The 72089-nt window shown below is 32.0% G+C and overlaps 2 protein-coding genes across 2 annotated transcripts in view; one reads left to right on the forward strand and one right to left on the reverse strand.

Moving 5' to 3' along the window:
• Positions 1–1365: 1365 nt before the first annotated feature.
• On the forward strand, positions 1366–34457 carry LOC133323112 (pleckstrin homology domain-containing family G member 5-like; the record flags this gene model as incomplete). Its single annotated transcript, XM_061532067.1, has 11 exons — positions 1366–2295; positions 25451–25545; positions 25618–25721; positions 25779–25900; positions 25961–26341; positions 26409–26870; positions 29661–29771; positions 29836–30490; positions 30556–30712; positions 31267–31380; positions 34082–34457. Coding segments are annotated over 11 exons (3507 nt in total), but the record flags the coding sequence as incomplete, so codon positions are not given.
• A 14853-nt stretch (positions 34458–49310) lies between these two features.
• LOC133323113 (tuberin) overlaps positions 49311–72089 on the reverse strand; it is a 26439-nt gene continuing 3660 nt past the window's right edge. Inside the window, exons 5-16 of the mRNA XM_061532068.1 lie at positions 59406–59612; positions 55759–55909; positions 54952–55685; positions 54387–54663; positions 53893–54318; positions 53631–53830; positions 53285–53571; positions 50243–52367; positions 49889–50032; positions 49650–49820; positions 49486–49581; positions 49311–49427 (exon numbers count right to left, since the gene is read on the reverse strand). Of these exons, the coding sequence (XP_061388052.1) occupies positions 49311–49427; positions 49486–49581; positions 49650–49820; positions 49889–50032; positions 50243–52367; positions 53285–53571; positions 53631–53830; positions 53893–54318; positions 54387–54663; positions 54952–55685; positions 55759–55909; positions 59406–59612 (4935 nt within the window). The remainder of the gene's footprint in view (positions 49428–49485; positions 49582–49649; positions 49821–49888; positions 50033–50242; positions 52368–53284; positions 53572–53630; positions 53831–53892; positions 54319–54386; positions 54664–54951; positions 55686–55758; positions 55910–59405; positions 59613–72089) is intronic.

Below are 72089 nucleotides of genomic sequence, written 5' to 3' on the forward strand. Positions count from 1 at the left end.
ATAGCCAAATCGGTGTAAGTTATATAGGGGGGCTATAGTCAAATCTGAACCGATTTTAACCAAATATTATACACTTTTAAAAAATATCAAAAAAAATCCTATACACAAAATTTCGTAGTGATCGGAATATAATTGTCGGATCAATGGCCAAATCGGTGTAAGATTCATATGGGGGCTATAGTAGAATCTGAATTTTCTTTTAACCAAATTTTATACACTTTTAAAGAATAACGAAAAAATCTCATACACAAAATTTTGTGGTGATCGGAATATAATTATCGGATCTATAGCCAAATCGGTGTAAGATATATATGGAGACTATAGTGAAATCTGAACCGATTTTTATCAAATTTGGTACATACTTTACTAATATTAAAATATGACGTTGTACTAAATTTCAAAGAAATCGCCATCAAATTGTCGGACTTATATGCATATCGGTGATAGACCCATATGGGGGCTATAGTGAAATCTGTACCAATGTTAACTAAATTTGATACACTTTTAAAGAATATCGAAAATATCGCATACATAAAATTTCATAGTGATCGGAATATAATTGTCGTATTTATAGCCAAATCGGTGTAAGATCAATCAATCTTTTTTTGACACCCTTCCTCCCCAGCTTTGACCTCATTGTATTATATGCATGAAATATAAATTATATGCCTAAAAGTATGCACCTATATATCAATTATTGAGAGCGTAAATGAATGCACTTAAATTTTTTTCCTAATTTTTTTTAAATATTTTTTTTAAGTCGATCTTCCTTAGCCACCTTCCTTCCTCTCTCACCCTGTGGTACCTTGTGTTATATGCATGCATGAAATATAAATTGTAGCCCTAAAAGTATGCACCAATATAGATATTTTCTAATTGAGCGCCTAAAAGTATCTACTTCGATTTTTTTAAATTTTTAAATATAAAAAAATAGATTTGAAATTTTTTGTAGTGCCCTACATAGATTTTCCTACTCCTTTTCCCTCTGTACAACAACAACTATAAACCCTCTTACAAAATATCTAGTTGACCTCAGAGTAATACTAAATGTAACATTTGTTGTTGTTATTTTTTGTAATAACTATTTCTCTCCTCTATATATATTTTTTCTCCATTTTGTATACTCTTGGGATCTATGTTCTATTTCTTCCCTCCTACTCCTCTTCTCTTTCTATTTTCACACATTTTCCCACTAAACGCCTTTTGATATACACCATTGAAACACACACCAAACACCCACCCTCACCCAACCACCGACCCACACAACCATTAACCTTCAATCACCCCAAACCTTCACTTCCGATTTCCAACTAATTACCCTTTCACACCTATTTGTGCTGCTGTCCTAACACCTCACTTCACCAGACATTAGCCTCCATTACATCAACGCTTACCACCGCTTATCCACTATCCTCGCCCTCATCCCTATCGCCACCACTGCCACAGTATCATGCAAGTGGTGGCAGTAATGTTAAACCACCACCCGCAAGACCCCTATCACCTGTACGTTCGTTACATCCGAAATTCTTTGCCTCGGCTACACGGTCGTCACGGCGCACCCCACCCACCATTTATACCCAGGCGCCACAGCAGCAACCAACCACCAAATCATTACCCAATAATTTGAATTCACCTACCTCGACACAACACCATAACTACCACCAACCGCACACGCACCTGCATCATCCCCACCACCTCCATCAGCAGGCCCAGCCACTGCAGCATGGCCACTATGAGGGGTCGTCGTTGTTGTCATCGTCGTCCTGCACCACCACCACGACCTCTGCCTGCTGTAACAGTAGAATTTGTTCCTATCACATAGGCAGTGTTCCCCCAGCCTGCAGTAGCAGTAACAATCTACCACAACAACAAATGTCCTCCTCCACCACCTCTCATCATCATTATCATACCAATAAATTTCAGAGTGATGTTGGTGTTGTCGTCTCGTCCACGTCCTCCACGAGTAATGTCATTGGCGCCATTTCATCATCGTCACCATCCAGCAGTTCCCAGCATACGCTCAAACCTTTAGCATTGCCTTTGCCGCCTAGCAGCCACACCTCCTCCGCCGCAGCAGACAATAATGCCTCTACGACACTGTCGCACGGTTCATTGGCGGCGGACCAAATGGGCTCCGGCTCAATATCGTCAACCTCAAGCCTATATCCGTATTCGCATGGCGCTGGCGGTTGTCTAACACCCACCGGCAGTGTCGGCACCTCGACCACCACCACCAGCCACAAGAAGAAATCCTCATTTTTGCAACGTAAAAAACCGATACTCACGCGTAGTGAGGTGAGTGACTAATTTTTTGCTTACCAACAACAAAAACAAATTTCAAACCAAAAAAAGAATTTAGGCACATAACCCTCAAGGTTGAACACGGCTCCGCAATTATTCAGAGCTATTACTTAAGCCTTTTTTTCATTGGTTTTTAATTCTGTTCTTCTATTTTTCTTTCCTTCAACCATATTTGCATTTCTTGCATTCTCTCACTCACCCACCCACTCACTCTCACCCCAACCTACAGTCACCTGCCTTCGAGTGACAATTTTCATTATCTCTTCAAATGTGCTTGTGTTGTAATTTTTTGCGCCTTTTTGTTATGCTTTGGTTTTTCGGTTCGATTCGCTTACGCCTCAAGGTAGGCAATACTATTTGTTTAGTTGGTTTTTTTATTTTATTTTCAAAATTTTACGATTTTGTTGGTAATTTTGATATAAAGACTATTTTCTTGAAATAAAATTGTTATCGATTTTTTTCTTTAGGAAAGTTATCGACATTTTTCGATAACAATTATCGAAAAATTATATGAAAAATTCCCATATATATTGTGTCTCAAAAGATTGTGCTAAAAAAATCACTAGAAAACATTTTTATCGATAATTTTGTGAGAACAAAACATCGATTATCGAACAAATATTTTATCTCTTATATCGATTATATTTTCTGCAATAAAAAAATTTATCGATAATATTTTCTGTAATAAAAAAATGTATCGATAATATTTTCTGTAAAATACATTGTTATCGATAATATTTGCAATAGAAACAACTGTTATCGATAGTGTTTCGCTGGATGATAAAAATTCTTATTATCGATAAAAATGTATTAACGATTTTTTCAATAATATTTTCTATAAAAATTGAAGTTTTCCATACTTGTTAGAGACTACCATAGTCGATAATATTTTCTACAACAAATACCTTGTTATCGATAATATTTTTAGTTGGAAACTTTGTTATCGATTATTTTTCTAAGGATGATATTACTATTAATTTTTTTTCAATAATATTTTCTATAAAAATTGAAGTTTTCCATACTTGTTAGAGACTACCATAGTCGATAATATTTTCTACAACAAAAACCTTGTTATCGATAATATTTTTAGTTGGAAACTTTGTTATCGATTATTTTTCTAAGGATGATATTACTATAATAGTACTATAATAGTAATATCATCCTTAGAAAAATAATCGATAACAAAGTTTCCAACTAAAAATATTATCGATAACAAGGTTTTTGTTGTAGAAAATATTATCGACTATGGTAGTCTCTAACAAGTATGGTAATATCATCCTATAAAAAACGTTGTTATCGATATTATCTTCTTTGTTATCGAAGATAAAATTGTTATCGATTTTTTCCTTAGGAGAGTTATTGACATTTTTCGATAACAATTATCGAAAAATTATCTGAAAAATCCCCATATATATTGTATCTCTAAAGATTGTGCTAACAAGAAAAAAATCACTAGAAAACATTGTTATCGATAATTTTGTTCTCACAAAATTATCGATAACAATATTTTCTATCGTTTATTGAACAAATATTTTATCTCTAATATCGATAATATTTTCTATAATAAAGTCGATAACATTTTCTGTAATAAAAAAATGCATCAATAATATTTTCTGTAAAATACATTGTTATCGATAATATTTGCAATAGAAACAACTGTTATCGATAGTGTTTCGCTGGGTGATAAAAATTCTTATTATCGATAAAAATGTATTAACGATTTTTTCAATAATATTTTCTATAAAAATTCAAGTTTTCCATACTTGTTAGAGAATACCATAGTCGATAATATTTTCTACAATAAAAACGTTATCGATAATATTTTTAGAAGGAAACTTTGTTATCGATTACTTTTCTAAGGATGATATTACTATTAATAATATAAAAAAACGTTGTTATCGATATTACCTTCTTTGTTATCGAAGATAATATCGATTTGTTATCGATATTATCTTTTTTGTTATCGAAGATAATTTCGATTTGTTATCGATATTATCTTCTTTGTTAAGTTGTAAACAGAAATTATAATAATCGATCATGGTTTTTTAAAATAAATTATATCGATTTTATACTAAAAAAATTTTGTTATCGGTCCATATTGCAATGGAAAATCTTGTTATCGATCAAATTTTCATTATACAACATTTTTTTTATAAATCAAGTTTTATAGTCATCGTTCGTGGTTTTTATATAAATTATAGAGATCGATATATGTTACACTAAAAACCTTGCTATCGGCCCATATTGCAATAGACAACCTTGTTATCGATTCAGTTTTCGACATAAAATCTTTTTATCGATTCAATTTTTAGCATATAACCTTATTATCGATATGGTTTCAAATAGAAAACCTTATTATCGGTTAAATTTTCAACAGAAAATATTGTTATCGATAATGAAATTTGTTGACAACCGTATTATCGATCTATCGACATTGTTATCGGTTCAATTTTCAATAGAAAAATTGCTGTTTTTTCACTTATCGACTATGTTTTCAATATAAAATCATGTTATCGATTCAGGTTTTTTGAGAGAATCGATCCACTTTTCAATAGAGATTCTTCTTATCGTTTAAGTTTTGAATAGGAAATGTTGTTATCGATCCAGTTTTGAATAGATAATACACTTATCCATTCAGTTTTCAACATAAAACATTGTTATCGATAATGGTTTTTGTTAAAAATATTGTTATCGATATAATTTACGATAGAAAATCGAGTTATCGATACAAATTTCAATTGAAAACACTTTTATCTTTTCACTTTTCAACATAAAATGTTGTTATCGACCTTATGTTTATTGCCGATCGACCCCGTTCTCAAGAGAAAATGTAGTTATCGATTCAATTTTCAATAAGAAATATAGTTATCGATTCACATTTCAATAGGAAATATAATTATCGATCCAATCAAAATCAAATATAGTTATCGATTTAGTTTTCAACAGAAATCATTGTTACCGATAATGGTTATTATTTGAAATCTTGTTATCGATATTATTTACAATAAAAAACTTGTTATCGATAGTATTTACAAAAGAATGCCATGCTATCGATCCACTTTTCAACAAAAAATGGTTGTTATCGATCCAATTTTCAGCAGAAAACCTTGTTATCGATCTACTTTTCAAAAGGAAATATTGTTATCGATCATCGTTTTCATGGAAATGTCAGTTATCGGTATAATTCATAATAATATAGAAAGATAAGTTATGGATCAATGTCCCACCATAGAACCTTGTTATCGAACCATTTTTAAGCAGAGAATGAATTTATCGATCATTTGTTCATCAATATCATCGATTAATAAAACTTTATTGATTTTTTTTATTTAGAAAATTTTGTTATCGATCAATTTTTTTCTCTGTAGAAAACTCTGTTATAGAAATTTTTCTAAAAAAAAACTTTGTTAACGGCTTAGTAATATATCGATGACAGTGTTATCGAATGTGATTTGTTCAAAAAATAATGTTATCGAGCGAGAAAACAAACATCGGTCATTATAACTTTCCTATCGAATTTTTTCTCTCTAGAACGATGTTGTTATCAAACGATTTTTCTTTAGAAAATTTTATTATCGATATTTTTTCCATACAAAACATTATTATCGGTCATGAAACCATATTTAATTTAACTATTGAATGTGATATCTGCAGGTAAGAATGTTATCGGCCATTGAAACATTGTTATCGACATGCTTCCTATACAAAACCTAATTATCGTTCATGAAATCATTGTTGTCGAAATTTTTTCTCTCTAGAAAAATATTGTTATCGAACGATTTTTCTTTGAAAATGTTTGTTATCGATACAAAACATTATTATCGGCCATGAAATCATTGTTATGTTAATCGCTCATGAAAAAATTATTATCGACATTTTTCGTATACTAAACATAATTATCGGCAATGAAAACATTGTTATCGAAAATTTTCTCTCTAGAAAACATTATTATCGGACCACTTTTTTCTAGAAACTTTTTCTTGTCGACATTTTTTTCATATAAAACACTATTATCGATCATAAAAACATTGTTATCCAAAATTTTCTATCTAGAAAACATTGTTATCGGAAACATTTTCTTTAAAAAAAATTATTATCGCAATTGTTGTCTATTAGAAATTGTTGTTATCGAAATATTTGTGTTCATAAAGTTATGTAATCATTTAATTTGTTGCTGTTATCGAACATTTGTTGCTGTTATCGAAGTATTTTTGTGTTCAAAAAATTGTTATCGATATTTTTTCTTATACAAAATCCTCAAAAAATCCTTACCCAATTAAATTTACCTCACCGGCACCTACTTGACAGGCTGTAGTTGTTCTTGTAAAGCCTAAGGACATTTGTTTTATATTTGCCTTCGTTCGGTGCGGCATAACCCAGCCCCCATTAAGGAATCAGTGAACACTTTCCTTAATTTCCACTTGACTGACTTCATTGGTTTATCAGGCCAGCAAAAAAGGAAGCCTATGGCTGAATGGTTAACGAGGAGACGAGATGAGAGAAATGTGCTACCAAGTACTAGGGCCAAAACACGGCAAAATTTCTGTCACAGCTACAGCTGTTGTAGCTCGAAACAGATGGACAATGAATTGCATCATATGCGAAGAGGGGTGGGGGTGAGATGAGGCATGTAGCGGGGCTAAAATTTTGTTACATTGTGAAATAGCCCAAGGCACAACACTTGCACTTATTTTGCATTACAATAACAACAGCAGCATGTTTGAAGAATTACTGGTTTCAATAGGCGGGGCACATAGAGAGGTGTAAGATGGTAGGTGGGGGAGGAAGTGTTCAGGAAAATGTAAAGATGCTTGAAGGCCAGGTAGTTGGGTAGCACAAAAGCTTTTGTTAAAGGATAATCAAGCACTTGCTGCTTGAGCATAATTTGTCTACGTGAGTTCCTTGTCAATGTGAGAGCTCTGCTTCGAAGTGATAGGGTCCATATAGGCCATAGAGCAGCAGAAACTTGTTCTTTGTTCAATAAAAAAACACGATACGAAATTGAAAACATCAACATTGTTTGATGGCAGATACTGAACTTTAAACTTTTCACTTAAGACTTGCGTTTAGTTTTTCCTTAGCTCGGAACAGAACACAAAGACCCCCAGTTGTAAACTTCGAGATTTGGATGTCTTCTCGTAGCTATGTTTACTTCTTCGAATGCGGATTTTAGTTGTTGTTGTAGTTTCTTATCTAGCTGATTTCTGTGTGTTGTGTTGTCTTTACATTTTCTTGATTTACAAAAAAAAAAATCTGAAGAAAAATGTTTTAAAAGCTTTTCATGCTGCTGTTGTTGTTGTTGTTTTTCCTCTTCGTTGACAGCATAAATCGGATTAACGACAACAAACAGAAGTTGAATTTTCTTCTTTTTATCCAAGTAAACATTAAAAAATATGTTTTTCTGCATTGTTTAACGTATGTCTTACATGGATATTTTATTTATTTTAATATATCTAAAAGCTTGTCTTTCCGAAATAGCTCAGACGGAACAAATCTATGTGAAGGCAAAATATATTTTATGTTAATGAACAAATCTTGGGATTTTTTTGTGTTTAGAGGGGAAGATAGAGAGATTTTCAAGGGTATTTACAATTTTAATAATGGGGTGCGTATGACTAATATTAATAGAAGATAAGGGGGCGTATAAGTACTACTATGCTAAGTAATAAGTATACGCACAAATGTTCGCCTTGTAACAAAATAAAATTATCGGAAATTGAAAAATATTTTTTCAGGACCTGCTAAAGGCGTAGATTTTTTAAAGAATATTTTTTAAGGGCTCCATACGAGGCGTGGATTTTTTAAAGAATATTTTTTAATGGCTCTATCAGAGGCGTGGATTTTTCAAAGAATATTTTTTAAGGGCTCTATAAGAGGCGTGGATTTTTTAAAGAATATTTTTTAAGGGCTCTATAAGAGGCGTGGATTTTTTAAAGAATATTTTTTAAGGGCTCTATAAGAGGCGTGGATTTTTTAAAGAATATTTTTTAAGGGCTCTATAAGAGGCGTGGATTTTTTAAAGAATATTTTTTAAGGGCTCTATAAGAGGCGTGGATTTTTTAAAGAATATTTTTAAGGGCTCTATAAGAGGCATGGATTTTTTAAAATATATTTTTAAGGTCCTACAAAAGGCGTGGATTTTTTAAAATATATTTTTAAGGTCCTACACAAGGCGTGGATTTTTTAAAGATATTTTTTGAAGGTCCTACACAAGGCGTGGATTTTTTAAAGAATATTTTTAAGGTCCTACACAAGGCGTGGATTTTTTAAGGTCCTACACAAGGCGTGGATTTTTTAAAAGATATGTTTTAAGGTCCTACACAAGGCGTGGATTTTTTAAAAGATATTTTTTAAAGTCCTACACAAGGCGTGGATTTTTTAAAAGATATTTTTTAAGGTCCTACACAAGGCGTGGATTTTTTAAAAGATATTTTTTAAGGGCTCTATAAGAGGCGTGGATTTTTTAAAAGATATTTTTTAAGGTCCTACGCAAGGCGTGGATTTTTTAAAGAATATTTTTTAAGGCCCCACACAAGGCGTGGGTTTTTTAAAATATATTTTTAAGGTCCTACAAAAGGCGTGGATTTTTTAAAATATATTTTTAAGGTCCTTTTTAAAATATATTTTTTAAGGTCCTACACAAGACGTGGATTTTTTAAACAATTTTTTAAGGTGCTACTTTTAAAGTCCTACACAAGGCGTGGATTTTTTAAAAGATTTTTTTAAGGGCCTAAACAAGGCGTGGATTTTTTAAAAGATATTTTGGATTTTTTAAAGAACATTTTTTAAGGGCTCTATAAGAGGCGTGGATTTTTTAAACATTATTTTCAAGGTCCTACAAAAGGCGTGGATTTTTTAAACATTATTTTCAAGGTCCTACAAAAGGCGTGGATTTTTTAAACATTATTTTCAAGGTCCTACAAGAGGCCTGGATTTTTTAAACATTATTTTCAAGGTCCTACAAAAGGCGTGGATTTTTTAAACATTATTTTCAAGGTCCTACAAGAGGCCTGGATTTTTTAAACATTATTTTCAAGGTCCTACAAAAGGCGTGGATTTTTTAAAATATATTTTTAAGGTCCTTTTTAAAATATATTTTTTAAGGTCCTACACAAGACGTGGATTTTTTAAACAATTTTTTAAGGTGCTACTTTTAAAGTCCTACACAAGGCGTGGATTTTTTAAAAGATTTTTTTAAGGGCCTAAACAAGGCGTAGATTTTTTAAAAGATTTTTTTAAGGGCCTAAACAATGCGTAGATTTTTTAAAAGATTTTTTTAAGGGCCTAAACAAGGCGTGGATTTTTTAAAAGATATTTTGAAAGTCCTACACAAGGCGTAGATTTTTATACCCTTCACCACATGATCCGATTTGGATGAAATTTAGCATAGGTCACTTATTTGCCAAAAGGACAAACCCTATTGAAATTGGGAAAAATCGGTTCAGATTTAGATATAGCTCCCATATATATTTTCGTCCGATTTAATGTAAATGGTGTACCAAAGTCCTTTAATATCTTTCGGTTTTCACGAAATTTAGCACAGCGTAATAAAATTGGTAAAGAATAATGTGTATTAAGTTTCCTGAAAATCGGTTCAGATTTAGATATAGCTCCCACATATATTTTCGACCGATTTCAGCTAAATGGTGCACTAAAGTCCCTATCTATCTTTCGATTTGCACGAGATTTGGCACAGCGTAATGAATTTGGTATAGAATGATGTGTGTTAAGTTTCCTGAAAATCGGTTCAGATTTACATGTAACTCCCATATATATTTTCGTCCGATTTGAGGTAAATGGTCCACAAAAGTCCCTATATATCTTTCGATTTGCACGAAATTTGGCACAGTGTAATGAATTAGGTCTAGAATGATGTGTGTTAAGTTTACTGAAAATCGGTTCAGATTTAGATATAGCTTCTATATCAGACCAAATGAAAAATTTAGTATTGGTTGCAGAATGACATGTTTATGGATCCAATTTCATTTTACTGGTCATTTAAAAAGGCGACGTCTGTTAGGATTCATCTGTTGAATATACCCAAAGTGGTGAATGGTATCATATAGTCGGCCCCTTCCGACTTTACTGCTTTCCTTACTGTTTTTTTTTTTTTTTTTTTTTTGCTAAGGAGTCTCCAGGCTTCTACTTCAAATAACCTTGCCTACACCTATTACAATGTCTCCTGCTAACAAGTCACTAAACTCATCCACTCCCAAAAAAAATTAAATATTTACCCAAAATACCTTATTGTCCTCTGTCTGTCTATCATCATTGAAAATGAGCAATAAATAAATGTCAAATTATTGTTGTTGTTCCCATTTCTATTGTGTGTGATACAATTTTGAAAAATACAATATATTTTGATATACTACTTTCGATATTATTTGCCAGACAAAACGTGCTATGAATTATCTAGGCACATAAGCACATGCACACATTGACTGGGATATGTGAAGCATATTAATCCGAAATCGTTTTGGTTTTGGTGATTTCAAGGGATAATAGGGAATTTAGAAAAAAAAAATATTAAAAAAAAATGTTTTAGATACAAATGAGGCAAACAGCTAAAATTTTTTGGAAAATGAATTTTTCTTTAAATAGCTTTAAAATATATTTGAAGAGGAGATAATAAAATTAGATTTTTTAAGAAGAAACCCGATCAAAATTAGTTGCTTTCCCCGGTGGCGTATAACTACTTTTAATTCTAGGGCGTATGACTGACGTCATTAATTATACGCTCCCCATATTTTTTAAACATATTTTTCCTAAAGCCATTTTCATCAAATCGCCTTTATTTTATACGTTTGGTGTTAATGAGAAAATTATTCTACATCGAATTTCACTATGGGTCCTCGAACAAATAAAATCTATACTTAAAATGGAAATCATAGAAATACCAATATAAAATAGACCATACAAAAATAATAAATTTCCTTTTTTTATTTTTTGAATAATTCCATACTGAGCCTATTATACGCTCAAGACCTTATTTTATGGGTATGATATTGAAGAGAAAAATATTCTACATCAAATTTCACAATGGGTCTCAAACCAAAGCAAATCGATAGATATAAGGTATGTAATAAAAATTTGAAGCCCAAAAATTAATATCATGTCCAGATATTTAAAAATTAAAAATCTTGTATATCTTTCAATTTATGGATATTTGAACCACTGTTTCTAGGTTTAGGACTTGGATGTCAAGGGAAAAAATATTCACCATCGAATTTCACTACAGGTCACCGAACAAAAAAAGTCCGAAAATATAATAGATATCGATGAAATCTCTGTTATATTCAGACTATAATAAAAAATTAATTATTTTTCTTAATTTTGAGGTTAATTTCACAGTGAGCTAATTTAAACGCCAAAACGTAATTTTAGGAGGAATACATTAAAAAGGAAACTATTCTACATCAAATTTCACTACAGGCCTCCAACCAAGGCAAATCGGTAGACATAATGTATACAATAAAAATTTGAGGCTCAAAAAGTAATATCATGTGCAGATATTCCACAGTGAGCTAATTTAAACGCCAGAACGTAATTTTAGGAGGATGATATTAATGAGGGAAATATTCTACATCAAATTTCACTATAGGTCTTCAACCAAGGCAAATCGGTAGATATAATGCATACAATAAAAATGTGGGCTCAAAAATCAATAAATTATGTTCATATTTTAAAATAAAATTTTTATATATCTTTTAAATTGTGGCTATTTCAGCCGCGGATTCTAGGTTTAGGACTTAGATGCCAATGAAAAAAATATTCGCCATCAATTTTCACTATAGGTCACCGAACAAAATAAATCTCTAGGTATAAAAAATATTAAAGAAATGTCCAGTTAAAGTTTGACACACATACATACAAATTAATAACTTTTGTTTATTATAAGGTTATTTTCACAATGATCTGTTTTTAGCCACAAGACTTTATTTTATGTACTTAGTGTTAGAGGAAAAAATAATCTTCGCCAAATTTCATTAAAAGTCCCCGAACAAATGAATTCGGTAAATATAATATATATGTGCGAAATATCAGCTCAAAATTGGTATTTATATAAAAAATTAGTAATTCTTCTAAATTTAATATTAGTTTCATTCTGAGCTGATTTTATCCACAAGACTTCATTTTAGGGGCTTAGTGTTCGAAGAAAAAATAATCTACACCAAATTTCACTAGAGGTTCCCGAACAAAATAAATCCGTAAATATGCTATATATTTGCGGAATTTCAACTCAAAATTGGACTTTACATCAATTATTAATAATGTTCCTAAACATAATATTACGTTCATAAAGAGCTCATTTTAGGCACAAGACTTCATTCTAGGCGCTTAGTGTTCGAAGAAAAAATAACCTGCACAATATTTTACTAGAGGTCCCTGATGAAATGAAATCGATAAGTATGATATGCATGTGCGGAATATCAGCTCAAACTTGGGTTTTTATAAAAAATATTAGTAAAATGACTAAATTTTATGTATGTAAGTTTTTATAACGGGCACATTTCAGTCTCTAGACTTCATTTTAGGGTCTTAGTATTGAATAAAAATATAATCTACACCAAATTTCACTATAGCTCTCTGAAGAAAAGAAATCGATAAATATGATATATGTGTGCGGAATATCAGTTCAAAATTGTGATTTATATAAAATATTCGTAATTCTCCTAAATTTAATATTAGTTTCATAATGAGCTCATTTTAGCCACAAGACTTTATTTTAGGGGCTTAGTGTTAGAGAGAAAAATAATCTACACCAAATTTCACTGTAGGTCCCCGAACAAAAGAAATCGATATATATTATATTTATGTTCGGAATTTCCGCTCAAACTTTGGTTTTATATCAATATTTGTAATTTTCGTAAATTTAATATTAGTCTCATAATAAGCTCATTTCGGCTATAAGACTTCGTTTTAGGGGCTAAGTGTTGGAGAGAAAAATAATCTACACCAAATTTCACTATAGGTCCCCGAACAAACAAATTTGCGGAATATCAGCTCAAACTTCGATTTTATATAAAATATTAGAAAATTTACTAAATTTAATATATGTTTCATTACAGGCTCATTTCAGCCACTATACTTCATTTTAGAGGCTTAGTGTTAGAGGAAAATATAATCTACACCAAAGTTCAATGTAGGTCCCTGAAGAAAAGAAATCGATACATATGATATATATGTGCGGAATATCAGCTCAAAATTGGGTTTTATATAAAATATTAGTAATTTTTCTAAATTTTATATTACGTTCATAATGAGCTCATTTCGGTTATAAGACTTCATTTTAGGGGCTTAGTGATTGAAGAAAAAATAATCTGCGCAATATTTCAGTAGTGGTCCCTGAACAGAATAAATCGATATATATGATATATTTTAACGAAATATCGTAAAATAGGACTATATATAAAATATTAATAATTCTCTTAATTTGAATATTAGTTTCATACTGAGCTCATTGCAGCCACAAGTCTTGATATTAGGAGAGTGGTGTTAAGGAGAAAAATAATCTGCACAAAATTCCAGTATAGGTCACCGAACAAATGGAATCGATAAATATGATATATATGTGCGGAATCTCAGTTCAAACTTGGATTTTATATGAAATATTAGCAATTTTCCTAAATTTAATATTACGTTCATAATGACCTCATCTCAACCACAAGACTTCAATTTAGAGGCCTAGTATTAGAGAGAAAAATAATCTACACCAAATTTCACTATGGGTTCCCGAACAAATGAAATCTATATATATGACATATGCACACGGAATATCAGCTTCGATATGGGCTATATATAAAATTTCTCAATTTTAATATTAACTTCATACTAAGCTCATTTCAGATACAATACTTTGTTTTAGGGGAAAGGTATTAAAGAAAAACATATTCCTTACAAAATTTCACTAGAGGTCCCCGACCAGTCTATATCGGTATAAATAAAATATATCAAGAACATTTTGAAATTAAAAAAATACATTTTAGGTTTTTTATATTAATTTTTGCCTATAGTCTACAATTTTTTGTTTATATTTATATTTTTAAATTTCAATATTCGATCAAAAAAATCCCAGAAATAGTCATACTCTTGGGTGGCGTATGACTAATTTTAATTCATGTGGGCGTATAATTCACAAAATTAATCATACGCTCCCCATATACTATATTTAAACCTTTCTATTGAGAGCATTTTCTTCGCGAATTATTCATTTTAGTCGATTGTTGTAAATGGAATTTTTCTTCATCAAATTTCACTATAGGTCTCGGAATAAAAAAAATCGCTATGTATAATATATACCAATGAAATATCAGCATAAATTAGGATATATGAAAAAATTTGAATATTTTTAATTTTTTTTAATAATTCCAGTTCATTTTACCTGCAACTATCCTGGAGTTAAATTCATTAAAGCCTATTTTCAAAATTTATACCGAAAAGTTGTCTGTGCCCAATTTTCGTATTTTCAATAATTTATTATATTCACACACTTATTGTCAACCCATAGCCTCTCCGCACCTGCCATGCCAGAATAAATAATGATAATAATACCTGTCTACTATTGGTATCGGTTACCGAATGGAACGCTATAATAAAATAAAATAGAAATAAATAAAATTTCTATTGCTAGCCACATTATTGCCAGACAAAACGTGACATGCATAACAATAGAAATCAAATGATGGCGTATGATTAATATTAATTGTGGTACTCGTATTATAATATCAATATTACAGCTGGCAAATGATTGTAAGAAAAATCAATGACAAAAAATTTCTTCTTAAAATGGCTACAGATTACAACAATTTATAAATTTTCGATATAATGACAAATTATATATTATGTATTTCCTAATATGTTGTCATTTTCTTGTTGTTGTTTCTCTGAATTTATTTCTAAAACTGTCTCCTCAATTAACTTAATTTTTATTACTTGTTCATTTAAAAAGGCCATGAGGTGAATACTTAATTGCGATGTTTTCATATCAACAATCATACGCTCCCCCTTTCATTTACACCTGAAATTAGTATTAATTATACGCTCCCAAGGAATTCATCCTATTAATATGTATCATACGCTTCCAAGGAATCCATCCTATTAATATTTATCATACGCTTGAGTATATTTACTGATATCAATACAATTTATGACATTTAAAACTTCCCAAATAGTTACATTCTTAGATATTTTTATATTAGAAATATTGATATATTTTAAATTGTGCCATTTTGAACCATTGTTTCCAGATTTAGAACCGTGGTATCAATGAGAAAAATATTCTTCGTCAAATTTCACTATAGGCCCTGAACAAATGAGATCGCTATATATGATATATATCAATGATATTTCAGGTTAAAATTGGGCTATACATAAAATATTCATAATTGTCTTTATTTTAATGTAAGTTTCATACTGAGCCCATTTTACCCACAAAACTTCATTTTAGGTGACCGATGTTAACAGTAAAAATATTCTGCATCAGATTTCACTATAGGTCCTCGAACAAATGAAATCGCTATATATAATATATATATATACGTAACAGCAGGTTAAAATTGAGCTATGCATAAAATATTCATAATTGTCTTTATTTCAATGTTCGTTTCATCCTCAGCTCATTTTACCCACAATACTTCAGTTTAGGAGATCAATGTTAATGGAAAATATATTCTGCATCAAATTTCACTATAGGTCCTCGAACAAAAGAAATCGGTAGATATAATATATACCAAAGAAATTACCGTTTAAACCTTGACTTCAAAAAAAAAAACTAATAATTTTTATAATTTTAATATCAATTTGTTAATGACTCCATTTTAGCCCCAAGACTTTATTTTAGCGGGTTGATATTAAAGCAAAAATTATTCTCCATTAAATTTTATTAGAGGTCCCCGAACAAAAGAAATCGGTATTTATGATATATATCAATGAAATATCAGGTTAACATTGAGCTATATATAAAATATTCATAATTATCTTTATTTTAATGTAAGTTTCATACTGAGCCCATTTTACCCCCAAAACTTCATACTAGGGGAACGATGTGAAAGGAAAAAATATTCTGCATCAAATTTCACTATAGGTCTTCTTACAAAAGAAATCGGTGTATAGGTTATATATCAATATATATCCCTTCAAAAATCTGACTACATCTAAAATGTTAATAATTTTCCAAATTTTAATATTAGTTGTATACTGACCCCATTTTAACCCCCAAAACTTTATATTAGGGGAACGATATTAAAGGATAATATAATCTCCATCAAATTTCACTATAGGTCCCCGAACAAAAAAAATCGCTATATATTATATATATATATATATATATCAACGGAATATCAGGTTAAAATTGGGCTATATACAAAATATTCATAATTGTCTTTATTTTAATATTCGTTTCGTACTGAGCCCATTTTACGCCCCAAAACTGATTTTAGGATGGCGATGTTAAAAAGAAAAATATTCACCATCAAATTTCACTATAGGTCACCGAACAAAATAAATCGGTATATATAATATGTATCAACGATACATCACTATAAAATTTTACCATATATGCAATATTAACGTTTTTCACAATTTGTATATTAGTTTCATATTTATGTAATTTTTCTTATATGGGTTCATTTTAGGGGAATGACATTAATGAGAAAAATATTCCCCATAAAATTTCACTATAGGTCTTCTTACAAAAGAAATCGGTGTATAGGTTATATATCAATATATATCCCTTCAAAAATCTGACTACATCTAAAATGTTAATAATTTTCCAAATTTTAATATTAGTTGTATACTGACCCCATTTTAACCCCCAAAACTTTATATTAGGGGAACGATATTAAAGGATAATATAATCTCCATCAAATTTCACTATAGGTCCCCGAACAAAAAAAATCGCTATATATTATATATATATATATATCAACGGAATATCAGGTTAAAATTGGGCTATATACAAAATATTCATAATTGTCTTTATTTTAATATTCGTTTCATACTGAGCCCATTTTACCCCCCAAAACTGATTTTAGTATGGCGATGTTAAAAAGAAAAATATTCTCCATCAAATTTCACTATAGGTCACCGAACAAAATAAATCGGTATATATAATATGTATCAACGATACATCACTATAAAATTTTACCATATATGCAATATTAACGTTTTTCACAATTTTTATATTAGTTTCAAATGTAGGTAATTTTTCATACAAGGGTTCATTTTAGTTGAATGATATTAAAGAGAAAAATATTCCCCATAAATTTTCACTATAGGTCCCCGAACAAAAGATTTCCGTACATACGATATTTATCAACAATATTCAACTATGTATTTACTACTAATGAATACTTCATTTACATAGTGATCCCAGTAATCATACGCTCCTCTGTACACATGTAATTATTAATAATTATACGCTCCCATGATTTTGTATTAATATTAAGCATACGTTGAAGTATTCTTAAGGTAGAATTGTATTTAAATTGATTTATTTGATTTGCTTAGATTTTCGTTATTTATTTTTAACAATTCTCCTATTATTTAAATTTTAATTTTTAATAATTTATTTTTTACAACAAATATTTTTTGAAACACCCCTCAAATGTTAATCTTCCTCCCGTCCCATCCCTATGTATAATGCTCCCAATAGTACCAAATTATTTTTTCTTTATTCCCTCTCCTCACACCTTAGTCACCTGCAAAAAAAATTATCACTGCAATTTTTATAACATCCCAAGTGGCAATTGTCAATTGGAATGGTAGTAAGACAATAAAATCGAAATAAAAAAATAAAATGCTCACGAAAAAATATTTTTTTACTACTTAGCTAAAGAAAATCAGCATAAAAACCGAGCATCGAAAAAACGTGCCAACAAAAATGAAACTTTAAACAGTTTCTTCGTGATCCTTCAAAAAAATGTAACAAAACTCAGTTTCATTTTCTTCCTTCTTATCTTATTGTAATAATGAGAAAGTGAATGAAGAAGTAGAATAGAAAGAAAAAAAAACGAAATCATTTTATTATTCTTTTTTCATTTCTTGTAATTTCATTCCTGTAAGGGATTTCTTTTCAAGGATTCTTTTTTTTTTCTTCGCTTTTTTGAAATCTTTTTTATGCATTTAAACATTTGTATCGATTTTTTTTTGTTATTTTTAAAATTCCTAGAAATAAAGAAAACAAACTTAATCAAATACCAATAGATATGTACATAGGTATGTAAAGCAAGAAGTATGTAAATATTTGATAGAGTTGTAATAACAACAAGGTAGATTTGCCTTACACAATGTAAGTAGGAATGTAAGCTGAGATAGATAAGTTTAAAGGTATGAGAAGAGATAACAGGTTTCACAATAAAGTTAAATAAAATTTAATTTCGAATTTTGAATAAGAAAAATAAGAATTATATTATATGCCAAGGTGTCGTATGATTAATAATAATTCATGTGACGTATAATTAACATTATTGATTATACGCCCCCATAATACTATTTCTCACATTTAAAATAGGCCGTTTTCTCTAGATATTATTGAATTTTTGGCGTTGGAATCAAAGGAAAAAATATGGAGAATATTCAAATTTCACTATGGGTCTCCGAACAAACAAAATCGGTATATATAATATATTTTAATGAAATATCAGTTTAAAGTTTGGAGTATGGAGCGTATAATTTACATTATTGATTAAACGCTCCCATATAAATATTAAGACCTTTTATAGAAGCATTTTTTGTAGGAATTTTCGATTTAATGGGGTTTATGTTAAAGGAGAAAATATTCTCCATTAAATTTCACTATAGGTCTTCGAACAAATGAAATCGGCAGATATAATATATATAAAATATATATAAGCTTAAAGTTTGATATATAAAAATGTTATTTAATTTTCATAGTAAATTCATGCGAAGGCCTTTCAATCCACAATCCATCCTTTTAGGTGTGTGATATTAAAGGGAAAAATGTTCTGCATAAAATTTCACTATAGGTCCCCAACCAACTGATATTGGTATATATGATACATATGAAAATAATGATGCAACTATTATTGAAATTAAAATAAGAAATTTTTATTTTATTTTGAAAGTTTACTTTTTAAGTTTATTAGTTGAAAATGGAAGAAAAATCAGAACCAGAAAATCAAGAACAATATTTAAAAGCCCATGTGACGTATGATTAATATTAATTCATGTGGCGTATAATTCATAAAATTAATAATACGCAACCCATATCAGTATATAGACTTTTTAAATGTTGCCGTTTTCTTTAGCAATCCTTGATTTTATGGGGTTAATGTTGAAGGAAAAAATAATCTCCATAAAATTTCACTATATGTCTCCGAACAAAAGAAATCGGAATATATAATATATATCGGGGAAATATCAGATTAAAATTTGTTTTCTATAAAAAATCATAATGCTTTTTATTTTGAGATATATTTGATTTTCACCCAGTCCGAAATGGGTAGATATAATATATATATCCTGGAAAATGTATATCAAATAATGTACAAATTATTAATTACTGTTATCTATGAGTAAAATTGATACTTTTTAATATGGGCCTCTCTGACCCACTGTTCCTAGGTTTAGGCCTTTCTTATCAAAGGAAAAAATATTCTCCATCAAATTTCACTATAGGTCTCCGGATAAAAGAAATCGGTATATATAAAATATATTTATGAAATATGAGATTAAAGTTTGTTATCGATAAACAACTTTAGATTTACTCTAAATTTTGAGATACCTTTCATTCGGAGGCCATTTTACTAACAAGCATTCATTTTAGCGGGATGGAGTTAATGGAAAAAATATTCTGCACAAAATTTCACCATAGGTCCCCAAACAAATGAAACTGATATCTCTGACATATATCCCGAATAAATTATTTCGAATAATTTACAAAATATTAATTAATATTTTCAAGAAGTAAAATTGATATTTTTCAAAATGGGCCAATCTAACCCACTGTTCCCAAGTTTAGGATATTGGTGTCAAGGGAAAAAATATTCCTCACCAAATTTCATTATAAGTCACCGAACAAAAGAAATCGGTAGCTATATTTTATATAAGTGAAAATCGCTTGGAATTTGGGTATAATAACAGTTTCTTTCATTTTGTTTTTTTTAGGATTTTTTTTTTGGTTGTTTTTGAACAGGGGCCAATATCTCGCCTAATTCTTGACTATAGAGAGTTGGTATCATTGAGAAAAATATTCTATATCAAATTTCACTATAAGTCACCGAACAAAAGAAACCGCTAAATTTTCGAAATACCACTAAAATTTCACTCCCAAAAAACGTTAATGTAATTAATTTGTATTATACCCCCTAGTGGCGTATAACTAATATTAATTTAAATCACCACTCACCATGGCGTATGCTTAATATTTATTAAATAATATTAAGTATACTCAACCCATAATAAATTGCTGTTGAGCTCTCTACCATTCATTTTTCATAATTTTTTCTTTTAAATCATAAAATAGTAACCCAAGTCATTATCCACCCCACAATCAAAGGAATCGTACACAAACAGCATGGATTTAAAGTTAAATCAAAAATCCCCCCAAACCAAAGATCAACAACGAATGACTTTCGTCGCACAGAAAAAAGGATAACCCACAAAGGGGAAGGAGATAAAAACAAGAAGAAGAAACCAGAAACAGAAAGAAATAACCAACAAGTGCCTTCCATGCCGAATGCTGCAACAAAAAAAATCTGAAAGTGAAATGAATGAGAGAGTACTTTAACACAATTTCCTTTGCATTAATTTTATGAGTTAACGTTGTTGTCATCGCCATCACCGGAGACTATGCGACTGTGTGATACATCCTGCCTGCCCCCAGGCGGTCGTCGATGAGTTGTTGTTTTGCGTTTCCCCCAAGCATTTGTACATTTGTTTGATACATTTCTTTTTAAAGTTCAACCTTCATAGTTAATCTAAAGGACATACAGCAATTCATCCTTGCGGCCAGAAGTTATGCTTCGGACCTGCCACCCTTTCCAGATTTTTATTTGCCGGAGGGGGATTTTTCAAAAACCTCGAGGTTACAAAGACACGTTTGTCTTTTGCTTCTTCACATTTCACTACAAAAGATTATTGTGGCATAAAGAGGGTAATGGACACTTCTTTGTAAATGGGAATCCCCTTTTTCCCTCCTCTGTCCTCTCTTCTTCTTCTTCTGCTCCTCAGATTGTAAAGTGTAAAAGCGCATAATTTCATTATAATAACCAGTCAGCTATCTCTTCGAAAATACGTTTTTGTTTAGCAGCCACGTTTCTTGAAGATAATGGTCTTTTAGGGTCATTAGGGTTAATAAGGTTTAGTTTTTTTTCTTATCCTGTACGAAGGATAACTATATCCTTGACCTATATTTATAAAATTAAGTAAGTGAAATTTAATATATTTCATTGGTTGGAGTTCAAGAGAACAAAATTTAAAAAATAGGAAGAAAAAATTAAAGAGAATTGCCAAATGACCAATTGTGCGTATAATTGATATTATCTAGGGATAATGTTGCGTATAATTAATTTTATTTGGAGGTAACATAGAGCGTATTAGTAATATTAATTAATAATATCATAGAAAACGGCCTTCAGCCATTTATTCAGGGGAGAATTTGGGCCCTAAGCGAAAGAGTTCGAAATTATCCAAAAAAAAAATTGACTTTTGCATATCTACTTCTTTCCGATTTTTTACCGATTATAGTAAGAATGCCGATTTCTTGTGTATGAAGACCTATAGTGAAATTTGATGGAGAATATTTCTTACTTTAGTATCATCCCGCTTAAACCACTTTTTAGGGGAAAAATTCGGACCTAAAGCGAAAAATCTCAAATTTATACCAGCAAATTTGTAATCTTTTGTGTATGCATTTCTTTTCGATTTTTTCCCGATTCTAGTAGACATATCGATTTCTGGTGTTCGGCGACTTATAGTGAAAGTTAATGGAGAATATTTTTTCCTTTAACAACATCCCGTTAAAACCACTTTTTAGGGGTAGAATTCGACCCTAAATTGAAAAATCTCTAATTTATTCCAAAAAAAAATTGTTCTCTTTTGTCTATGCATTTCTTATCGATTTTTTACCGATATTTAGCAGACATAGCGATTTCTGTGATTCGGTAACATATAGTGAAATTTGATGTTAAGTGATTATTTATACTCTTTCGAGTCGAGCTTGATGATCTAAATTTTGCAATGAAAAGGAAAGCCAGGAGAAGAACCTACGTACCCACCATTATGCGACGCGTTTCGCCGTTGGTTAAGCGGCTCATCAGGCATATTGGGCTATGTGGCTTTACAAAGGTCGTACGTTGATAACTTGTATTTATTCCGCCCTGATGCGAAACTTGCATATGCGAATTAAATTCAAATTTGTCAAAGTTCAACATTTGTCTTCATTCTAGGAACAGTCCTTTTCAAAGCAGATTTTTGTTGTAGCGATGGATAATTAATCCACACACCTACAATTGCTTCCTGGTATCCACATGTTTTTGCGCAACCGTTTTTGGAAGTGTTGATGGCTCAGAACGTTAAGCGGTCTTGGCAACATCTGTGTTGCTCTGAGGACCTAGGTTCGAGCCCTAGCCGTGCTCGGCTGAAATTAATTTTTTTGTTATTTGAATTTTTGTGATCATTTGAAAAGTGATTTTAAGTGATTATTTATACTCTTTCGAGTCGAGCTTGATGATCTAAATTTTGCAATGAAAAGGAAAGCCAGGAGAAGAACCTACGTACCCACCATTATGCGACGCGTTTCGCCGTTGGTTAAGCGAAAAATTAATTTCAGCCGAGCACGGCTAGGGCTCGAACCTAGGTCCTCAGAGCAACACAGATGTTGCCAAGACCGCTTAACGTTCTGAGCCATCAACACTTCCAAAAACGGTTGCGCAAAAACATGTGGATACCAGGAAGCAATTGTAGGTGTGTGGATTAATTATCCATCGCTACAACAAAAATCTGCTTTGAAAAGGACTGTTCCTAGAATGAAGACAAATGTTGAACTTTGACAAATTTGAATTTAATTCGCATATGCAAGTTTCGCATCAGGGCGGAATAAATACAAGTTATCAACGTACGACCTTTGTGAAGCCACATAGCCCAATATGCCTGATGAGCCGCTTTACCAACGGCGAAACGCGTCGCATAATGGTGGGTACGTAGGTTCTTCTCCTGGCTTTCCTTTTCATTGCAAAATTTAGATCATCAAGCTCGACTCGAAAGAGTATAAATAATCACTTAAAATCACTTTTCAAATGGTCACAAAAATTCAAATAACAAAAAATTAATTTCAGCCGAGCACGGCTAGGGCTCGAACCTAGGTCCTCAGAGCAACACAGATGTTGCCAAGACCGCTTAACGTTCTGAGCCATCAACACTTCCAAAAACGGTTGCGCAAAAACATGTGGATACCAGGAAGCAATTGTAGGTGTGTGGATTAATTATCCATCGCTACAACAAAAATCTGCTTTGAAAAGGACTGTTCCTAGAATGAAGACAAATGTCGAACTTTGACAAATTTGAATTTAATTCGCATATGCAAGTTTCGCATCAGGGCGGAATAAATACAAGTTATCAACGTACGACCTTTGTAAAGCCACATAGCCCAATATGCCTGATGAGCCGCTTAACCAACGGCGAAACGCGTCGCATAATGGTGGGTACGTAGGTTCTTCTCCTGGCTTTCCTTTTCATTGCAAAATTTAGATCATCAAGCTCGACTCGAAAGAGTATAAATAATCACTTAAAATCACTTTTCAAATGATCACAAAAATTCAAATAACAAAAAAATGAAATTTGATGAAGAATATTTTTTTCCTTAACAATGTCCCGCTAAAACTACTTTTTAGGGGAAGAATTCGGTCTGAAACACAAAAATCTCAAATTTATACCATCAAATCGGTCATCTTTTGTGTATGCATTTCTTTTCGATTTTTCACCGATATCTAGAAGACATATCGATTTTGGTGACCTTCGTGAAATTCCTCTAGTGAAATTCGATTGAGAATATTTTCTACTTTAGTCTCAATCGGCTTAAACCACTTTTTATGGGAAGAATTCGGTCTCTAATCGAAGAGTCTCAAATTTATTCAAAAAAACAATTTTTTGCGTAACTATTTTCTTTTCTTTTTTCAACCAATACCGAATGGTATAGGTTGAAAAATGTTCGGTAACTTATAGCGAAATTTTGTTCCTTTAATATAATCTCGCTTAAATGAGTTTTAAGGGAAAAATTTGGCCTCAAATCACAGTATCTCAAATTTATTCCAAAAATCTATTTTACATTTTATGTAGATTTTTCATTCCGATTTATTATATCATTCTGATTTATTATACCTACAAGAGAGATCGATTTCTTGTGTCCCGTGACTTATAGTGAAATTTAGTGGAGAATATTTTCCCCTTTAACATCAACATGCCAAAATCAGGATTTATGGAAGAAATCGGCCGAAAACAAAGTTTCTCAAAATTATCCCCCAAAATGTTATCTTTTGCCTATCCATTTCTTTCCGATTTTTTACGGATACCGAGTAGTCATACGAACTTCTTTTGTTGAATGACTTATAGTGAAATTTCCTGGAGAACATTTTCCCCTTTAACATCAAGCATATTCGACTATATATTTTTGGAAAAAATTGGGTCCTAATCGAAAGACTTTGAAATTATGCCCAAAAAAATTATTTCGATTTACGTATATATTTCTTGCCGATTTTTTACCGGTACCTAGTAGACATAGCGATTTCTTGTGTTTGGAGATTTCTCATGAAATTCTATGGCGAATAATTTGTTCTTTAAGATCGCACCGATTAAATGAATTGTTAGGGGACAAATTTGACTAATAATACATTTTTCAATTTGTGGCCCTTGTTGCGTATGATTATTTTTAATAGGTTTTAATTTCTGTCGATTTGAAATGATTTGCGTCTAACTTTTTTAATTTTTAATGGATTTCCTTCATCCAAAGGGTATTTTGGAGTACAAATATTGAATTTTTAATTTCAGTAATGAAATTTATTATATAATTTTTGATTAATATATAAATTTGCATATTAAAAATAATATTTGTAACTTCGATTCATTTGTTGCAATTATTATTTTTTTTATTGTGTATCCTAATGTGTCCCTTTGTTTTGTGTGTGTTTTCCAGGTTTCCAGTTCCGAATATTTTTGTGTTAGTTTTTGTAATGAATCCGGCTGTCAAGATGAGGAATTTTTCCCTGCCACCAAAGGAGTAACACTGGCGTAAGTATTTATCCCACTTTAATTTTGGTCCCACACTAATTTCTATACCTTTCTTTGTTCCGATTTTTTCAGAAATGCTTTAAGTCAAGCTTTAAGAAAACGTAATTTAAGTTTTAGCCAATTAACAATAACCGACAGTTATGACAATAATCAAACCTCAGCATTTTTGGAAGCAGGTAAGCGAAAGAAACCTCCTCCGAAAACTATAGAAATTTAAAAACTTATTTCCCCAGGCTCTTCACCCTTACAAACTTCACTGGATGAAAATACGGAAGTGGAAAACTTAGCTGGCCATCATTTGTTTGTCAATGACAAGGATAGTTCGAGGAAGATTCTGACAAAAGCAGCCTCATTTGTAAGATATGATCTGGAAGATATCCAAACTACAAATTTTAATTTCGTTTTCTCCCTTCAGAACTCCCGTGCCCGACCACCCCGCCTCTTGTCTTCCGCCTCTACGGATGAATCATCCGAAATTAATATAACCGGCCAAAAACAACCCAAACAGCGATGGTCTAGTCTATTTGCTGTCAAGAATCCGCAACAAAGTCAATTATGTGAACTGCTGAATAGTTATTCGAAGAATGGTGTACCCCAGAGAACTCCTGCCACGCTGAATTTTGATCATCCCGATTTGGATAATGCCATTGAGTATTTGGATAAAATGCATAAATCATGGACCGACTTTGTGGAATGTAGTTCAATGAATGATGCCGAGATGAGAATACAGACTGCAATATGGGAATTGGTGACAACGGAGGTGGATTATATCCACTGCCTGCAGACGGTGACAGATGTAAGAAGACCCAGCTAACCACTAATATAAACCTGAGCATTTTCCAAATTAAAATTCTTTTTTCTAGCTCTTCCTGGCCTGTCTGGAATCCGTGCAAGAGGAGGGCCTCCTCAAGGAAGTCGATCAACATCGCCTGTTCGCAAATATCCGTGATATTTGTGAGGCGAATTTGAAATTCTGGACTCTCTATTTGTATCCAATGGTGGCGCATAGCGTACAAACCCGAGAACCATTGAGGATTGGATTCTTTCAATCGGGATTTATTGCGTTTGCCAATCTCTTTGCTCCGTACAAAAAATATTGTGCCGAACAGAGTACCTGTCAATTCTATTGCAAAGAATTGAATCGTACCAATTCGCTGTTCACCTCTTATCTGGCATGGTGTGAGGCCCAGAAAATGTGTAATCGTTTACGTTTAGCCGATATTTTGGTGCGCCCCATGCAACGTTTGACAAAGTACAGTTTATTACTGACGGCTATTAAGAAACATATGACAGACATCGAAGAAATTGAGGCTTTAGAAATGATGGTAAGTACTGAAATAATCCTGAAATAGGAAAATAAAATGTATTTAACAGCTGATCGGATTTTAAATAGAGGTTGCCCTTCAGTTAGCACCTAAAAATATGCTCCAAGTTTTGATCGTATATCTATAAACATTAACAGATTCCAGAAACTCGTAATTTTTGGCTCGGTGGCCTATATCGTGTAGATCAAACTGACGTAAAGTTCACTAAGAAACCGTGAATTGAGGTCTCCACTTATATTTACCCCCTAAAGTATGCACTAAGTTCATATTACATATATTTCAACCTGAACTGTTTTCAATGAAACCCAGCCTCAATTTGGTTGCCTATGCAAAATTTCGCATCGATCGGACAGTCGTAGAGCCCCATTTTCATAAAATCGGATGAAAATTATGTGGCGAACTATATCGAAATCTGAACCGATTTCAATCGAACTAGCCACACTTCTATTCATATGTAATTCAGAAGCCTATACCGAATTTCTTGGCAGTCGGTCAAACATCGATCCTTTGATGCAACTTTTTCTTGAAATCGGATGAAAATTATAAAGGGAGCTATATCTAAATTTGAACTGATTTCAATAAAATTTAACATACAGTATTTTAGACTTAATTCAGTGGTATTTGCAAATTTTCGTGTCGTTCGGCCGAACTTTGGTCATTTGGTGCACCTTTTTCTTGAAATCGGACAACATTTTATATGGGAACTATATCGAAATCTGAACCGACTTCAATTAAACATGTCACATGTCTTTCTAGATTGAATTTAGTTTCCCATAGCAAATTTCATGCCAATCGGCTGAACTTTGATCCTTTTCTTGAAATCGGACGATGTTTTATTTGGAAGCTATATCCAAATCGGAACCGATTTCAATAAAATTTAACATACAGTATCTTAGACTTAATTCAGTGGCAAATGCAAAATTTCGTGTCGATCGCCCGAAAATTGGTCCTCTGGTGCACCTATTTCTTGAAATCGGATGAAATTTTACATGGGAGCTATATCGAAATCTGAACCGATTTGAATAAAATTTAACACACAGTGTCTTAGATTTAATTCGGTGACATAGGCAAAATGTCATGTAGTTCGGCCGAACATTAGACCTTTTTCTTGAAATCGGACGAATTTTTATATGGGAGCCATATCGAAATCTAAACCGATTTCAACCAAACTTTGCTCACATCAGTCTAGACTCAATTCCGTGATATACGTAAAATTTCGTATTAATCTGACAAACGTATCGCCATTGAGGTATGAATTACCCAAAATCGGAAGAAATTACAAAGGGGAGCTATAGGTGAATCCCAACCGAGTCCAATCTTACTACACACGCCTTGTTCTAGACTTAATTTAGTAGACTGTTTCAATTTTCGAGTAAAACGAACAAATGTGGTGCACCTATTTCTTGAAATCGGACCAAGATATATAAGGCGAGCTATACGTAAATCTGAACCGATTTCAATCGAACTCGGCACTCATTATCCTAGGCTCATTTGAGCCTGTGCCAAATTTCGAGTCAATAGGTAAACCGATAGAGTCTTTTGAGTTCCTTCTTCTTGAAATCCGACGAAATTTTAAAGGGGACCTATACTTAAATTTGAAGCGATTTTTATCAAACTTGGTACACGCCATTCTGATTTCAATCAAATTTGACACACTTTATTCTAGCTTCTATTCATATGCTTGTGAAAAAAATCGTGTTAATCTGATTAACACAGGGCCTTTAATGTGTATTTTTTATAAAATCGGACGAAGTTTTATGGGGGAGCTATATGGCCGATTTCAATCAAATTTGACACACTTTATTCTAAGCTCATTTGAGTAGCTTGTGCAAAATTGCATGACGATCAGCCACATATAGCCTGTTTTAAGGACATTTTTCATGAAATCCGACGAAATGATAAAGGAGAGCTATAAGTAAATCTGAAGCGATTTTTATAAAACTTGGTACACGCCATACTAGGCTCCATTCGGTAGTCGATATCAAATTTCGTGTCAATTGGCCAAACGTAGCGTCTTTGGTGCACAATTTACACAACATCGGACAAACATATATAGGGAAGCGATATCGAAATCTGAAGCGATTTACATCAAATTTGGTATACGCCATTCTGGGCTCCATTCAGTTGTATATTCCAAATTTTGGGTAAATTGGCCAAATGTAGCGTCTTTGGTGCATAATTTACATAAAATCGGACGAAATTATAAATGGGAGCTATATCGAAATCTCATCCGATTCCAACCAAACTTGACACACTTTATTCTAGCCTCAATTCAGTAGCTTGTGCAAAAATTCGTATCGATCTTCCATAAAAATCGGACGAAGCTTTATAGGAGAGCTACATCATCCTTAACTCATTTCAGTAGCGTGTACCAAATTTTGTGACGATTGGATAGGCATAGCCTCTTTGGTGCACCATTTAAATGAATTCTGAAGTTGGCGCCTAAAAGTATGCAACAATTTTATAAGGCAACTTGATGGACGAATAAAAGAAAATAAATAAAAACAATATAATTCCAAAATCGGTCTATATAACACCCCGTACAACACTCCGAATTTGCAATGGAGTCTTTGGTGTACATACCATTGACCTGAAATGCAACGAAATTTTTTAGGGGAGCCATAACGAATTCTGATGCGACTTAAATCGAACATGTGACCCCTTGACTCTTATTGTTTTTATTATTGTTTATTCAGTAAACAATTCAATAATAATTAATTTCCATTAATTTATTAATAAATTATTTATTATACATTACCATTAATTCTCCTTGATTTTTTTCCTTTCCAGATCCAAACCACCGAAAATTTTGTATTTAGTGTTAACAACCATTTGACGACCCGACAAGAAAATGAACGCTTAAAAGGAGTTATGGCTCGCATTGAGTCATATGACGTGGTGGTGAGTATTTGGAATTCCATTTGTCCTACAAATTCCACATAACCTCAATTAACTTCCCTTGCAGGACACCAACAACGAACATCTGGAGAAAATGATCAAGCAGTATAGTCAAATGTTTGATTTGTGTGCTCCAATGAAAGGCTGTGCCTCTCAGCATGTACGTCATCTCTTTATGGAGGGTGATCATCGATATAAAGACAATCTCGGCAAAGCCGATGTGCATTGTTTCCTGCTCACCGATATGCTATTGGTTTGCAAATCGATAGCCAAAAAAGGTCTGGGTACCTTGAAGGTGATACGACAACCCTATCTAACAGATCGGCTGATAGTACAACATTCCAATAATATTTTAAGTTGTGTTTATCTAAATGAATTCCAAGTGGCAGTTAATGCCTTCACTCTGCAATGTTCGGAAGCGCAAAAATGGTATGAGGCTCTGAAAAGGGCACGCATGATTTATACCCGATTGAAACAGAGTAGTATATCGACGGCCACAAATTGGGATGCGGCAATGCGTTTTGGTGGTAGTATGATCAGTGCTGGCACTGTTGATAGTCTGGGCGTGAAGAAGTCTCCGCTGAATTCTTCCATTTGTAGCCATGTGACAAGTGCTAATAATAGCCATAGTGGTTCGGTGGAATGGAATGATTCGAGGAATATATCAGTGGAATTTGATAAGACAAATTCATTGTCCAGTGATGAGGGGTGTGCTTATTTGGGTAAGGTGTTCTGAAATTCTTAAATTATTTATTGAAAATTAAAATTATTTTCTTTTAAATTTCAGGAGCCCATGGTTTTCCCTTGAAGGGTAAGCCTTTAACCACAATTAGTCCCCAAAAGCTGAAAGTGAATACCACCAGTTCCTCCAACACCCTGACCGTGCAGCCATTAAATCATTTGGGCCAAAGTCTGCCCAATTTAAATTTACATCACAGCCCTCCGTAAGTACCCAAATGGGATCCTAAAACATAATATTAGAAAAACTAGCTTTCATAGAGAAATATTATTTTTTTGTTATTGTATTTCTTTTTTGTTTTTGTAACACACAATAATTCTCAAGTAGTAGAATCCAGCTTAGCTGGGATAGCATACAATAACCCAGACATACTGCTCGTCATCATCTGCAGCATCATCATCGTAAACATCTTCATCTTCGTAACCATCATCATTGCCATTATCATGCCGCAATTGCCCTTAGATTTAAAACGAACAACAACAACAACACCAAGTAATGAAATGCATTTTTTTTAATTTTCTGATTTCTTTTTTATCTCTTCTTTTTTTGGATTCTTTCATTTTTTTTCAAATTTCACGCCACAAATTTTAATTGGCTTTTTTGCAAAACAAAAAAATCAATTTTTTTTTGTTGTTTAAACTTTGATGTCTACCGAACATCATCGATGATTGTATATCAATGTGTGTGTAACTCTGTGTGCGTGTGTGTGTATATATTCCTCCTGGCATCCTGATTTAGTAATCTTTATCATACTTATAGTAATAATACCCTATTGGTACCGGGTGCAGCCAATACAAGCAGCACACAATCGGGTAATTTATTATTATCGCCTAGTCATCGGGGTATATCATATCCGCCACCAAGTCCAACGAGGTAAGTTCAAAAATAGACAACCCTGTAACCAGTTTCCACACACCAAAACAAAGTTTGAAAACCTGAAAGAGAAATATTGAAAAAACTATGCGGAACATTTTTTCAGGGCGGAAGGTTACGAATTTGAAGAAATTGGGAAATTAAATGAGGCTCAATAAATATAGAGGGCCTAAATCTAAAATCTAGACCATATTTGGTGTTATTAAAACATCTTATCAATCGGAGGCCTTGGGTCCACCATTTACCTGAAATCGGATGTAATTATATAGAAGAGCAATTGCTAAATCTGAAGCAATCTCTATCAAACTCGGCACATAGCATTCTAGTTTTGCAGTCTGTGCCAAATTTCGTGTAAATTGGTAGGATATAGGGACTTTTTTGATAAATTTTCTGAAAATCGGAAGAAATTATATGGGGGATCTATATCGAAATGTGGACATTTTTGGAGCATCTCTAGACTCAATTCGTTAACCTAAATTTCATGACAACTCGGTCGGATATATGGTCTTTTGTGTTCCATTAAGCTAAAATCGAAAGAAATTTTACATGGGAGCTACATCGAAATGCGAACCGATTTTAACCAAACTTTACACACATCGATCTACACCCAATTTAGAAAGCTGTTCCAAATTTCGTGAAAATTGGTCGCATATAGAGCCTTGTGGTGCAGTTTTCACCGGAAATCGGAGGAAATTACCTGGGGGAGATCGAATAAAATCTGAAGCGATTTCTATCAAACTTGGCATACACCTTTTTAGACTCATTTTAGAAGCCTACGCCAAATTTCGTGACAATCGGTCGGATATAGGGACTTTGGTGTACTATTTATCTAAAATTTTAAGAAGTTATACATGGCAGCTATATCGAAATGTGGGCCGATTTCAAGCAAACTTGGCACACACCATTCTAGACTCAATTTAGTACACTGTGTAAAATTTCGTAACAATCGGTCGGATACTGGTCCATTGGTTTACTATTTACCAAAAATCGGAGGTTTTTTTACATGAGAGCTATAGCTAAATCCGAACCGATTTACATGAAATTTGGAACACATCATTCTAGGTCCATTTCAGTAGTCCTTGCCAAATTTCGTAACAATTGGTCGGATATAGGGAACTATATATGGGAACTATATCGAAATCTGAATCGATCTGTATCAAATTTGGCACACATCATTCTTGGCTCAATTTAGTAAACTGTTCAAAATTTCGTGTCAATCGTTCGAATATTAAGCCTTTAAAGCACAAATTTCTCGAAATCGGAAGAAATTAAACATGGGAGCTATATCTAAAAAATGAACCGATTTTCACAAAACTTGGTACACAACATTGTCAATTCAATTCATTAGCCTATGCAAAATTTCGTGTCATTCGGTGAAATACCGGGACATTTGTACACCATTTACCAGAAATCGGGCGAAATTATATATGGGACCTATAGCTGAAACCGAACCGATTCCTATGAAATTTGGCACACATCATTCCAGACTCAATTCAATTGGCTATGCAAAATTTCGTGGCAATCGGTCGAATATAAGACCTTTAATTCACTAATTACCTAAAATCGGAGGAAATTTTACATGGGAGCCATATCGAAATCTGAACCGATTTAAATCAAACTTGGCGCACACAATTCTCGACTTAATTAAATAGCCAATGCTGAATTTCGCCGCAATCGGTTGAATATAGAGTCCTTAAAGATAACATTTTCTCGAAATCGGAGGAAATTTTACATGGGACTTATATCGGAATCTGATCCGATTTTAATAAAATTTGGCACATGTCATCCTGGGTTCATTTTAGTAGCCTGTGCCAAATTTCGTATCAATCGGACCGACATTTAGTGCCCCATTTTTATGAAATCGTTCGGAATTATATAGGGGAGCTATATCTAATTTTGAACCGATTTTAAGAAAAATTTTATACACATCATTCTATACCGATTTCAGTAGGTTATGGAAAATTTCGTGTCAATCGAACAGTCGTATGACCTTTGGTGAACTATGAACATGAAATTGGAAATTATATTGGGGTGCGGATTAGGCACTTCTTGTTCTTCGAGGGTGAAAATTTTTCTTTGCAGAAAAATTTTAAACATGTATGAAGTATTTTCATGGTCCTGGCCAAATTTTCCAACCGAAAGGGCTACCAATCAATGTAAAATGTATTTTTTATTAAAATTCGACTTTACGCCCATATTTTAGGGTCCTCGGATATTTTGAGCCTTCCAGGAAAATGTGTTTATCTCATCTGTATATAAAGATAATTATTAACTAATTTCAACATTTTCCATCTCACACACAAATCAACATTTGTTATTAAAAAAAAATTGTCCAAAGACCCTCCCTCGCTCTATCTCTCTCTCTCTTTCCGTCCGCATAATTATTCCTCAAAAATTTAGGGACTTGGGGAAAATTGTGTATATTTCCTCTGTATATAAAAATTAAATCATCAAATTGTTAAACTAATTTCAAAATTTTCCATTTTTCAAAACAGAAAAAAATCTCCATTTGTTATTAACAAATTATTTTCATGACTCTCTCTCGCCTCTCTCTCTTTCCCTTACTCTCTAACATTACACAAAACATTTAAATAACACGAAACAAAATATATAATTAAATTAATTATAATTTTTATTAATTAATATTTTTTATTAATTTTCATTATTTTTCTCTCTCCCCCTCCCCTCTCCTCTCCCACAGAGTCCCCTTAAGACGTGGCAATGCATTTTCCAATTCCATCAAATATCCCCCGCTGTTGAAGACCCGTAACATCACATCCCAAAATAGCATTAATTGGCATCATATACCGGCCACACCCACCCCGACCAGTCCCCAATCGCAGCATGCCTCACCCAGCCGGCAGATTTTGGCACCAAATACCCCGGATAATGTTAGTGTGACGAGTAATAGTAGCACTAATTTGGCAGTTAATACTCTAACGGATACTGAGGCGGCAGCAGCCAGTGGTGGCAGCGGCAGTGGCGCCGGCAGCACTCAACAGCTGCACCAGCCACTCCAATCAAATCCCATCATCTTATCAACACAGTTATCGAATTCCACAGAAACGGATGTTTGATTCTTTTTCAAAAGGAAGAAAAGTCGATTTTTTATGAAAAAATGATAAACAACAACTATTGTTTTATAAAAAAAACATCCCATGATAGCAATATTTAAAACAATTTTTTACTAGCATACATTATTATAATGTATGTAAAGGCAATATATGATATAAAAAATAGAACAAGAAGAAGAAAAAAAAAAGACAACAAAATTATTGAACACAACAAAATGCTTAATCCAAAAAAAATGAAAACTAATTTTGAAAAAATATATATGTAAACCAAAATTAAATTTAAAATTAAAAATTTAAATTTAAAAACAAATTTTTAATATTAGAAAAATCCAAAAAAACAACAACAAAAATAGTAACAAATCAAAGAACACACACACACAGCAAATTAGCTTAGTTAAAATATATTACAACAAGAACAACCACAACCAACAATAATAGAAATAAAAGAAATTAAGAATTGGAAAAAATTTAAAAAAAAAAAATTTTAAAATAAGTTTAAAAAAATATATATGACCATGAAATGGACAAGGAAAATGAAAAAAAAATAATAATAAAAATGTTCCAACAAACCAAAGTCCTCAAAAGGTCAAAAATTCTGATTCTAGAAATTCGAAGGCAACGGATTTCAGTGAATTACTTCCCATCATCTAAAAAAATATGTTCATGGATTAAAGAAATATAATTTGAATTTAATTTTTTTTCAAAACAAAGGGGTTTGTAATGCACTAAAATCCATTCGTTTCGTTATCCAATAGCCTAGCCATGTATAATAGTTTTCTTTTATTATTATTTTTTTGTTTCAATAAATCCCTTTGCTTTGTAATTTTATGTAAATTTATATTACCTCCACCCCCAATTCTTTTGTAAATTTTGTTAATTATTTTTTACTTTTAATTTTCCTTAACTATTTTTAATAATATTATTTAAACACCAAACAAAAGTAAAATATCATGTTGTAAAAAAATTCTAATTTTTCAAAACCAGTATTTATGTTATATAAAAAAAAAACTAAATAAATAGAGAGCTAAGTGATTTCAAAAAAAAAAATAATTATCAATAAAAAACACAGATATAAAAATAAATGTTTTATTTTGTTTTTTATTATTATTAAAAAATTGATTTTATTTTAAAAATTAAATATTTGTTTTTAAAAAATATGTCATTAACAAAAATCACAAAACAAATTGTATTATATTTTATGTAAAAAAACCTTCTATTAATGTATGTATTTTCAGTTCAATTGGAAACCGAAAAAATATGTATAATGTAGCCAGCCTAAAAGTATGCCACGAAATGTTAAAATCCAATTGAACATCTCTGTAACAAATTTGCTTATAATGAATATTTCACTATAATTTTTGATATATCCCGACTTCCTACAGATTTGTTATGTTCGGTGACCCATAGTGAAATTTTCTGAGGAATGTTTTTTTCCTTGGCTCTATCCCCCCAAAATGTATAATTTTTGGAGATATTGTCCCAATCGGGAAATACCAAAAAAAAATAATTATATTTTCTTCCAATATATATACTAATATATTTGATCAATTATTTGCATATCCCGACTTCCTACAGATTTCTATTGTTCGGTGACCCACAGTGAAATTTGCTGAGGAATGTTTTTTCCATTGGCACTATCCCCCTAAAATGTATAATATTGGATAATGTTGTCCCAATCGGGAAATACCAAAAATGTATATATATATATATATATATATCAGTCTATTTTCCTCCAATATATATTAATATATTTGATCAATTTTTTGACATATCCCGACTTCCTACAGATTTCTTCTGTTCGGTGATCCATAGTGAAATTTGCTGAGGAATGTTTTTTCCATTGGCATTATCCCCCTAAAATGTATAATATTGGATAATGTTGTCCCAATCGGGAAATACCAAAAAAAATATATATATCAGTCTATTTTCCTCCAATATATATTTATATATTTGATCAATTTTTTGACATATCCCGACTTCCTACAGATTTCTTCTGTTCGGTGATCCATAGTGAAATTTGCTGAGGAATGTTTTTATACCCTTCACCACACTGTGGTACAGGGTATTATGTCTTTGTGCATATGTTTGTAACAGGCAAAAATAATCGAGATAGACCCATGGTTCCTTTTGAGAATATGCATAGAATCACTTTCTAAGTCGATTTATGCATGTCCGTCCGTCCGTCCGTCTGTCTGTCGATGTTAAATTGTAAACAAAGTACAGGTCGCATTTATGATCCGAATTGGATGAAATTTGGCACAGGTCACTTATTCGGCCCAAGGACGAACCCTATTGAAATTGGCAAAAATCGGTTCAGATTTAGATATAGCTCCCATATATATATTTAACCGATTTAATGTAAACGGTCCCTATATATCTTTCGATTTGCACGAAATTTGGTACAGGCTAATCATTTAGGTCTATAATGATGTCTGCCAAGTTTCGTGAAAATCGGTCCAGATTTAGATATAGCTCCCATATATAGTTTCGTCCGATTTCAGGTAAATGGTGCCCCAAAGTCCCTATATATCTTTTGATTTGCACGAAATTTGGCATAACGTGCTGAATTAAGCCTAGAGTGATGTCTGCCAAGTTTCGAGAAAATCGGTCCAGATTTAGATATAGCTCCCATATATAGGTTCGTCCGATTTCATGTAAATGGTGCCCCAAAGTCCCTATATATCTTTTAATTTGCACGAAATTTGGCATAACGTACTGAATTAAGCCTAGAGTGATTTCTGCCAAGTTTAGAGAAAATCGGTCCAGATTTAGATATAGCTCCCATATATAGTTTCGTCCGATTTCATGTAAATGGTGCCCCAAAGTCCCTATATATCTTTCGATTTGCACGAAATTTGGTACAGCCTATTCATTTAGGTCTAGAATGATGTATGTAAAGTTTCGTGGAAATCGGTTCAGATTTAGATATAGCTCCCATATATAGTTTCGTCCGATTTCATGTAAATGGTACCCCAAAGTCCCTATATATCTTTCGATTTGCACGAAATTTGGTACAGCCTAATCACTTAAGTCTAGAATGATGTATGTAAAGTTTTGTGAAAATCGGTCCAGATTTAGATATAGCTCCCATATATAGTTTCGTCCGATTTCATGTAAATGGTACACCAAAGTCCCTATATATCTTTCGATTTGCACGAAATTTGGCATAACGTACTGAATTGAGCCTAGATTGATGTCTGCGTTGTTTCGTGAAAATCGGTCCACATTTAGATATAGCTCCATTTTATTATAGTTTGATTTTAAGTACTTGACGCACCAAGGAACCAATAGGAACAAAACGTTCTGAAATTAGTATAACGTATCCTGTGACAAGTTTGTTTGAAATCGCTTAATATTTGGCCCGATTTCAAGTAAATTGCGCATCAAACTCCTCATGTTAGTCAGTTTGACATCAAATTTTGCACAACGTACAAAATTGAGCATAGAATTATGTAGTTTCGTTTTCTAGAAGTACAGACATAGCCCAACGGATTACCTATTTATATTTGTTTGAAGTCGATTTACATACTTTATGGATAGATCTACGTAGATTCACATTTAGATAAATATCACATATTTTATTTCATTCAAGTTCATGCTAATAGTCCTGTTTAATATACCCATAGTGGTGAAGGGTATCATATAGTCGGCCCCGTCCGACTTTACTACTTTCCTTACTGGTTTTCCATTGGCACTATCCCCCTAAAATGTATAATATTGGATAATATTGTCCCAATCGGGAAATACTAAAAATATATCAGTCTATTTTCTTCCAATATATATTGATATATTTAATCAATTTTTTGGCATATCCCGACTTCCTACAGATTTCTTTTGTTCGGTGACCCATAGTGAAATTAGATGGAGAATATTTCTTTCATTGGTAGCATCCCCCTAAAATGTATAATTTTGGGAGATATTGCCTCGAAACTAAAAATACTAAAAAATAAATATCAAGTTATTTTTCATCCCATTTATCATAATATAATTGATGCAATTTTTGGCATATCTACTGTTCCTACAGATTTCCATTGTTCGGTGACCTATAGTGAAATTTGATGTAGAATATTTCTTTCATTGATACCATACCCCTAAAATGTATAATTCTGAGAGATATTGCATTTAAACTTAAAATACCCAACAAATTAATATCAAGCTATTTTATTCTCATATATAATAATATAATTGATACATTTTTTGGCATATCCCGACTAATTACAGATTTTTATTGTTCAGTGAGCTATATTGAAATTTGATGGAGAATATTTCATTCATTGACGCCAACCCCCTTAAATAGATAATTTTGGGAGATATTGTCCAAATTTGAAAATACTACAAACATTAATAACAAGTTATTTTTCTTCACATATGTCATAACATAATTGATTGAATTTTTGGCTTATCCCGACTTCCTACAGATTTCTTTTGTTCGTTGACCTATAGTGAAATTTCCTAAAGAATATTTCTTTCATTGTCATCATCCCCCTAAAATGTATAATTTTGGGAGATACTAACTCGAAACTGGAAATACTCAAAAATTAAGTTAGTAGTTATTTTCTTCACAATATTTGATCATATTTTTTTGGCATATCCCGACTTCCTACACATTTCTATTGTTCGTTGACCTGCAGTGAAATTCGATGGAGAATATTCCTTTCATTGAAACCATCCCGCTAAAGTGAAGAAGTATGGGTGATATTGCCTCCTATTAAAAAATACCTCAAATTTAACACACAGTACCTATTTACTTCCATCTTAACTAGATTTCATCGATTTTGGCAAATACAGAGTTCCAAGAGTCTTCTTTTGTTCGGTGACCTGTATTGAAATTTGATAAGGAATATTTCTTTCATCGACATCATCTCTCCAACATGAAGTGTTATGGGTGCTATTAATCCCAATCTAAAAATACTGCACATTTAACACACAATACTAATTTCTTCCATTTTAATTAGTTTACAATCGATTATTTTTTTGGCATACACCGAATTCATAGTGACTTCTCTTGTTCGGTGACCTATAGTGAAATTTAATGAGGAATATTTCTGTCATTTACACCACCCCTCTTAAGTAGTCCAATATGGTCGATATTGCCTCCAAACTGAAAATACCATAAAAATTAAACCTCAAAATACCTACTACCCAATATAATCCGATGTTAAATGATCATTAATTGGTATATATTTTATTCCTACAGATTTTTCTTGTTCGGTGACCTATAGTGAAATTTAATGAGGAATATTTCTTATATTTACATCACCCCTCTAAAGTAACGCTTTATGGGTGATATGGCCTCAAAACTGAAAATACTGTTAAATTAAACCTCAAAATACCTACTACTTAATATAATCCGATGTTAAATGATCATTAATTGGTATATATTTTATTCCTACAGATTTTTCTTGTTCGGTGGCCTATAGTGAAATTTAATGAGGAATATTTCTTTCGTTGGTACCATCCCTCTGAATTAACGCATTATGGGTGATATGGCCACTAAAGTGAAAATACTATAAACCTAACCTCAGAATACATACATTGGGTAGTATGCCGATTATAAATGTTAATTTATTAGGGTATATATTGTTCCAATAGATTTCTCATGTTCGGTGACCTATAATGAAAATTTCTGCAGAATATTTCTTTCATTGGTTCCAATCCTCTAACTAGAAGTATTGTGGGTGATATTGCCTCTAACCTGGAAATACCAATTAATAATACACAAATATATTAGATTTTCTATTTTAGCAGAATATAATTGATCATTTATTGGTATGTATATATAACCAACCGGTTTATTATGTTCGGTGACCTATAGTGAAATTTTATGAGGAATATTTCTTTCATCGACACCTTACCCCTAAAATGTAGATTTTTGTGAGATATTGCCTCGAAACTTAAAATACCAAAGAAATGATGTAACTAGTTATTTTCTTCCCATAGATCACAATATAATTGATAAAATACATACATTGAGAAGTAAGTCGATTTTAAATGTTTATTTTTTAGGGTATATATTGTTCCAATAGATTTTTTGTGTTCGGTGACCTATAGTGAAATTTGATGAGGAATATTCCATTTATTGGTTCCATTCCTCTAACTCAAAGTATTGTGGGTGATATTGCCTCTAACCTGGAAATACCAATTAATAATACATAAATACATAAAATTTTCTATTTTAGCAGAATATAATTGATCATTTATTGGTATGCATATATAACCAACCGGTTTATTATGTTCGGTGACCTATAGTGAAATTTGATAAGGAATATTTCTTTCTTTAATTCGATCCCTCTAAATTAAGGTGTTATATGCGAAATTGGTATCAATATGAAAATACTAAATTTGAAAATATAATTGATCATATTTTTATCATATGCAGATTTTTTTCATTAAGAACTTTATTTTGTTTCATATTATATTATTTTTTTTTTTTAATTTTAATAAAACTTTCTATTCAAAATCGTATTAAACTCTTTAATCAATTAGCTCCTAATGTAAAAAATATTAAAAATTAATGAAAAATTTGGAATTTTCATTCCAAACAAAAATATTGTGAATATTTCTCTCCCCCACAAAAAAAAAATGAATGACAACAAATAGGGAAACCATATATAGTAAAATACATTGTGAACATATATATTTGAATTTATAAAAAAATAATTCAAATATTTATAAAATATATCAAAAAATTAATTTTAGATTTAAAAAGGCAATTATTATTTAATAAAAAAAACAATTATTTACTACAAAAAAAAAATAACTACCAAAATCTCCTTGTTATCTAAGTAAAGAGATATATGAGATTTGTAACAATTTAATGTGAACAATTTTAAATTTTTTATTTCATTTATATTTTTAAATTTTTTATGTATCATTATTATTTTTTTACTTATTATTACCTTTATATTTATTTTAATATATATTATTTTTTATTAATTACTTTTTTATTTTTATATATTATTTTTATTTTACTTTTATTTTGTTATTATTTTTTTTTTTTTTTTTTATTATTATTTTGTTGTTTTTTGTAACTTTTTATTTATTTATTTTTTGTCTGTTTTTTTTTTATAAGAAAAATTGAAATCATCACACAAAACATGTCATATCAATAAAATATTATTATAAAATATATATACACAAACATGCAATGTAATTTTAATATATATATTATAATAAGTAAATATATAAACATATATATTTAATTAAAAAAAATATTGATATAATATCTTTAATCTTCAAAAAAGCTTTAAAAACAATACACCTTAGAAAAAAATATTTACGAAAAAATAGTCTACCACGTTTTCAATTACCTACCCCCCGTATAAATCTGCCCTAGAAGTTATACTAATGAAATCCCATAGTAAAAAAAAAACTATCAACCAAAATTGGCCTTCTAAATTTTAGCATTACCAAAAGACAAACACATACATACACACTAAATAAAATTGACAACTGAAAATTAAACATTTTTCTTAAATAAAAAATACAATAATAAAAAAATAAAACACGAAACGTAAAAATATAAAAAAAGGCAAAACTATAAAGCTCTTCCTTTCTACATAGTTTTTAGAGTATGCATATATATAATACTTATATAACTATATATATATATATACACACACAAATAGAGTTATTTTTTAATAGTCGTAAAATTAAAAAATGAGAAAAAATATTTAAAGGAAATAAAAAACCTATATATAAATGTATGTTTTATATAATTTAATATTTTTTTATATAAAAATAAATTATTAAGAAAATAAACTTTTTAATGAAACACTGTAAGAGAATAACATCAATGAGATTAAAACTAACAAACACACACAAATAGAGGAAAAAAAAAAACAAATAATACCTGAACATATTACCAAAGTTTTGATCAACATAATGATCATTTATATATGTATCAGTATATAAGGTATTGAAATTTCTATTTTTTTGTAATTAAATAATTTTTATATATAAAACAAACTACAGCATAATAGAAAATATATTAAAAAAGTTATACAAAAAAATCACAAATAGGTTCACATGTTATTTTACATAAATATTATTTGATATATGAAAAATTAATTTTAATATATATATATATATATATATATAGAAAAAGAGAGATTGTTTTTTTTTCATAAAATAATAATGTGTATTACAATAGTCCGAAATTATGAAATAATTACAACAATTAACAAAAACATTAAATAAATTAGGCAAAATAATGTACATCTCCCCTAAAATAAGGTATTCGCAGAATTTAAAAATTCTCCACAAATTCTTATAGATACAATGTTACTTCCAATGGAAGAAATATTCTCCATAAAATTTCACTATAGGTCGCCGAACATAAGAAATTGCTAGCTTTAATATATAACCAAGAAAAAATCAGGAATAATTTGGATATATTGTAAATAACTTATTTTAGGAGTTATTTTTAGTTTTTTTCAATTGCAGCCGATTTCTCAGAAAATTCTACACTTTAGCGTGGTGGTATCAATGAAAGAAATATTCTCCATAAAATTTCACTATAGGTCACCGAACATAAGAAAGCGGTAGATATAATATATAAACTAGAAAAATCACTAAAACTTCGGCTACATAGTGAATAGCATATTTTGGGGTTATTTTAAAGTATTTCTCCTATTGATGCCGATTTCTCCCAAAATTCTACACTTTAGAGAGATGGTATCAATGGAAGATATATTCTTCATAAAATTTCACTAAAGGTCACCGAACATAAGAAACCGCTAGCTATAAAATATAAACTAGAAAAATTATTAAAACTTTGGCTATATTGTGAATAGCATATTATTGGGCGATATTTTTCATTATTTTCAATTGGAGCAGATTTCTCCCAAATTTCTGCACATTAGAGAAATATTATCAATGGAAGAAATATTCCTGATAAAATTTCACTATATGTCACTGAACACGAGAAAGCGCTAAATATAGTATATAACCTAGAAAATAACTAAAATCTTGGCTATATAGTTAATAGAGTCGTTTTGGTGGTATTTTTCAATTGGAATCGATTTCTCACAAAAATCTACACTTTAGAGACATGACATCAATAGAAGACATATTTCTCATTTAATTTCACTAGAAGTCACAGAACATGAGAAATCGGTAGATATAATATATAACCTAGAAAAATCATTAAAAATGTTGCAATATAGTGAATAGCATATTTTTGGGCGAAAATTTTTAGTATTTTTCAATTGGTACCGATTTCTCCCAAAATTCTACCCTTTAGGGAGATGGTATCAATGGAAGAAATATTCTCCATAAAATTTCACTATAGGTCGAACATGAGAAACCGCTAGCTAGAATATATAACCTAGAAAAATCACTAAAACTTCGGCTAAATAGTGAATAGCATATTTTGGGCGATATTTTTTGGTATTTTTCAATTGGAGCCAATTTCTCCTATAAGTATACACTTTAAAAAGATGGTATCAATGAAAGAAATTTTCCTCATAAAATTTCACTATAGGTCACCGAATATGGGAAATCGTTAGATATAATATATAACCTAGAAAATAACTAAAAAGTTGGATATATAAAGAATATCATATTTTTAGGTGGTATTTTTTACTATTTTCCAATTGGGGCGAATTTGACCAAAAATTCTACACTTTAGAGAGATGGTATCAATGAAAGAAATATTCCTCATAAAATTTCACTATCAGTCACCGAACATAAGAAATCACTAGCTATGATATATAACCCAGAAAAATCTGTATTAATTTGGTTATGTAGAAAATTTCAGATTTTTTTGTGTTATTTTTAAGGACTTTGCATTTTGAGGCGATTTTTCGCAATAGTTTAAATTTTAGAGGGATGAAATATTCCTCATTTAATTTCACTATGAGTCTTCGACCAAAAGAAAACCAACCTACAATTTCAATATTTTTGGTTATGTAGAATATGGTGCATTTTTGGGGTTACTTTTTATAACTTTGCATTTTGAGGCGATTTCTCGCAATATTTTACATTTTAGGGAGGTGGTACCGGTGAAAAAAATCTTCCACATAAAATTTCACTATAGGTCACCGAACATGAGAAACCGGTATATATAATATATATCCTTGAAATATTAATCTTAATTTGATTATTTATAAAATTTCGCATTTTTTTGTGTAATTTTTAAGGGCTTTGTATTTTAAGGCGATTTCTTGCAATATTTTAAATTTTAGCGGAATGGTACCAATGGAAGAGATATTCCTCATAAAATTTCACTATAGGTCACCGAACAAGAGAAATCCGTAAATAAAATATATACCCTTGAAATATTAACATTAATTTGATTATTTAGAAAATTTCATGTTTTTGGAGTTTGTTTTTAAGGACTTTACATTTTGGGCAATTTCTCGAAGTATTTAAAATTTTGGCAGGATGGTACTAATGGAAGAAATATTCCTCATTAAATTTCACTATATGCCACCGAACATAAGAAATCTCTGGCTTTAATATATAACCGGATATTGAAGCTGGAAAATGCAGTATTTAATATTTCCTCTAATGTATTAATATGCATAAATATACTTTTCTCTTTATTTTTCTCTCTCTTTCTCTCTCTCTCTATATATATATATATATATAATATATTTCCATTATTTAAAATTTCATTTTAATTTTTTTAGAATGTTGTTAAAATATAATAATATTGGAATATAACATATGTTAGTCAAGAAAAGAAAATTAAAAACAATGAGAAAATATGAAATCAAAAATAAATAATTAATTAACAAACAAATCATGTATTTTTCAAATTAAAGCGTAACTAAAGTTCTAAATTACATTATAAATATTTAAAAAAAGAAAAAGAAGAAGCATTAATAAAAAAATAACATACTATACTACTACTATTTACTATATGCAATTTATAGAAAAAATAATTTAATAAAAATTCCATATATATAAACCTAAACATATACATATTTATATAATAATCAAATTAAATATGACCAATCAAAATAAATATATATAGTAAATTGTACATTTGTTTAATACTATAACAAATTAATTAATGTATATATAAAATACATACAACATATAAATTAATGGGTGTATATATAAATATTATTAAGAAATTAGTTGGTTACTTCAAAATATAAAATCGCAAAGCAATTTTTTAGCATTTAGGTTTAAAAAAAGAGGAAGAAATATATATTAAAAAAATAAAATATTTTTTAAATTAAACCGGTTTTTTATGTTAACCAAAACATATATTTATATATAAATTTGGAGGGAACTATAACGAATATAATTTTTTTTTTTTTGGGGAAGACATGTCATGGTAGATGACAAGTAATTTGTATTTGTTCCCAAATATTAAATAAAAAAATAAAAAAATTTTTAATCAAACAAATATATTGGAATTAAAAAAAAGAATTACATTTATAAAAAAATAAAGCTATTATATATTTATATAAATAAAGAAAATTAATATATTGAATTATAGACAAAAATATTTTAAAAATGGTTGTTTTTATTTAAAAAATTGGGAAGCCTTTATAAAAAGATATTGCATTTGGTAGTGATTTTTCGCAATATTTTACATTTTACGTGGATGGTACCAATGGAAGATGTATTCCTCACAACATTTTACTATAAGTCACTGAATATAAGAAATCTGTAGCTATAATATATAACCTAGAAAAATCTGTATTAATTTGGTTATGTAGAAAATGTCGCAATTTTTGAGGTTATTTTTTATGACTTTGCATTTGAAAATGATTTCTCGCTATATTTTACATTTTAGGGCGATTGTACCAATGGAAGAAATATTCCTCACAAAATTTTACTATAAGTCACCGAACATAAAAAATCGCTAGCTAGAATCTATAACCTAGAAAAAATATGAGTAATTTTGATTATATATCAAATAGCATATTTTGGGCGATATTTTTTGGTATTTTTCAATTCGAGCCGATTTCTCCTAAAATTATACACATTAAACAGGTGGTATCAATGAAAGAAATATCCTTCATCAAATTTCACTATAGGTCACGGAACAAAAGATATCCGTTGCTATAATGTATAACCTAGAAAAGTCACTATTAATTTGGTTATGTAGAAAAGAAAATCCATTTTGAGGTGTGAACTATAATATATAACCCAAAAAATATCAGTATTTATATAACCTAGAAAAATTAGGAGTAATTTTTATTATATATTGCTTTATGTGGAAAATGTTGCATTTTTGAGGTTATCTTTTATGACTTTGCATTTGGAGATGATTTTTTACAATATTTTACATTTTAGGAGTATGGTACCAATGGAAGAAATATTCCTCACAAAATTTTACTATAAGTCACCGAACATAAGAAATCAGTTGCTATAAAATCTGTATTAATTTGGCTATGTAGAAAATGACGCATTTTTTGGTGTTATTTTTAAAGATTTGCATCTTGAAGCGATTGCTCGCAATATATACTGCACTGTTTTTTTACGATTTAAAAAAATTAGTGAATATTTTTAATATTTCCGAACTTTCACATAATGCTAATTTTCTCTTATATAACATATGTTTACACATGTATGGGAAAATGTAATAAAACTTCACAATTTCCTTTAAACATTTCAGCAAATGTTATGAAAATCCGTTACGTAGTCGCAGAGTTATTTGCATTTGAATTCAACTATGTTCCGAAATACACTCTACTATTCGGTTCTGGGCACCTGTTACCTAAAAATGAAAAATCACACAAAAATGCAGTTTAAAAAGAAGGCCCATTCGTGATGGCTGGCTAGCTGTTTATTTGTAATGAAAACTGTAGCATACTTTTAGGAGTCAAAAACACACACAGTCTATATGTAGTCTGATATGTAAATTGATAGATATGTAATTGTTTTTACATACATATTTAATGCAACACAACTTTACATGTATACACACATATATACATACACACATACACAGTAGTATGATAGATGAAAAATTGTCGTTTTTTAAAAACGCGATATTTGTGTGATTTTTCATTTTTAGGTAATAGGTGCCCAGCACCGAACAGTAGTGTGTTTTTCGGAACTTTGTTGAACTCAAATGCAAATAACTCTGCGATTACTGAACCGATTTTCATAAATTTTGCACAAATAGTTCGAGGGTAATCGAAAATTTTATTTCATATTGACAATTATTGGCTTTTATGTTTAATTTTGCCAGTATTTCCAAAACGATGGCAAATCTCCTGGAAATCTTAATAATAGAGGATTGGGGTCAATGGAATAAAAATTCTTCATAAAATTTCACTATATATCAGTGAACACAAGAAATCCCTAGCTGTAATAGAAAACCTAGAAACATAGGTAAACAAATTCGATATATAGAAAAATTTACATTTCTGGGGTTTATTTTTTAATTTTTATTTTTTTCAATTGGAAGTGATTTCTCCGAAATTTCTACATTATAAAGAGTTGTGACCAATGAAAGAAATATTCTCCACTATGGGTCACTGAACAAAACAAATCCGTAGCTATAGTATAAAACCCGTAAGAAGCAGTAAACAAATAGGATATATAGAAAATGTGGTATTTTTGGGGTTAATTTTATATATTTTCCAATTGGAGTTGATTGCTTACAAAATAATACATTTTAGGGGTATGGTACCAATGGAAAAAATATTCTCCATAAAATTTCACTAAGTCACCGAACATGAGAAATCCACAGGAATGATATAAAACAGACAAATCTAGGTAAACAAATTAGGTATATAGAAAATTGTTAATTTTAGGGTGATTTTTTAATCATTTTTAATAGGAGGCGATTTCTTGCATAATAATTTATTTTAGGGATATGGTACCAACGGAAGAATTGTTATCCATAAAATTTCACTATAAGTCACCGAACATGAGAAACACGTAGCTATAACATAAATCTCAAAAACATCAGTAAACAAATTGGGCTATACAAAAAGGGGTTATTTTAAGGCTAAGTTTAAAGTATATTTCAATAGGAGGCGATTTCTTGCCAAATTCTATATTTCAGGGGCGTGGTACCAATGGAAGAATTATTCTCCATAAAATTTCACTATAAGTCACCGAACATAAGAATCTCGTAGCTATAATATAAATCTTAGAAAGATCAGTAAACAAATTGTGTATATAGAAAATTGGATATTTTGAGGTTAAGATTAAAGTGTTTTTCAATAGGAGTTGATTTCTTACAAAAGAATACAATATAGGGGTATGGTACCAATGAAAGTATTTTTCTCCATAAAATTTCACTATAAGTCACCGAACATAAGAAACTCGTATCTATAATATAAAACCCAGAAACATCAATAAACCAAATGGGTATATAAAAAAACAAATTTCTGGAAGTTAGTTTTTAGTATTTTCAAATTGGGGTCTTTCTATAAAAAAAATACATTTTAGGGGTATGTTATCCATGGAAGAAATATCCTCCATAAAATTTCACTATAGGTCACTGAACATACGAAATCCGTAGCTATAACATTAAAACTAGAAAATAACCTATTTGTATGGCTATTGCAATTATAGGCAATTTTCTTTTCTCTTTTTATAAAAAGCTACAAAGCATTTATTGATTATATTTTGAATATATAGTATATTTGTATTTTGTTGTTGTAATTTTTATAAGCTATAATTGTCGTATTTGTTTCGTATTTATTGTTTCTTAAAGGCTACACATATATAAATCTTAAGACAAGAAACAAAACTAAACGAAAAAAGTTTTTTTTTCAAGCACAGCTAATAAAGTTTAATTACGGGATGTTTTGTTAAAGAATTATATTCTTTCGAGGGTTTTCGTTTCTCTTCGTATAATAATATTTAAATTTTATCGAAAAATTAAATTTCGTTTTTATATACTTTGCTGCTGTTGGTGGTTGCGAAGTTTTCTTATGTGTACTTTGTAAAATCACGATTTGTGTTTTGTTTATTTAAGGCTTCCGCAGAACGATCATCAATATCGGCATGTGCGGCAGTGGCACCACCTTGGACCTGGTTTTCTATGAGCTGTGAAATAGAGAAAAAAATTTAATAATATTTAAAAAATATATAAACAAACACCTACCTTTGTCCTAAGTCTTTTAATGCTACGCAATCTTTCCAGCCAATTGGAAGCATAGGGATTTTTCTTTTGCAGACTCTGATAGACATTGGAGGCCAACTAGAACAACAACAACAAAATAATTAAATACGTTTTCGAAAATCGTATCTACCATTCTCTTAACTTACATTAGCATGCAATGCCAATTGCCTTGCCAGCAATGGGGCACTTTTATCCGATACAATTTTCGGTACTGGATGATAAACAAATGTGGCTATCTCGGGACGTACTTTCACATAAATTCGATTGGTATTTAATTCCAAGGGTTCCACAATGACACAGGCATAATTAAATTGACCCTGAAGGAATTCGACAAAATTCATTGGTTAACAATTGCACACGAAGTGATCTCTTGAGCTATACTCACCGAAATGGTATTGAGGTTATATTCTTCACCACTTTCGTTGTAGATGATGTTGACGTAGTCATTGCCAATATGCTTCTTCTTTTCGTTGCAATTGGGGTCACTTTGTAATTTCGTAGGCATTAGGGTGGCCACATGGAAAGTTACCTGGAAATAGAAAAAATCAGATTAAAGATTTTAATTTTTTCTATCGAAAAAAAATCGCCGTAACCTCAGTTCCAACATTTGGTCTGAGGAGCAATTTCTTTCTATAAAAAAATCGCCGTGACCTCAGTTCACCTGAGGTGCAATTTTTTCTATAGAAAAATATTCGCCGTGACTTTATATTGAACTGAGGGCGGTATTTTTTTCACTTACCTGCACAATATCATCCTTCCAGACATAGGTGAATTTTCCATCCGCACCACATGTATCCAGGGTAATAAATAGATTATTTTGTGCTGCCTCCTTCAAGCTAACCAATGTCCCGAGACCCCGCAAGAACTCCACATACCGAGTACTACCGTGGGAATTTCTCAAAATCTCGACAACATTGTTGCATTGACCCTGCCCAACATATAGTACTCCGATTTTATGTGTTTCAAATGGTGGTGCCAAATCCAAGAGGCTAACGGCGCTCATTTGTTCCGGCGGTACCTTAATCGGTGTATCTGTAACCTGTACATGACCCGTATGATACAACTGCATGAAAATAAAACTTGGATTGATGCATAGCTTGGTATTCAATTGGGGTTTGTTGTTTCCGAACCGTGAGAAGGAACTGGTTGTGGGTCGGGTTTTGCCATTATTAACTTCCCGAACGACAGATATGGTTTTTGAACGACCACGCATTTCACCATTGTTGTAATCATTGTTGGAACTGCTGGTACCTCCAGTGGCCGATGAGGCCATATTAACATTGTTGCCACCACTGCTGGACTTGGCGAGGCCTTGATGCGAACCAAAAGAGGTGGATTTCACAGCGGGGGCATGGGTCTTTTCCATGCGTGGTGAATGTTGTGGAGCCGGGGAGAGGGGAGGTTTGTTGACAACCTTCTCATCTGCTGCTCCACCTCCCCCTGTAGATTTCAACGAAGTTGAGGAAGCAGATTGTTGTACCGGAATCTGACCACTTGAACCTTTTTGACTAACATCATCGGCTGATAGCTGTTTGGGTGGTAAGGTACCAGCTTCCGGAGCCTTAAGGGTGCCATCATTTGTTCCCGCCACATTTTGTGGTGGTGTGGACCCGGCAATCTCTTCGGGTATAGCTTCACAGCTAACTTTGCTATATTGCACGGTTTTCTTTTTCTGTTGTACCTGTTGTAGTAATTGTTGTTGTTGCTGGTTCGGATCAGTGGACGATGATGATTCCAATGCCGTAGTAGATTCCTGACCCAGTGGGGCTGGTTTATTTGCCAAGAAGGTGTTACGCCAACTCGAACTCATTTCGGGACTTGAATTAACCCGGCGAACTGGTTTACGGGCCCGCATTTCCCCTCCATCGATATTCATGTACTCCTCATCGGCCTCTCCATCACTAACACTGCCACAAAGGGCTTCCTTGCCACGTTTTCCCGTAGTCTTCTTGGGTATATCAATGGCTGCGGTACCCGCAGAGGCCACTGCCACAGCTGAGGAGGATATTTCCTCCTGCCTTAACAAAGGCCTTGTTTTCGAAGTGGATCTTGTGCGACTCTCCTCTTCACTTTTGTTGCTGTCCTGCTTGGGCATCTCCACAGGTATTGGTGTGGGTGTTCGATCCTTTGAATCACTGGAAATATTCAAATCACTTAGATTTTCACTTTGCATAAAATCGGGACCAAATACTCCTCCCTGGGCTGTGGGGAGAAACAGCGAAACCATGCTACTGAAGGGCACCTCATAACCAAAACATTCATTCGAAATGGGATTTTGGATGCGGGTGATCCATGAAATGTTGCCCGTCGGACGGCGTATAAATATCTCAGCCCAACCGGTACACGAACGCACACAAATCGGTGAGGCACAAACACTCGAAGAGGACAGCGAATTGCCCAACAACGAAACACAACTACCACCCACCCCCAAATCTGTGCTACCAGCCTCTGGGTTAGAGCCTCGACGTGAAAGTGCCTCGAGCGAAGCTGTAGAACTATTCGAAGTCTGTCGTTGTGTGGTGTGCGATGTCGATGAAGAGGAGGATGTTAAATCGGTACTTCCCGCCGATTCATTACCACTACTATGCTGTAGAGAGACTTTGGTATAACGATGTTCATAGGTGGGCGGAACCGCTTGATTTTGTTGATTTATTTCCGGTGAAAGGGGTGTGGTACCGGGATTTGTATCGGTACTACTTTTGGGGCTAAGGGTATAGGCTTTTCCCAGCTGCGAACATCTATCGCATAGGCCATTACGTGTTGGTGCCGATGGACAGCCGGACGTGGTGATAGTAACAAGATTATGACCCACCAGCCATGTTTGAGAATGGCCATCTTTCAGGAGATGCTCTACAGCGGGAAGGCTGGAAAGGAAAAAACGAGAAAGAGGAAAATTATTATTGAGAAAGAGTCGGAGAGCATCTCAGGAAACCTGAACAGAGGGTAACCTGAGGCCTTGCCGAATTTTTCTATAGAAAAAAATTCTATAAAAAATATCGACCTTAGGTCTAGCCGAATATTTTTCTATAGACCAGACTAGAGAAATACCAGTCAGAGGTCTCGTTAATTTCTTGTTTCAAAAAATATACCTATCTAAGGCCAAGCCAATTTTTTTCTCTAGATAAAAATTATCGAACTGGGGTCTCGCCGAATTTTTTTCTATAGAAAATACGATCGCCGATTTTTTTTAATGCCGACCTCAGGTTATCGGAGGTCTCTCGGATCAGTCTCGCCCCTGAAGTAAAATTTTTTTCTGAAAAAAATATCGACCTCAGTTATCCTGAAAACTCGTCGATTTATTTTAATACCAACCTCAGGTTATCGGAGGTCAGCCGATTTCGACATCAGGGTTAACTGAGGTCGCCTATTTTTCGAAACCACAATCACATATTTTTTCGAGACCTCAGTCACGCTGAGTTCGGTATTTTTTCCATAGACCGTCAAACTTTTTTCGATGGATCAGTCTCGACTCTAAGGTAACATTTTTTAAGGTAGATCTCGTCGATTTTTGTTAATACCGACCTCAGGTTATCGGAGGTCAACCGAATTTTTTTTCTATAAAAACATGGGACCTGAGGTGATCGGAGGTCTGGCGATTATTTTTTAAATACTACCTCATTTGGTCGGAAGTTTCACGATTTTTTTAATAGAAAAAAATGCGTCCCCAGGTGATCGGAGGACTCTCCTATTTTTTCTATAGAAAAATGTCTCTTTAGGTTAACAGAGGTCTCGAATCTTTTCTAAATCTATGTATTTTGAAATATTCCGCCCTAGTACCTACCGTTTAGGCAATGCCGAACATGGTGAAAAAGTGTGGCGAGCCAAAAAATCAATACAAGTCTCGGCCAGTTCGGCATGAAAAGATTTCAGGCTGGCTGTCATTAAGGGACGCATTTCCGAATCACTACGACCCATGGCAGAGGTGTTACGGCTACCCCGCTCTGTTAAGCTGGTACTTCGTTTGCGATTCGACGAATCCTCATTTAGACTGTTGAGGTCCTGACGTTGTATGTTGCGCGATAGCTTGTTGATGTCCTCATACAGCATGCTGGCGTTTGATTGGATGGACTGAAGGAGAAATTCAGATTGAAATAGAGGTATAGAAGGGAAGGATGGGAGTTACCTACCGATATGATATAGGTCACACAATTTTTACGCAGCTCCAATTTACATTTCAAAAACCAACCGGCAATGACATGATGAGCCAGCGAAACAATATAATGATCATAACGATGTGGTTTGGTATAGGCCAGGGAAATGGCAAAGACATACATATATTGGCGTGGTGTGAAATTCGTGAAGAGGTCATTGGGTAAGCGACTGAGAACTGAAAAAAAATATTCGAAGTGATTCAGAAAAACCAAAACTATTTTTATTTTAATTTCTTACTTGACAAAAATTCCAATACCGATATGGCCACCGCCGGGGTATCGGACATTTTCGACATTTGCAGCAGAATATCCGGCAGCTTACGCATCAGGGCCTCGGGCATTTCCAATATAATTGTGGTCATGGTATTTATACAAATATTTGCAATACCCGAGAGGATACCAATTTTCAAGACCTCAATAATTTTATATTGATTTGAGGGTTGAATATATTGATGATAGATTACCAAGGAGGCAATGGCCGGCAGGACCAGGGAATTCAATTCATCTATGCTCGATTTATAGGTTATATGCAAGGTCTTATTGCTTTCAAAAATAATTTTAAACAAAGCAGCAGCCAGGGATTCGATGTCATTGCCCTGAATCAAAGCCTTATTTTGCATTATTTTCGGCAATTCCTTTATGACCAATTGGAAAATTTGAAAATCTGAAAGAAATCCAAACAAAATGAGGTTAGAGAGAGTTATGAAAATATATCGAAAATTTTGTTCGTACCCCTATCCTTTTCCAAACACTTGACAATCATTTCACAGGCCCGTTTTATGGAAATGGTGGTGAAATGGGGATTGGGTACAATTTGATCATGACCCGATAGCTGAGACATAAGCTGATGGCGGGGTTGATGATGATGTGCGGAAATATCGTGGACCGCCGGCATACTGGAATCAATACCCAAATAATAACTATATTTGATATTATCATTATTAGAAGGATCGGGAAAGCCAATGTGATACAGGGCATTGGCTCGGGCCTTTAACATCCAAGAGAAAATCTGAAATATGAAAAGGGTTCTCTATAAAAAATCAAACTTCGGGTCCATATTTCCTATATGTCGGTATTTTGGTTCTAAAGCAAAATGAAAATCGCCGAGACGTCATGTCCGATCTGAGGTGGTATTTGTTTTTATAGAAAAATTTTTGACAAATCCTCCATTCTGACCTGATGTCGGAATTTTTTCTATAGAAAAAATTCGCCGAGACCTCAGTGTCGACCTGAGGTCGAAATTTTTTCTATAAGAACAAAACTTCGGAAAGTTTTTATTTTTATGTTCGAAACTCACCTTATACCTCACCACATTGATCTGCTCAAAGACCTTGGGATTATTATAATGCAACTCCAGATGGCCAATTAAAATATTGAAAATCTTTATGGCATGAGCCGAAGGTAAACGATACAATTTCACTAGGAAAACCTCAATCAGACCATCCACAGCTTGCACCACATCCAGAATATCCTGTTCATTTTTAATTTCCACCCCGTTTAATTTATACTGTTCATAGGGACGATTTATGATTTTCTCCAGTAGATCCAGCAGTTCACCGCATCGCTTCGTATCACAGTGACGGGCAAAATTAATTAAAGCATTTGCTACGGCACATCGTAATTGGACATCTGTCTCATTGCACACTTGACCGAACAGCGGCAGTACTACACGTTCTAAAATTTCCTCCTCATAGCAGGAACGATTTAGATCCATAATATTCACCAGACTTTGTATGACTTTAATCCGTATCGGAGTACTGGACATTTTATAGAAACGTTGAACAAATGTATTCAACAGTTGTAACCATTCCGGTCGGGTGGCAGTTATTTTTGATGAACGATAATCGATTAGCAGCAGAACTGATGCTTCAGGACGATTTTCCGCCACACGTTCAATGAGATCATAAATTCGCTCATAATTTGCCAGAATTTTTGTCTTCTCATCCTGCAACAGTTTTTCGATGCAATTTATATTTTCGTGGAAGTGACTTTTTAAGTGTTTCAGATCATTTGTGGTGGTCGAGACACGTTCTGCAAAGAGAGAGGTAAAAATAAATCAATTAGTTTCGGAAGTTAGACTTGGAGATTTTTAGTTTGGACTCACCATAACATTCAATGTTATCGACTATGGCTGACATTATATCACATATACGATCCCAAATGATTTCCGGTAATTCCGATTTATATTTTGTTATAACAATGTGTATGCCCAAGATGACCTCATAGGTGACACAGACATGACGGCTATCCAGAGCCTGAAAGAAAAAAGGAAACATACAAAAATATATGATTTTTTTTAAGCTTTCTTAAAGTTGCCAGGCGGAACTTTGTATACCGAAAATAGATGAGGATTGGCATATAAGGGATATTACATAAAAGTCAATCCTTATACCGACAATATTTTCAAGTAGATTTTGTAAAACAAAAAAAAACCCTTAAAATCCAAAAAGTGCCAAATTCCTCAAAATTCAGAAATTTGGAGGTTAGGGTTATATGGGAGCTATATTTAAAAGTGGGGCGATATTAATCATTTTTGGTAGGAAGATTATATACCTAATAGGAATTCAAAATTTGAAATTGTAAAATATACAAAAATTCCTCAAAATTCGGAAAATTTGAGGTTAGGGTTATATGGAAGCTATACTTAAAAGTAAGCCGATATTGCTAATTTTTAGTAGGGAGATTTTCTACACAATGAGAATCCAAAATATCAAATTGCAGCCAATTTGGTTGTAAAATGTGCCAAATATCTCAAACTATGGAAAATTTGAGGTTAGGGCTATATGGGAGCTCTACTTAAAAGTGAACGGATATGTATAATTTCTGGTAGAAATATTTTCTATACAATAAGAACTCAAAATATCAAATTACAGCCAATTTGCTTGTAAAATGTACAAAATTCCTCAAAATTCGGAAATTTGGGAGGTTAGGGTTATGTGGGAGCTATACTTGAAAGTGGTGCGATATTGATAATTTTTGGTATTGAGATTATCTACGAAATGAGAACCCAAAATATGAAATTGCAGCTAATTTCGTTGTAAAATGTGCCAAATACCTCAAAAAACTGAAAATTTTAGGTTAGAGTTATTTTTGATAATTTTTAGTAGAGAGATTATATACCTAGTGAGAACTTAAAATGTCGAATTTCTGATAATTTGGTCGGAAAACATGTCCAAAATCCCTAAAATACCGATTATCGGATCTTACTGTTATATGGGATCTATACCTAAAAGTGCATCGAAATTGATCATTTTTGGTAGGGAACTTGTCTACACAATGAGAACTAAAACCAGTAAGGAAAGTAGTAAAGTCGGACGGGGCCGACTATATGATACCCTTCACCACTATGGGTATATTAAACAGGACTATTAACATGAAATATATATGGGAGCTATATAGACCGATTTTCTCGAAACTTGGCAGACATCACTCTAGGCTCAATTCAGTACGTTATGCCAAATTTCGTGCAAATCGAAGGATATATAGGGACTTTGGTGCACCATTTATATGAAATCGGACGAAACTATATATGATTTTCACGAAACTTAGCAAATTGCCAAATATCGTGCAAATCGAAAGATATATAAGTACTTTGTGGCACCATTTACATGAAATCGGACGAAACTATATATGGAAGCTATATCTAAATCTGGACCGATTTTCTCGAAACTTGGCAGACATCACTCTAGGCTTAATTCAGTACGATATGCCAAATTTCGTGGAAATCGAAAGATATATAGGGACTTTGGGGCACCATTTATATAAAATCGGACGAAACTATATATGGGAGCTATATCTAAATCAGGACCGATTTTCACGAAACTTGACAGACATCACTCTAGGCTTAATTCAGTACGATATGCCAAATTTCGTGGAAATCGAAAGATATATAGGGACTTTGGGGCACCATTTACATGAAATCGGAGGAAACTGTATATGGGAGGTATATCTAAATCTGAACCGATTTCCTCAAAACTCGGCAGACATCACTCTAGGACCAATTCAGTACGTTATGCCAAATTTCGTGCAAATCGAAAGATATATAGGTACTTTGGGGCACCATTTACATGAAATCGGACGAAACTATATATGGGAGCTATATCTAAATCTGAACCGTTTTTTCCAAAACTTGGCAGACATCACTCTAGGCTCAAATCAGTACGTTATGCCAAATTTCGTGCAAATCGAAAGATATATAGGGACTTTGGGGCACCATTTACATGAAATCGGAGGAAACTATATATGGGAGGTATATCTAAATCTGAACCGATTTTCTCAAAACTCGGCAGACATCACTCTAGGATCAATTCAGTACGTTATGCCAAATTTCGTGCAAATCGAAAGATATATAGGTACTTTGGGGCACCATTTACATAAAATCGGACGAAACTATATATGGGAGCTATATCTAAATCTGAACCGATTTTCTCAAAACTTGGCAGACATCACTCTAGGCTCAATTCAGTACGTTATGCCAAATTTCGTGCAAATCGAAAGATATATAGGGACTTTGGGGCACCATTTACATGAAATCGGACGAAACTATATATGGGAGCTATATCAAAATCTGGACCGATTTTCACGAAACTTGGCAGACATCATTCTAGACCGAAATGATTAGGCTGTACCAAATTTCGTGCAAATCGAAAGATATATAGGGACTTTGGGGCACTATTTACATGAAATCGGACGAAACTATATATGGGAGCTATATCTAAATCTGGACCGATTTTCATGAAACTTGGCAGACATCATTCTAGACCTAAATGATTAGGCTGTACCAAATTTCGTGCAAATCGAAAGATATATAGGGACCGTTTACATTAAATCGGTTAAATATATATATGGGAGCTATATCTAAATCTGAACCGATTTTTCCCAATTTCAATAGGGTTCGTCCTTGGGCCGAATAAGTGACCTATGCCAAATTTCATCCAATTCGGATCATAAATGCGACCTGTACTTTGTTTACAATTTAACATGGACAGACAGACGGACAGACGGACAGACGGACAGACGGATTTTTGGTATGGACGGACATGCATAAATCGACTTAAAAAGTGATTCTATGCATATTCTCAAAAGGAACCATGTGTCTATCTCGTTTCCTTTTGCCTGTTACAAACATATGCACAAAGACATAATACCCTGTACCACAGTGTGGTGAAGGGTATAAATATCAAATTACAGCCATAAAAGGAGTCTTTATAGACCCCTATAAAGGAGTCTTTATAGATTCCTATAAAAGAGTCTTTATAGACTCCTATAAAGGAGTCTTTATAGACTCCTATAAAGGAGTCCTTATAGACACCTATAAAGGAGTCTTTACAGACTTCTATAAAGGGGTCTATATAGACTCCAATAAAGTCTTTATAGAATCCTATAAAGCAGTCTTTATTAAATAAGTCTTTATAGACACCTATAAAGAGGTCTTTATATACTCCTATTAAGGAGCCTTTATAGACTCCATTAATGGAGTCTTTATAGACTCCTATAAAGTTGTCTCTATAGACTCCTATGAAGGAGTCTTTATAGACTCCTATAAAGGAATCTTTATAGAGTCCTCTAAATAATTCTTTTGAAGACTTCCGTGAGGATGTCTTTATAGAATTAATAGTTCCTCCTCGTTGCCCTTGTACTCCATATTGTAGAGTTCTGGTAATTCCGAATTCTGTTAGTCTAACTAAACACACAAATAAAATAAATTAATAACTTTTTGGAGTCAAATTTTTAATCCTATTTTCTACTTACCCTCAAAAAACTATTCAACACCATTGAGGCATAAAATAGCGGTGATACTTGAAATACCAGCGGTGCACCAAATATATTCATATTCAAATGAAATACTGCACCTCTCAGCAAATATTCATCTTCGTATAGAGAACGATCATTTAGGATGTTACACATCATTTTCATGGAATGATAACCCAGTTCGGTGCCCAGCAGATTTTTCATGATCTGGAAAAAAAAGAGAGGGAAAAATATTAAATAAACTAAGTTTTTAAATTTTTATTTGTAAAGAAATATATATGTGCGATAAAATAAACACCCTCGCCCAGAGAATTTAATTCAGGAGTTCTCATGTGATTCTAGACTGATGATGTTTATATTGTCTTATTTACAGAGGGGTCTATAAATACAATTTGGTATTTTTGTGTTCTAAAACCATACTATAAGACAGTTTCACCAGCATTCCTAAAGTAATTCTTAGCATGTTCAGTTTTTTTTAGATTCACATTTTACATAAATAAAAAATCAAAGTTTGTTCTGAATAAAATAAAATAAATACTAAAGGCTTTAAATATATTTGATTTAAATTATAAATGTTAACGATTTTTTCTTATGAAAAAGAATTTCCTTTTGATTTCATCAACAGACTGTTTAATAACAGCTGTTTGTTTCACTTATTATTAAGAGCTTAGTTCTCTTGTTTCTCTTTGTGGTAACAGTAACTGTTGTGCTCTCTTCATTGAATGAAGAACACTTTTCTCTTTGTTTACATTAATTTAACCGTTGAATAAATAAAGTGTTAACTGTTTACTTCTACTAGTTTGAGAGGGGAGAACAGATAGTATAACAATAGTAACACCCACTAACCCCCTCCCCCACCTCCTCCTTTCAGTTTATTTAATAAACAAAAACAAAATGTTCCCCCAACAAGCAGTTGTTTGCTTTTTATTGCCCCCACTCAAAGTAACTCTTTTGCTCTTTAGATCGTGGATCTCTTTGCCTTCATTCTCTCGCTCTTGGCTTTGCTTTGTTTTGTTTGTTTTTGCTTTCACATATCAACAATCAAGCCATATCTCCTTCTCTGCTCTGTTCGGTTCTGTTCAGTAGATTAACGTCAAAAACATATGTGAACGAGCCACACACTTGAAAAGGCAAGAACATTTAGTTTGACAGACAGCTTAAGATTAAAAAAATAACACACGGCGATTTTAATAAAAATAATAATAGAAAAAATTGTATGTTGTAATATTTAATCGATCACCTTGAAAAGATAAATAAAAAAGTCAAAAAAATATTAAATTCTCTGCTTTGTGTTCCAGAAAGTGTGGGGATAGTCAGCTGTCAAAGCAGTGGGTGTTGTTTACAAGTAAAGGGTTGTTGATAAGAAATTGAAACGTATTATTAAGGTCAAACAAAATATTGCCGAGCAAGGTGAATGCAAGTTCAGGTAAATTTGGTAACAATTAATTTGTTCATATTTCTATAAATCTATTCTTTCGCGGTATGGGCCAGGTGTGGCAATGCTTTATCAATCAAAATAATATATAAATAAACTTTGCTGAGCTCATAGGTATATCGTAAAATCAACCCGTTTTGATATGAGGATCAGTATAATCACAAGTGGGCCGATAAGTTCCGGTGGTCGTCTCAACAATGAAAACTGTTCCTTAGAAAGAAAGTACAAATTTGGGGCCAGGTCGCAGATTGTTATGAAATGTATTGTTCTAAGGATCCCGATTACAATGGTACATTTTTTTCTTACGAAAATCTATACGGACCTCCATAGTTCCACTGAGGCCCTTGTCACCCTATATTATAAAATTTACACAGGCAGTATGGGTATCAATTTGAAGCGGTTGAAGTCCTAATTAGAAAAATTTAACTATTATTGAATAGAGAACCTCCCTACCTAAAATTATCTATATGGATCCACGTTTAAGTATAGCTCTCATATAAAAGTACCCTTAGATTTTCGATATTTTAAGGAGTTTTGACTTATTTTTCAGGCAAATTGGCTGTAATTCGATCAGTTGGCTTCTCATCTGATATAAAATGTCCCTACTAAAAATTACAGTAAAATCCCGATAATTCGTAACCCCGTTAATTCGTAAACCCCGCTTATTCGTAACAAAATGCCGGTCCCTTGGAAAAACCGCGATAATTCGTAAAAATCCCATACATTTCGGTCCCCTCGATAATTCGTGAAATATTTCAAACGAAATGCTGAAATACCTGTTATAATTCGTAATTTGTTTTCGTAAACCTCGATAATTCGTAAACCTAAAATGGTTTTTTTATTAATTTCTCTTTCGAGATGAGCTACATGATAGGAGTTGCAATGAAAAGGAAAGCCAGAGAGATACTACATTCCCGCCACTATGCGACGCGTTTCGCCGTTGGTTAAGCGGCTCATCAGCCATATTGGGCAATGTGGCTTACAAATGTCTTAACTTGATAAGTTGTATTTATGTCGACTATTGTTGCGAAATTGCATCTACGAATTAAATTCAGCCGTGTCAAGGTTCGGACATTTGGCATCACACCGGAACATTCCTTTTCAAAGCAGATTTTTCTTGTAGTGACGGACTTTTTTCCATACAGACTACAATATTTTTCTTCAATGGTATGCAACTGCATATTGTGCGACCTTAGGAAGATAAGGAGGTGGCTTTGAACGCTAAGGCGCCGGACCCCAACAGATGACATGGGAACCAGGCTTCAAATCCCAGCCGGGCTCAAGCTGAATTTTTGAGTTTTGTTTTTATGCCTTTTTAGGGCGAAGGATCATTCATGTAAATGTTTTTTAATAATTTCTCTTTCGAGATGAGCTACATGATTCGTGCATTTTAAAGTAGCGGGCGCCGCATTCTTTGTAGGAAAATCCAGTTTCTTGTGCTCATCGTACGACATTAACAGTAAACCACTGACTAGTGATTCTCTGTTCTGAAGTGGCAATATATTTGTTTTTATGTGTGCCTTTCTCTAACTTTTATTATTTTAACGTTGATTGATAGGGCTATTCACATTTTTCTGCATCTCAGTGAATTTAATTCACTTGTCGCATGGTTTTGGCAAAACCGTCAATCGAATATGCCAATTGGAGGAGTGCTTATGAGAGAAAAGGCTAAAACGTTTGCCGCTAGGCTTACACAATTCCAAAGTCAGCGAAGGATGGCTCTATCGCTTTAAGAAAATGCACAACATAATTTTCCGGAAAACAATGTGTTTGAAGGGTGATACGTGCCATGGTGAATTAAGAATTAAGTTTTTTTTTTGGCCGCAATAAATTGATTTTAAGATTTTTTGTTTTGAAAAAATAAAAAAATATATACGTACCTAAACATGTATATATACTCACGATTGAATAAAAACCTCGTTAATTCGTATTTTTTCATTATTCCCCCCGCTAATTCGAAACCTCGCTAATTCGAAAACCTCGTTAATTCGCATAAAACCGTCGGTCCCTTGACATTACGAATTATCGGGATTTTACTGTATTAGGATTGGTACATTTTTAGGTGTAGCCTCCATACAACGTTGCCTTCTGATTTTCGATATTTTAAGGTTTTTGAACATATTTTCAAATCGAATTGTTTGTAATTTGATATTTTGGGATTTCATTGGCTACAGAACCTCCCTACCAAAAAATATCTATATGAACCCACGTTTAGGTATAGCTCCCATATAAAAGTACCATCCTATTTTCGATATTTTAAAGATTTTAGACACATTTGGCAACCAAATTGATTGTAATTTGATATACAGGCCTTTTATTGGGTAGAGAACCTCCCTACCAAAAATTATTTATATCGGCCCTCGTTTAGTATAGCCCCATACAACGGAACATTCCGATTTTCGAAATTCTTACGATTTTCCGATAAATTTCGTTGAAATTTCATATTTTGGCTTCTCAATAGTAAAAATCGGCCAATTTCTAAAAAAAAATTAAAAAATCCGATTTTTTCTAAACCAAAAAGTTTCCAATTTTTTTCTTTTGACGAAAAAAATACCGAATTTTTTTCTATGCGAAAAAAATTTTTTCAGAATTTTTTTCTATGCGAATAAAATTTCCGAATTTTTTTCTATGCGAATAAAATTTCCGAATTTTTTTCTATGCGAAAAAAAAATTTTTCAGAATTTTTTTCTATGCGAATAAAATTTCCGAATTTTTTTCTATTGACGAAAAATATTGTTTCCGATTTTTTTCTGTAGACTATCTTTTACCAAATTTTTTCTATGCGAAAAAATTGCTTCCTTTTTTAACCCTTTTCCATATTCTTTATTTTCAGAATGTCCGAAGAGAAGCGCATCTTGTGCGTGGGTATGTGTGTCTTGGACATAATCCATGTATGTGCAGAATATCCGAAGGAGGACACAGATAGACGTTGTCAAAGCGGTTATTGGCAGAGGGGTGGTAATGCCTCCAATAATTCCACGGTGCTACGTAAATTAGGGGCACCCTGCGAATTTCTGGGAATGATAAGTACTTCGCCAGCATTTGCCTTCCTTTATGAAGATTGCCGTCGCCGGAATATCAGCATAGAAAATTGTCCAACCACAGATATGGATCCACCATTTTCAAGTATAATATTGGTCAAGAGTAAAGGTACCCGAACGATAGTACACTCAAATCCCGGCTTTCCGATTTTAACCTATAACGATTTTAAGAAAATAAATTTATCCGCCTACAGCTGGATACATTTTGAGGGTCGTAATGTTGGGGAGACACGACAAATGATCATGAGGATTCAGGAGTATAATCAGGGGGTAGAGGAGACTGGTGATCGGATAAAAATTTCCGTGGAATTGGAAAAATTAAATCGTGATCTTTTTGAATTGACCTGCGGAGCTGATGTGGTATTCGTATCTAAAGATATTGCGGAGCATATGGGTTGGCATACGGCCAAAGAGGCGGTGTGGGGTGCCAAGGAGATTATTCGTGATATGCAGGGAAAATTGGAAGGAGGTACGAACGTCCCTTTGCCCAATATCATCTGCCCTTGGGGTTCGGTGTCTACTGATTGTTTAAGTTCCGCGGGAGAATATGCCTCTGTGCCGGCTTGCCATGTAAATGAAGTAATCGATTCGTTGGGTGCTGGTGACACCTTTTTGGCTGCCTGCATTCATGCCCTGCAGTATCTGAAGCGATCGCTAAGGCAAGCTGTTGAATATGCCAATCAAGCGGCAGCATTTAAAATTCAGCATCGAGGCTATGATGACCTCGAAACGTTTGAGTATCAAGAATGAGCATGATTTTGAAGTTTGATAAAATTTTTAGAACCTGACATTCCGAAATAATTACAATAAATGTGATATTTAACAAAAAATTAAGATATAATTTTTTTAAACAAGAACAGTAGGTCGATTCAGTAACTTATAACGATCCGACAATCGACAATTTTGTCTACACAAAAAATCGTTTGCAGTAACGAACATGTTATTCTGTAAAAATGTAAACAACTTGTCGATAAGCTTTCAAAAAGCTTTTAATTTGAAACATTTTGAAAACAACATACATACAAATTTTGAACAAAACAAGGCATGTTCAACATTGAAGAATATAGTCGATAAGTTAACTTCGAAATTTTTGGTGTTGTTTATTAACAACATTTTTAACAATTGTTGTTAAAAAGTGTTATAGAATTAAAATATTGTTTATTTTGTCGTTATAATATTTTATCGATTTGAGAATTGTATAATTTTGATAGTGAATCGACCCACAGGAAAACATTTTTTTCGACATCGAAAAAAATTCGAAAAACATTTTTTTCAACATCGAAAAAAATTCGGAAAACATTTTTTTTAACATCGAAAAAAATTCGGAAAACATTTTTTTCGTCGATAGAAAAAAATTCGGAAAACTTTTTTTTCATCGATAGAAAAAAATTCGGAAAACATTTTTTTCGTCAATAGAAAAAAATTCGGAAAACATTTTTTTCGTCAATAGAAAAAAATTCGGAAAACATTTTTTTCGTCAATAGAAAAAAATTCGGAAAACATTTTTTTCGTCAATAGAAAAAAATTCGGAAAACATTTTTTTCGTCAATAGAAAAAAATTCGGAAAACATTTTTTTCGACAATAGAAAAAAAAATCGAAACCAAATTTTTTCGTATATAGGTTTGAAAATGTGTTCAAAATCCTAACAATATCGAAAATCGGAAGATTTGCTTATATGGTATGGCAGTTTTCTTCACAATGAGAACCCAAAATCTCAAATTATAGCCAATTCGAATTGAAATGTGATATTTAACAAAAAATTAAGATATAATTTTTTTAAATAAAAAATATTTTTTATAGAAAAAATTGGGAAAAAAATATTTTGTCTATAGAAAAAAATTCGAAAAAATTAGTTTCGTATAGAAAAAAAATTGAAAAAAAAAATTATCGTATAGAAAAAAAATTGAAAAAAAAAATTATCGTATAGAAAAAAAATTGAAAAAAAAAATTATCGTATAGAAAAAAAATCGGAAAATATTTTTTTCGACATCGAAAAAAAAATTCGAAAAACATTTTTTTCGACATCGAAAAAAAATTCGAAAAACATTTTTTTCGACATCGAAAAAAATTCGGAAAACATTTTTTTTCGTCAATAGAAAAAAATTCGGAAAACATTTTTTTTCGTCAATAGAAAAAAATTCGGAAAACATTTTTTTCGACATCGAAAATAATTCGGGAAACATTTTTTTCATCAATAGAAAAAAATTTGAAACCAAATTTTTTCGTATATAGGTTTGAAAATGTGTTCAAAATCCTAAAAATATCGAAAATGGGAAGATTTCTATATATGGTATGGCAGTTTTCTTCACAATGAGAACCCAAAATCTCAAATTATAGCCAATTCGAATTGAAAATGTGTCCAAAATACTCAAAATATCAAAAATGGGAGGTAACATTGTATGGAGGTTACACCTAAGGATTGACCAATATAAATTATTTTTGGGAGGAAGATTTTCCACCTGATGAGAACTCTAAATATCAAGATACAGCAAATACGGTTGAAAAATGTGTCCACAATACTCAAAATATCGAAAATCAAAAGGTATCCTTGTATGGGGGCTATATCTAAAAATGGGCCAATGATGATATTTTTAATAGGGACATTTTATATCAGATGAGAAGCCAAATGATCGAATTACAACCAATTTGCTTGGAAATTAAGTCCAATCTCCTTAAAATATCGAAAATCTGAGGTATTTTTATATGAGAGCTACACTAAAACGTGGGTCGTAATAGCTAGTTTTTGGTAGGTAGGTTCTCTGTATAATGAGAATACAAAATATAAAATTACAACCAATTTGCTTTGAAAATAAATCCAATCTCCTTAAAATATCGAAAATCTGAGGGTATTTTTATATGAGAGCTATACTTAAACGTGGGCCGTCATAGATAGTTTTTTGTACGGAGGTTCTCTACCCAATGAGAACACAAAATATAAAATTACAACCAATTTGTTTGGTAAATGTGTCGAAAATGTTTAAAATATCGAAAATCGGAAGGGACTACTTCAACATAAGCCAATATAGATAGTTTTTGGTAGGGATGTTCTCTATCCAATGAGAACCTAAAATATGAAATTACAGCCAATTTGCTTGGGAAATATGTCGTATAGAAAAATTCTTTTCCAAAAAAATTCGTTTTTTTTCGAAAAGAATTCGGATTTTTTTTTTTTTTTTTTTTTTTTTTGAAAAAAAAAATCGGAAAAATTTCTCTTCAAAAAAAGTTAGAAAAATTTTTTTTTTTTAAAAATTCGGAATTTTTTTTTCGAAAAAATTCGTATAGAAACAAATTTTTGTATAGAAAAAATTTCGGATTTTTGTTTTTGACAAAAAAAAAATCTTGAATTTTTTTGTTTGAAAATGGATCTTCCGTTATTTACTATGTCTTACGAAATTGTTTATAACTATTTCCAAAGACTTCTTTAAAGTCGTAAAAAATATGAAGAAATCAGATTTTCAATAAAAACAAATTGTGAATCATAATTACTTTATTTTTTTCTAATACGCATATAATTGTCTGAATATCTTTTATCTAAGAAAAAAAATTAAAATCTTTATTGCGGAAAATTTTGTTGTTATTTTTTTGTTGGTATCATTTTCTGTACTCAGACGATCGATCAGTCGGTAATTGGCCCATAACATTTTTCTCAACCAAAAAAAAAAAAAAACATGTTCGGCGATTAATAAAATTAAACGATAAGAATATTGAAATTATTTTTTGATAATATTTTCAAAATACCGTGTTGTGTTGGTTATATATATATTGTTTAAAACAGAGGAGAAGTTAACCTCCCCCTCTGTTTTAAACAAAAACAAAAAATTTGAATGAATTTCTTGGAAGAATGGATTTTGTGATAGGAAGTTATCACGATTAAATTCTTGTTTTCGCTGGGAAAAAAATAAAATTTGAATATTTCTATCATAAAAATATTTCATTTGATTAATGGAGTTAATACCAAAAAAATGGGTATTTTTGAGAATGACTCAATTTTTGGCAGGACAGAATAAATTTTACAAAAACGTCTCCAAATGGGAAAATGGGGGTTTAAATTAAAAATAAATAAATAAAAAAATCTCAAAAAATATTATTTATTTAGGGATTACCCATGATTTTTATTATTTATGGTATTCAAACAAAATCACCTGCACGTTTTCTTTGCGATAATTTTTTCAATGGCTACCCACCCATAAAAATAAATTAACTTGTGATTTATTTAGACACGATTCTATTTTTGATAGACTATCACTGGGTCAATCTAGACATGTTTGGCATTATCGTAGGTCCAAATGAACTATGGACTCAAAATGTTTACAATATTGAAATTAAAAAAATTTTTAAATATTTTTTATAAAAGAAAAAAAAAACATTTTGAAAACTCTCCACTTTTGGAGACTTTTAAAAAATCGCGGCAAATGTTTTATAATTAAATTACAATACATAAAAAATAATTTCTGAACTGTCTTAACTTTTTCGATGTTATTTTATTTCAAATTTGTTCAGAAGAATTTTTAATGAATTTTAGCGATCAAAAAATATATTTTTCATGCAATTTGGGAAACTCTCCACTTTTGTAGATTTTTTAAAAGTGGTTGGAAATGCTTTATAACGTAATTATAGGTGATAAAACATTATTTCTGAAATTTTTAGCATCAGATTTGAAAGTCTCCACTACGTTAACTTGGAAAAAACACAATTTTCGATGTTATTTTAGTTTAAATATGTTTAATGATTTTTAGCATCCAAAAAATAATTTTTCCCTGCAATATGGAAAAGTCTCCACTTTTGGAGTCTTTTTAAAAATCGCGCCAAATGCTTTAAAACTTAATTACGATTCATAAAAAATTGTTTCGGAAAATTTTCGCTACAGATTTGAAAGTCTCCACTACCAAAAATGCGGAAACAACTGAATTTTTCAAGATTATTTCGTTTCAAATTTGTTCACAAGAATTTTTAATGAATTTTAGTGTTCAAAAAATACAATTTTTGTGCAATTTTGAAAAGTCTCCACTTTTGGAGACTTTTTAAAAATCGCGCCAAATGCTTTAAAACTTAATTACGATTCATAAAAAATTATTTCGAAAAATTTTCGCTACACATTTGAAAGTCTCCACTATCTTAACATGGAAAATACACAATTTTTCTATGTTATTTCATTTCAATTTTGTTCAGAAGAATTTTTAATGAATGTTAGCGATCAAAAAACATAATTTTCATGCAATTTGGAAAACTCTCCACTTTTGGAATTTTTCTAAAAATCGCTGTAAACGCTTTAAAACTTAATTACAATTCATAAAAATTATTTCTAAAATTTTTCGCATCAGATTTGAAAAGTCTCCACTACAATAACTTGGAAAATACACAATTTTTCGATGTTATTACAGTTCAAGCATGTTCAGAAGAATTTTTTATAAATTTTAGAGATCAAAAATATAATTTTCATGCAATTTTGAAAAATCTCCACTTTTGGAGACTTTCTAAAAATCGCGGCAAATGCTTTAAAACTTAATTACGATTCATAAAAAATTATTTTTGAAATTTTTCGCCACAGATTTGAACATCTCCTCTACCAAAATTCAAACAAAAATTCATTCCGAAATCGTTTGGAAGAAAAAATCTGCACCGATAACAAAGAAACAAAATTAAATATTTCTTCACACATAACTAAGCCATGACTCAGTAACCTGAAAAAGAAAATATTTTTTCTTGCAGACTTTCCAAATAATTCATCAGAATACACTGTTATAAATTTTCAAAAAACAAAAAAAAAACATTTTGTTTCCCACTAATTTGTCGAATTAATTGAATTAAATCGAAATCGAACAGAAAAACATGTCAAACAATTTTTGATAACAGCCACCTCTGTTCCAGATAACTAAAATACCATGGATATCTAGCATGGTAGGTGTAACCCGCCAATAACTTCCTGAGATATGTTTGTTCAATAATTCAATATTTCTTAGAAAGAATGATAACGCTCATCTTCTGCGTTTTGGATTTTTTTGGCCAGCACAAACTTTAAAATTTGGCAAACGGAAGTTATCAGCGTTTTGGTTCCTGTGAATATAAAAAACAAGAACAATATCAACATCTATAACAAAACAACAACAACCAAAAACTGATATTGAATACAATCAATAATTTGATTAGATTTGGTTTTCATTCCAATCATTTAAAAGAGTTTGAGGTCTGGCGATCGGGGCACAGTTCTAATCAAACAGTTAACAGAATAATAACAACCAACTGCGGGGCAAAATCGAGCAAAATAACAAATTTTCAGATATTTTGCTCTTTGCACCAAGAAAAAACTAAAAAAAAAGAAAAGTGAAAATTTTTTGAAAAAATTTCAAGAAAAAAATTGAAAAAATTTAAAGAAAAATTTTGAAAAAAAAATCAAAACTTTTTAAATCAGTTAAAATCAAATACAAAAAAAAAGAAAACAATGCAATTTGCCAAGCATCTTCTAATTTTTGCCAGCCTATTGGCCATGGGCCAAGGTTTGAGTTTACCACAGCTACGTGAATCCATTACCGAAATTGTAAGTATTTGGAAAACCAACAAAAAAAAAAAAAAAAAAAAACACCAACAAAAAATGTGAATTTAGAAGATCTAAAATAGAAAAATTTAATTAATAAAAAATTTTGAAAAATTTAAAAAAGTCTACACTTTTTGGAGACTTCAAAAAAACCAACTAAAACAAGCGCCGCCATTGAAATAAAAGCATAGAAAATTATTTTTTTATAAAAAAAAAATATTTCTGAAATTTCAGAAGACTTTTTAATGAATTTTAGTGTTCAAAAAATATACTTTTCGTGCAATTTGGAAAAGTCTCCACTTTTGGAAACTTTTTAAAAATCACGGCAAATGTTTTATAACCTAATTATAGTTGATAAAATATGATTTTGGAATTTTTTGGATGACATTTTGAAAGTCTCCACTACGAAAATTCGGAAATTACTATATTTTTTAGAGCTTTTTTTGTTGTAAATTTTTTGGAACAATTTTTAATGAATTTTAGCGGTCAAAAAATATAATTTCCGTGAAGTTTTGAAAAGTCTCCAATGGAATTTTTATTAATTTTTCGTAGTCGAAAAAATAAAATTTAAATTTAATAAAATTGTAAATGAATTTATTAAAATTGGTTTTTAAATTTTTTTCTTCTAGGCCCAAAATGTCTTGACCTTGTGCAATGGCCGCCATAATGACACCCGTTTTGCCGACTACAATGACTGCCACAAATTCTATGTGTGCAACAATGGCATTGCCCACGAATACAATTGTGATGAGGGTTATCATTTCGATAAGTACAGCCTCTCCTGCATGGATGGCAGCGATTGCCAAAATAAAGAATTCCCCGATGAATGTGTCGATGGTAGGGTGCGGGCCGTTGAAGGTGATTGTTTCATTTACCAGTCATGTGTCAATGGTCAATATCAAAATATTAAATGTCGTACGGGCCATTACTTCGATGCATCGAAGTTGTCATGCCGCCCAATTACCTACAATGCCAATTATAAATGTAATTGTGTTGTGCCCGATCACACCGTTATGTCAAATTTTGAAAATTGTGAAACCTATTATGTGTGTGAAGATGGTGAGGCGGTGTTGAACAAATGTCCCTTGGGTGAATATTATAATGCCACCTATAATACATGTGTGGAAGATTTGGATGGTACATGTCTGATGGAGCCGACAAAAGCTCCTCTGCGCCAACAAATGGAGAAATTTGCCAAGACCGCCGTGGAGAATTTGTGTCAAAATGTAGCCGCAGATGAGGTGGCATTCTATGGTTCCGACAGTGATTGTAATCAATTTTTGGTTTGCTCCAAGGGTCAATTGTTCGTGAAAAAGTGCCCTCAGAATTTCTATTTTGATGCTAATTTGAAATATTGCATATTCGATGGCGAACATAAATGTCAAGAGAATGGCCAGTTGGTGGAGGCCGCTAGCAATGCTAAGGAGAGTCAAACGATTCCCGTGCCAAAAGTGCTTGTCTCACCCCGAGAAATTTTATCTGGTCTTGTAAAATATTGAAAACAATATATATTTGAAAATTAATTCATTTGAATAATGTGATTCTCGTCTCCTCACTCTCTCTCGCTCTCAATGTACCTGGATTTTTTTATTTTCTTGAAAAATTAGGCCTTGGTCATTGTCAAGTTTTAGATTTTAGTTTTAGTACTACACATAATCATTATATATAAACATAG

Source organism: Musca vetustissima, unplaced genomic scaffold (assembly GCF_032173495.1).
Source record: "Musca vetustissima isolate MV318-11 ecotype Yass unplaced genomic scaffold, APGP_CSIRO_Mvet_v1 utg14666, whole genome shotgun sequence".
Lineage (NCBI taxonomy): Eukaryota > Metazoa > Arthropoda > Insecta > Diptera > Muscidae > Musca > Musca vetustissima.